We start from the raw sequence: 71,018 nt of genomic DNA, 5'->3' as shown, positions 1-71,018 counted from the left end.
GGCAGTGAAACTATTATTTTCTGTAACATTGTCATGGTGGGTACATCTCTGTTAAAATCCATAAAATGGACACCACAAAGAGTGAACCCTAATATAATTATGAACTTTAGATAAAAATAATTTATCAACATTTTCTCATCACCTGTAACAAATGTAAGATACTAATGTTAAAAATACCACAAGATGTTAAAAATCGGAGAAATGGGGGTGGAGTGAGAGAGTCTACAGACAGGCATTTTAACTTTCACTAATTTTTGCCTGTAAACATAAAATAGCTCAAAAAGTAATATCTATTAATTTATATATATATATAAATATATATGTGGTTACTACAATGTCTTATTGAGATTAATACACAGTGAGAGATTGTGTCTAAGAACTGACATGGTCTTTAATTTGAATAACAACATTGAAATACAATATAAGTGTATTTAACTATAAATTAAGAAAATAAATTTTTCATATATGAATTGTTTATAACACTTTATTGAAATAACACCCACATCAATCCTCATCAGTTCTGAGGCCCACATAATAATTAAAGGCCTCCAGCCAGTCCAATTTCATTCATTCCTAGAACTAGTGAGTTTCACTCTTGCAGGCCATGAGTAGCAGTTCTTCAACGGACAATGAGATCTCAAAAGAGAAAGGTGTGTTCTATTTCTTTGTGACTAGTGTCCTAAGTCATGGAGACAGAATCATGGGCTTGGAAGTAGCATCATCTTCCAGGTTGCTGTGTAACTCACATTCCCAAGGAACAGACTGTTGGCAAACCCTTTGGTCTCCATCCTTGGGATTTCTTCTTCTCCTCTACATTTTGTTTCTCTTTCTCATTTTTTCTAAATCATTTTTTCTTTTTCCAACCAATGATGTTTGTCCTTTTGTCCTAGGACTGGATCTCATTTATCTTTCTGGGAATAGCGCCATCTCTAAAGACTCCAGGTCAACCCACTTCATATTTAATCATTCCAGTCTAGATACTAAATATTGCAGCGTCAGTCAACATTCCCAGGGCCAGATCTTACCTCACACCTCAGGGTCATAACTCTCTTGACTACATTGGGTTTTGTCCTAATTTCCTCATTCTTGGCCGTGTGTATTTGTCCTATCCTGGGAACAAGGAGAGGCGTGAAGAGCTTTCTCTTGCATTTCAATATTAACCCTACTCCCGTATTCTTCCAAGAAAGCCAGGAAAAACAATGCCAAGGTTTTCCATTCAGTTTATATTTCATGTATAATTAACTTTTGTATTGAACATGAATAAACTGAAAATTTCTTGAAATAGAAACAATTTGATAGAATTTTGTGGGTACAGTGTATACAATCCATGTCCAATAAATTACTGATATCTAAACTTGTTATAGATTTTTTGTTCCATCATGTACTAATTCAGTAATTCGATTGGAATAAAACTAACATTTGTTTGTTAGTTATAATTCATTCTTGGTAAGCCTTTTTCTGTGTTTTGCTTATGCTTCCATTATCTTCTAGATGAGCACTTTTGTATATCTAATTTAGAAGCATTACATTAAGAACAGTAAGAGAGAATAATAAGCAAGTGTGAATATTTTTTCATAACCACTTATGAAGAAACAGAAGGACTCCTATTACATTCACTGTAACAAATTATAAAGTCATAAACACATACTCTTCAAAGTAGCAATAGGCAAATCAGGGAGAGAGAGAGAGGAGAGAGAGAGAGCAGAAAGTTGCTCCCAGAAGACAATGAATTTATTGCTACCACTGAAAAAGTTTTTGGAAGGGATGAAGCTTTTTGCTAACATATACAATAGCAACTGCAAAAGGAATAGGACCTGGAATCTTCAGCTGAATCAGTCTATTTATAATCTCATGTAAGACTGGTAGAGACAAAACATAGGTCATTGCTTTCTCATCATTCATTAATTCACTCACTCATTCAAAACACAAATAGATGCACGCTATGCTACACACTGGGGATACAAATGGTTACAACAATCCCTCAAGTTTCTCAAAGCCAGTGGGAGAAATAGGCATATAAACAACTAATATCATGCACTGTCATATTGGACACTTGAAGACTGCCTAATGGACTGTGGGACTACAATATAAGATACTGTCAGTTTGTCCTAAGAAGGTCACTCACGGGGAAGTGAAGACTGAATTGCATCACAAAGGAATAGTCAAATTTTCCAGGCCCACAGGGAAAATGCTATTCCAGATGGGAGGACCATTGTGAGCAAAGTTAAGGATCAAGGAAAAAATATAAGTTTGAAGAGATGAAAGTAGAGCCACGTTGTTCAGTACAAAGGGTGGAGAATTTGGTGAGAGAAATGAGAATCAGGAGGGAGAGTGGACAGGGTCAGATCACAAATGGTCATGGTCAACCTAAAACTAAGAGGCTGAGAATTTATCAGGAGACAAGTAGGTGTCAAAGATGTTATAAGGTGCAACATGATGAGGTTTGCATTTCAGAACCGCAGCGCTGATAGTGGTGCAGAGGCTGGATTACAAGCGGGAATGGAGGAGCTGGAGGCCGGGGTAGGAGAGAAAGGAGTATGAGGAGTGGTGGGGGGAGTGGGGTGGGGATGGATTTCCTAAAAAGATGATCAAGGAAGAGAGATTGGGTTGGGGCATTCAGAGGCAAAAACAGAAGGAAAAAGAAATCTAAAAGGAAGGAGAAGGGACAGGCCTGTGTACCAATTTGAATAATACTGCAATTGTTTATTGAGAGCTCATGATGTCCCAAACATGATATTTTAATCCTCACTACAATGAATTTTGGACTTTCTTAAAATTTTATCAATTGATATTCAGAGGAGTTAAATCGCTTACTGAAGGCCATGCCAATTTTAAGTTAAGGGATGAGGTTAAAACTAAATGCTACTAGATACAAGGCTGGTGTCCTCTCAACTATATTCTTTGGCCCTCTTAACTGGATCAGCAACAGGGGAGAAGGCAGAGACTAGAATAGCTCCTCACAGTTCTCTGGATCTGCTTGGATGCTGACCAGTTTGGAGGAAGAAGATGAATTAAATGGAGGTAGCTGAGGGATATCCAGGTGCAAAAGATAAATAAGCTGTTGGATACACCGGTCTGAAGAAGGTTCCTGGTGACACTGGTTGGTAGATAGACCGAGAGTTGAAATTCACCTGCAGTAATTGTTACTCTGTGTCTTCCTGTTGCATTTATGGGCCAGCTCAGTATATCTTTTCCTCTATCTTTTAAAGTTAGAATTTAAAATACCTACCTAATAATTACTTCCTGAAGAGTAAAAATCTTTTGTTATAGTTTTTCATTGGTCATGTTATTTATTAATGCTATCCTCAACAAATATGTATTCATTAACCATTGGGTACATTGTGCAAATTACACCGCACTATTTGATAGAAAGAATGAGGTCTCTTCTTGCTAAATAGCTCTAGTCATCTCCCTTTTATAGTTTCCTTTACTTTGTCTTAAAAGCAATTTATTTTTCTATTCATTATTCATCTTATTACATGTTCTTTTTGCTTCACTTTAATCCTTTTTTGCAGAAGAAAGATTATAAATAAAAATATCTGTATATAACTATAAAGCTTACACTCTCATAGCCGGCATAGAGTTTGTGCAAAAGCAAAAAGATGAAAACTTTAGCTCTTTTGTAGGTATGATTTTTGAGTTGTGATGGCAAGAAAATTAAGTGGGATTTTGATATAAGAGTAACAAAAAGGAGCCTGTAGGGAGAAAACAGATAATACATTGAGAATGAATAGAAATTATTTATCAGGCTGGCTCTGCCACAGCAATTCTTGTCCCTTCCCTAAAATTAATTATTTTCTGGTTTAACTGAGAAAATATGAGACAATCTCAAATTTCCTCAGAGCTAGAATATAATATTCCATTTTATTAGCCCTAGAACAACATGAACGGAAGCTTTAGTGGTAGCGTTATAGTCTATGCTGTGGTTTGTTAGCAGTGCATTATTACCTAAGAGATCGCTGCTTAGTTCAGCCAGTTAACTGGAGGTCACTAAAATGTTCTGCTCTTGAAAGAGAAAGAGGGGGAGAAAGGGCAGGGGTGGGTAGAGAGAGAGAGAGAGTGAGTGATCCTTCTTCACAGAGCAATTTGTGTAAATGCATGGTCCAGTGGCCCTGAGATCCATTAATTAAATTTCTAGACTTCATAGCATTCGCTGATGAATCATGATGAAAAAAGTTGGAAGGGAATAGGAAACACATACACTGCAGTATCTTGTTTCGCCAGAGTTGGGCCCTTGAGAATTAAGTGATACTTTGACATAATTCAGAATTAACAAAATCTGTCTGCTCTCTAAAAGTGTGTATTTTCATAATTTAAGTAAGTCATGCAAATTAGCTTAGATCAAAATGTGAGCTCCATTGTTGCCTGCAAGTCAGCATGATTTCATGATTGGTGATATAATAGTATCATCACCCCAGGGAAGGATATTTCTGTGAAATTAAGTGATATAGTTCTATCTGAGTAGGAATATTGTACCTGAAAAATCCTGCTAATAAATATAGGTCTCATTTTGATATTTTGGAATTTTATAGGGAATTAAATATAATAAAATCATGCATCCTACTGAGGTCAGACATCTGAGAAAAACAGGTCAGTCAAATCCTCATTCCTGTGAAATTTACCAAGGGGCTTTTAAAATGGCCAAACGTTAAAGTATCTAGCATGATGCTTGAAATATAATCTGTGGAAATACACTAAACTAAAATGACATTGTCCAGTCTCATGGCTTCAAATTCCAGCCCCATGCTAATGATCAAATTTTCTATGCATTCAAAGCTCCTGAACTGAGATTTAGATATGTAACATCTCTACTGGTTTCTTCACCTTACTGTTTCCCATACCAAACTTCTATTCTTTCTTTTCCTGATCCATTTCCCTCCACCTTTTCTATTATATTCAATGTAATTAAATAGGGATGTTTGGCTCCAGCTATGAAATTTGACTCACATCCCATGTCAAATTCATCACCAAATCCTGTCAACTCTACTTCAAAAATATTTTCAAAATATGACCACCTCTTACCAGTACCACTCTAGTTCAAATCATCCTGTCTCTTTCCTAGGTGATTGCAATAACATCTCACTACCTAGATCTACCCTTTGTCCTATAGTCAATTCTTATCTCAGCAGACAGCAGACTATTAAAGCTGTGAACCATATCAGCCTCCATTTCAAGTGCCTTCAGTGGCTTCCATTTCACCTCCAGTAAAATAGAAATCTCCACAATGACATCTAAGACTCTCCATGGTTGGTCCCCTTCTTGCCTTACAACTAAAAACTCTTCTACCATTACCACTGTATTTACTCTGCTGTAGCAGGGAGACCTGTTTGCTGTCCCTTAAACAAAGCAGATGTCTTTCTCCTCTGGTCTTTGCATTTGCTGGTCCTATTACTGGGAGTGTTCTTTTTCCCATCCTCTTGATGACTTCCCTCATCTCCTTCAAGTCCTTGATGGAATGTTCTTACACAGTGAGGATTTCCCTGGCAACCATATTTAAAACAGAATCTTCAGTCCCATGTCCAGCACTCTTTATGCACCTTTCCTGTTTTAGAATAGTTTGAGAAAATGAGTAAGTGTTTTGGGGACACAGCACTTACTATCATCTGACATAATTAGGCATAAAACTGTATTTCTTAATTATTTTCTTATGTATTTGTTTGCCTGCCATCATAACTAAGCATTTAGTAGAGACTGTCTATTTTATTCACAATGGTATTCCTAATTCCTTAAAAGTGTTTGGTATAAAACAAACATACATTGAGCATTTGTTGAATAAAAGAATTATATGTAAAATTATAATCAGACATTATTCCAGGGGAAAACTCTTAGTCTCTAAACAAATTTATTTGGATACCTGGTAAATTATACCATAACTAATTTAGGAAATAAATTTGCTCCTCTTATGTCAATTGAGGGAAGCTTTGGCAAGAGCATTCTGCTTCATCTCCAAGTCTTTTTCTTCAAAGCCTATTGTTATTTTTTTCAAATCTGACAACCCTATGAGACCTACCCAGCTGAAGATTAGCTGGGATGCCCAGTTCCTGTTCTCACTGTGGGGCACCAGATTTTCTGGGCAAGCAGAGTGAGTAGATAAAGCAATGGGATGGGGTGAGGTTACAGGCATCAGCCCATTCTAGGCTTTGCTCTTCAACACACACTGTCCTCCTGAGCCAGGACGCAGACCATGGCTACTTTTGCCCCTGCATGTCTGTTCTGATTTCTTTCTTTATATGGGATGTCTCACTATTCTCCTGCTTTTAATATGGAGTTGCAGTCTCTAAGCTAAAAGGCCAAGTACAGATTCACCTGCCAATGAAGCTCTTTAAATTCTCTCTTCTTTCTCAGGACTCATTGGCTGTAAGTCCATGGAACAAAAACAGAATTTGCTACTTTTCAGTGACATTGTTTTAGTTGAGTTGTGTTTAACCAACTTGTTGAATGAACTGACACTGTACATTCTCCCTGTAAAATAACAGTGTGTTTTCTATTATGCCTATGTAAGTCTGTTGCCTCAACTTGGCGTTATGTTAACTTACCTACCAGACAGTTTATTTAGGTTGTATTCAAGTTGGGCTTTTGTGACATAAATAAAATCAGTGATGTGATTATAATATAGTGGTACTATTTATGTAAAAATATTTGGGTCTTGAAAAGATTAGAAAAAGCTAAGTTGATTCATAGGAGGGCAAAGCAATGTAAAAATTTTAAGAAAAAATTATAAAATTAGAATAATCAGAATAGCAAAATTTTAACAAGCTAAAAGGTTTTTGCACCTCAATTACTTTTTTTTGTTCTACTTTAAACAGGTAAAAATTTAGAATTATGACTGACTTGTTATGATCATAATTTATACAAAGAAGACAATGTATAGAAACTCCAGTTAATAGAGTAATAATCAAAGGGTCCTGGACTTATATCAAAATATTGGCCAAATAATTTACATTTCTGGTTTTTTTTTTAACCCCATGAACCTCCTCCTTAACTCACTTTTTAGATTAACTATAAAAAAACTGGTCTCAATTATATTTGAATAGAAGGTTTCTACTCTATTGTTCTCTAACTTGACCATGTTCGGTACCCTTAATTAAAATATATAATTCTTTAGTAAATAGTTTTCATAGATGTTTTCTTTCTAACTGGTTATATGAAAGCTACCCAATAATGGGCAGGTTGAATAGTCGTGGGGTAGGCTCAGTGTTGGTCTGTGGAATGTTACTGTAGGTCTCCACAAACCTAAGACACAGAAACACACCTTTAGAATTATCTACTTCACAGTAGAACTGTGACAGAGCCTGAGGCTTGCCTGACTCCATACTTCTTGGTGTTATTCACAACACCACAGCCTAATTTTGCTTATTTCTTTATTTGAAGAAATCTTGAAAAAGAATTGCGTTCTTTGATTTTTCTACTTAATTAAAAATTTCATCGGAATCGGCAATATCTTTCTGTGATGGCAATTGTATCTCCTAAAAAATCACAGTGGAGATATATTTGGAATAAATATATCCAAATATTGAAGTAGTACATTCTCAAATATCTGAGTAGTATATTCCATAAATTATGTCTGCAGGCTTAGAAATAACCTTCATATAATATTAATAAAAATCAAACTAGCTATTCAAAATATACTCATGGCATTGGACATTTGGAGGTAATTTTCACCAACCATCAATGTCTGTATTCATATATTTATGTGATGGTATTGTTATTTCTGTAGTCTTGGTCAACAAAATTTACTCATGTTTGATATAATTTCCACATACTCATAGCATGACTTTGGAAGTAATGCAGTGCTTGAAATTTAAGGAAAAAAATATCTGGTTAGGATTCCAAAATGTAAATCATTGAATAAAACAGTGCCATTTACTTTAAGATGAGGACAGTATTTTGATGGGAGGACATAGGTGATTTTGTGAACAACAAAATAATCTTGAAGCCACATACATATGGTAAATATTCACACTTAGGACTATGTGGGAATGGCAGCAGTCATTTCCAATAAATAACGTGTGAAAATCAATAGGACAGTTCCAAAAACACCTCCTGCTTTTTCATGGCATAAAGCCAAAGCTCTGCTATATGAATATTACATATGTTTTTGACAAAACATCTAGTCTTGCACCAGACACAATATTCTAGTTTCCTGAAGAGGAAACTTTATTAAAGCATGTGCTAAGTAAACTATAAGATTCATATTAGAAACTTCAGTCCTATAGCTGTTTCTATTTATTTGGGGTTGGAAAAAAAATGGCATTATTGTACATGTACTTGCTTTATAGTTAAAAAAAAATGGAGGGGGGCAAAATAAATCACACTCTCAAAGCATCAAGGAAATTTATAGTGGAATTATGAATCATATCATTGTGGGGTCATTTTCCTTTGTATCATGATATCATATGAGACCAATGTCAAATGGAATAGGTAAAAAATGGACAAAAAGTTTTTTTTGGGGGGGGAAGGCTGCAGACTGAGTTATTTTATTTCACTATTTCCAGTTTGAAGCTACTATCATGGGCGTTTAGAGTTATACAAATAACACTTACAAAAAATAAAAGACCAAGACACCCAGAGTGAGATGCATGTCGGGGACGAGGGAGGCTGGCAGCAGGGGGGCCCCGGCGGCTCACCCCAGGGCTCCCCAAGGGGGTGATGCCTGGCTTCATCCACCCAGGAGGCCCAGGGAGCACCAATCACAGTGGGGGCTCTGGCCTAGGCGTCCTGCAGCCCAGGCCCAGGGCTGGGGCTGGACGGGAAGGACGGAAAGAGAGGGCTGAGATGCACCCGCTGGGGAGGGTGCTGAGACGCCCCACCCAGATCACTCACTACTACAGCCAGGCTTGCCTGGGACGCCTCCAGCAACAATATTTCATCTAAAAAAATACTGATTTGGTCATTTTCCGTTTCCAGTCACGCTAGGGTGAAAGGAAAGAGACAGGAGGAAGACGGCCCCCACACCCCTACCCCCCGCCACCACCACCCTGGCAGAACATGCAGCGGGCAGACCCTGTGGCTGTCACGCCCTGCCGCTCCACGGAAGGGAGCCAGGCTGAGCCTCTGCCACGTGAGAGAGGGGCTGTTTCCAGCCACCACCCAAAAAAACCCGAGGGTCAGTCCTAGTCCACCCGACGGCTTCCCTTCCCAAGCAGGGGTTTCCGGACAGTGCACCAGGGAGGGCCACTGACAGGCTTGGGACACGTGCCCAGCTCCTGGGGGGCTGGGAGGAGGTGGCCAGGAGGGGCAAGAGATTCCAGTTACACTACACGCCCAGGGCTCCCAGCCCCCAACCGTCCCTTAGCCGCTTCCAGAGAAGTAAGGCTCAGAGCCGTCTGAGGTCAGAAGAAAGAGGTGCCAGACTCGCCCCATGGCAGACAAGAGGGCAGGGGCATCTGAAATCACTCCCAGGGCCAGGCCGCAGCCGCTGACCCGAGGGGAGTAGGGAACCCGGGCGGAGGGGAGAGTGGGGAGTCCATAGGGGCGACAGGCGGGGGCACCGTTTTCTCTGGGGTTTCCAGTTTGAAAGGCAAGGGGCTTGCCTCCCGCCCCGGGGAGCCCACCTGGAGGAGAAGGGGTTAGCAGGGAGGGTTGGAAGGAGCCGCCACGTGGGCAGGGGCGGGGAAGTGCGGGGCGGGCGGGCCCTAGTACTGCCAGAGCGAGGTGCGGTCCACGGTCTCCGCGGAGGCCTTCAGGACCCCTGCGTGGTCGCCCTTCAGGTAGCGCCCGCCCACCTTGACGGCCACCTTGTTGTCGCAGAACTCGAAGAAGAAGTCCACAGGAGGGTCGCCGCTGCTGGTGACCGCGGAGTCACTGCCCACCGTCCAGTATTTGCCTGTGGAGTCTTTGATGTTGTAGGCGCCATCGTTGAACTCCAGCTGGAAGGCGTCATAGCTGGAGCGGTTGGCGTCCAGGGTGCCCCTGACCTTGCGGCAGCCGATGAAGCCGTGCTCCCCGCGGAACACGATGATGGGGCGGTTGATGAGCTTCATGAAGAAGAGCTCTGAGTCCCCTGCTGTCTCCACCGAGGCGGCCAGCTGCCCATTCTTCTTAGATGTCACAAACTTGCCATTGGACGCCCTCAGTGTGATGCGCCCGTCACGCCGCTCAATGTCGAAGTAGCAGCTGGCATTCTGGGTGGAGGCGGTGGACTGCACGCCCCCAGTGGCCGTCAGCGTCCAGTACTTGCCCGTGTGGGTACGGAAGGCACACTTTTTGGTGTCGCGGTCGATCTCCAGCTGGAAGGTCTCCAGGTCGGTCTCCTCGTCCTGATTGGCAGACAGGTCCCTACCCTGGCGCGTGGACACATTCCTCTCGTTGGCCGCCTGCAGCACGACCTGGGCGCAGCTCTGCTCCAGGGCAAAGAGCTCGTCCTTGCCCACCTTGGTGGCCTTGCCGGCCTTGAGCGTGTTGCTGGGCCCCGACGGCGCCAGGTAAGGACCCTCGCAGCCGCGGAAGGCCACCTTGCCGAAGTGGAACTCCAGCGTGTAGCCAGTGGCCGGCTCGGGGCTCGCCACCAGGCGCCCGTCATGGCGCAGGAAGCGGTGGTCGGCGGTCTGCACTCTGTAGCGCTGGTCCTGGAAGGCGAGGATGATGAGCGAGTCGATGCCCCAGGGCACGTCGCGGTCCACGGCGATCTCGTCGGCCGGCCGCGCGCTCAGGTGCGCCTAGCGCCTACGGGTGACGCTGTAGGTGTTGACCTGAGGGTGCATGGCGATGTGCACGCTCCGCTTCTCGGCGGGGGACACCGTCTGCGCGAAGCACGACAGGCGGTCCTCGGTGCCTCCGAAGTAGCGCCGGTGCTCCTCGGACTGCAGCGACCAGCGGCCGTCCTCGTGCGCCACGATGAGGAAGCGGCAGTCGGGACCGGGCACCTTGCGCTCGCAGGTCACGTTGCCGTCCTTGTCCGCCGCCAGGTAGCGGCCCAGGTGGCTGCGCAGGCACACGGCCGCGCTGCCCGCCTCGTCAGGGGGCTGCTCCGGCGTCCAGATCTGCTTCTTCTTCAGGCTGCTGGCCGACGCGTTAACCTTGAACCCGAATGCCTCGGCCGTCAGGTACTTGTTGCCGCAGTTGATGAGGCCGAACTGAATCTGCACTGCCTCGGCTGTGCCGTTGGCAGTCATGGTGGCGGTGGACGGGAGGCCGCGGTGCGGCCAGGGAGGTGGGTGACGGGTCCCGGCCGCGGCGCCCCTGCTCCTTTGTTCGGCAGGGGCGGCCCGCAGGCGCCCTCCGCAGCGCTCCACCAAAAGGTTTTTAAAATCATTTCAGTTAACAGATTTAAACAGAGTTTAGCTATGAAGCAATGAGTAATGCAATACAAGCTAGTGAAAAAGATGAACAACTAGGGATTAAATGTTGAGGAAAATTGTTTTCTAATGAATTAATTTTGAATTGATAAGAGACAAAGAATAGGGACTTTTAAATATACAACTTTGGTGACAAAGTATTTGTCTACACAAGTTTCTTATGTCTAGTGCCTTCCTTACCTCCCAAATATTATTTTATAACTCTGATAATTTCTAAAAGATACATATGAGATATTCATATCTAAAAAAGTCACCAATATTTTGAACTAGTATCAAAAATAAAGAAGTATTTGACATAGGTTTATATACTGGGTTTATACATAAATAAAATACAAATACAAATCACAACAGCAAAGATAATAATTAAAAACTGCGTACTCACCTTAGGGTTTTTAAATAAGCTAATTGTTTTTCTTCTACACAAATAGCTAAAAATGTACAGTGAATGCAAATGTACTCAATTTCTCTTTCTTTTTCTATATTTGGATTGGTTAGTGAAGTGTCACAAAAGTGATGATGCTGAATTTTTGCTATTTTCTCTCTAAAGTGATGTTCTGAAAGAAATATATATATAATTTGCGGTTGTGAAGAAGCCCTTTTTTTAGTGCTAATTGATTTCCTTTGTGTACTTTGCAGTAGACATACATGTTAAAAATTCAACAGAAAGAAGAGGATAAAATAATCATGACATTAAGCCCCTTTAGAAATTAGCAATGTTCTCTATTAATAATGGCGTGATGATATGCCACTCCATGAGCTCTTGAACCAAGTTATTCATTATTTCTCTGCCACATGGAAGCAGGATATTTGGTCTTTGTCCTATCTCAATGCAGTGCCTATGGTTTTGTTACAGAAACCTTAATTTTGCCTGCTTTTAAGTAAAGCAGGTTTTATGCAAACTTCTCAGAGGGCAGCCAGATAACTTTCAAGCACATTTGAAACACCAGAGGTGACTCTGCCAAGTGCCTCAGAGAAAAATACAAACTATGACAAAGACACTTCTTCAACCCATCTTTCTAAAGTTGCTGACTCTACAGGTTTATTATAAGCATTAGACGAAACCAGCGAGAGGCATGTGTCAAAGCTTGAATGTGCAGCTCCAGGTTAGAATGTCAGCTTTTCCTTTGGGTTACTGAAGAAGGAGAAAAGCCATTATCCATGCATGAAACAAAAAGGTATATGGCCAATCAAATGGAAGGCATACTTTTGGTAATCCAATCCCAATATATGCTATTTGCTTTAGTGGGGCTTAAGTAGGTCACTTAAGTGGTTTAGTGGGGCTTAAATAGGTCACCTTCTAGAAGTGAGCAGAAAAATATTTTAAATTAATTGTTATTTTGCTATCAACATTTTTTTTTAAATTGAAAATGGAACACCGGTTTTATAAGCAGTTTCTTCATTTTATTATTTAATGAGGTGGCTAGCCTTGATTTGAAAGGTTTTTTTTAACATGACTAGCTTTCTGACACTCTAATGCCCATTTTCTAAGACTTCTGTACTGTAAGCTATTTTAACAAAGGGTAAGTGGTATGTCTTTAAATTCTGATTTTAGAGGAATTCCTAAATTCTCATTACTTTCACATATTATTTTATCTACTGTGAAATGATAACTTTGTTAACATGAAGCCTTTGAAGCTGTCACTGTATTGCATCGGGTATTTCTGTTGGTTCATCAAAGTGAAATGAAATGAAAATGCAGGAAAAACAAATGAATAGAACACAAGAGTAATTCATTTTGGCTGGGTACGGTGGCTCATGCATGTACTACCAGCAGTTTGGAAGCTCAGGAGTTAGAGACCAGCCTGGCCAACCTGGTGAAACCCTGTCTCTACTAAAAATACAAAATGTAGCTAGGCGTCATGGTGCATGCCTTCTGGTACTGGAAGGCTGAGGCAGGAGAATCACTTGAACCTGGGAGGTGGAGGTTGCAGTGAGCCGAGATCATGCCACTGCACTCCAGCCTGGGCAACAGAGCGAGATCCCCTCTCAGAAAAAAAAAAGAGTAATTCATTGAAACACCAGTTTGTAAAACATCAGGATGCTTTTCTCTTGTTAACTATAACATTGTTGTTGAAAACTCTGCTAAAATTTCGCATTCTTTTTTTAAAAAAGGTAAATGAATTTTCATAACGTATTGTGCATAAAAATTATTTAAAGTTGACATTAATATAAAACTTATTGAGCTACTTTAAAGTTTTTTTTTTTTGCTTCCTTTTTGAATTTTTATTTTAGGTTCAGGGGTACAAGTGCAGGTTTGTTACATAGGTAAACTTTTGTCATGGGGGTTTGTGGTACAGATTCTTTCATCATCCAGGTATTAAGCCTAGCACCCACTAGTTATTTTCCCTGATGATCTCCCATCTCTCTGCCTCCTCTCTCTGAAAGTCCCCAGTGTGTGTTGTTCCCCTCTGTGTGTCCATGTGAGTTCTCATCATTTAGCTCCCACTTACAAGTGAGAACATGCGGTGCTTTTCTGTTCCTATGTTAGTTTGCTAAGGATAATAGCCTCCAGCTCCATCCATTTCCCTGCAAAAGACATGATCTCTGTTCTTTTTTATGGCTGCGTAGTATTCCATGGTGTATATGTACCACATTTTCTTGATCCAGTGTGTCACTGATTGCCATTTTGGTTGATTCCATGTCTTTGCTATTGTGAACAGTGCTGCAGTGTACATATGCATGCATGTGTCTTTATAATAGAATGATTTATATTCCTTTAAGTATATACCCAGTAATGGGATTGCAGGGTCAAATGCTATTTCTGTCTTTAGGCTTTTGAGGAATTGCCACACTGTTTTCCACAATGGATGAACTAATTTACACTCCCACCAACAGTGTATAAGCATCCCTTTCTCTTCACCACTTCACCAGCATCTGTTATTTTTTGACTTTGTAGTAATAGCCATTCTGGTTGGTGTAAGATGGTATCTCATTGTGGTCTTGATTTGTATTTCTCTAATTATCATGAACAGACAGTTTTGAAATTTTTACAATCTTATGAAGACAAACGAATACAGAATTTTCTGAGCTGGGGCTTTTCTGGGGCAAGATTATAGAGATTAACAAAATGAGATTGGGAGAAATTGAGCTACATTATTGTCAAATTTAGCTTGCTGGGAGTAAAAAACAAAAAACCAACAAAACTGAAGTCTTGCACTTAATAATAACTATTTCTGGCTTCCTTCCCTCTGCTAAACATGGATTGTCAGATTTCTCTCTGTGAGTTGTCGTCATCCACCACTAGAGTCAGTCAATGGCCCTACATTGTATTCCCTGGCAATGATTTTGCAATGAGTTTCGTTCAGGTTCTTAACACTTTAAGATAATGTCAACATTCCTCCTTAACTTCTCTCTGCTTCCAATGTCTTCCATTTCTAATCCTCCCTGCACACAGAACAGTTTATTTATCCTTCTTAAATACAGAAAACTACTCTCAATTGTCTACAGGATAAAGTACAACCCTTTTAAACTTTACCAAACTAACTTAGAAAAATAATTTCCCGGGAGAAGCGGCGTCGGCGGCTGGAGCAGAGGCAGCAACCGGAGGAGCAGCAGAGGCGGTCCGGAGCGACGGTGAAGATGGCGGCGGCGGGCGGCGGCGGGCGGCGGAGGCGGCAGTGGCCGCTACCAGGGCGGCGGCAGTGAGGGCGGCCGGACCACTAAGCGGCTCAAGACTGGCAACGCCGGCGACCAGCACGGAGGCGGTGGCGGTGGCGGTGGCGGAGGCGGTGGCGGTGGCGGTGGCGGTGGAGGAGGCGGGGTGGCGGGAGGCAGCGGGAAGAACTACGATGACCCGCACAAAACCCCTGCCTCCCCAGTTTTCCACATCAGGGGCCTGATTGAGGGTGTGGTGGAAGCTGACCTTGTGGAGGCCTTGCAGGAGTTTGGACCCATCAGCTCTGTGGTGGTAATGCCTAAAAAGAGACAAGCACTGGTGGAGTTTGAAGATGTGTTGGGGGCTTGCAACGCAGTGAGCTACGCAGCCGACAACCAAATATGCATTGCCGATCACCCAGCTTTTGTCAACTACTCTACCATCCAGAAGATCTCCCGCCCCGGGGACTCGGATGACTCCCGGAGTGTGAACAGTGTGCTTCTCTTTACCATCCTGAACCCCATTTATTCGATCACCACGGATGTTCTTTACACTATCTGTAATCCTTGTGGCCCTGTCCAGAGAATTGTCATTTTCAGGAAGAATGGAGTTCAGGCGATGGTGGAATTCGACTCTGTTCAAAGTGCCCAGTGGGCCAAGGCCTCTCTCAATGGGGCTGATATCTATTCTGGCTGTTGTGCTCTGAAGATGGAATACGCAAAGCCTACACGCTTGAATGTGTTCAAGAGTGATCAGGATACTTGGGACTACACAAATCCCAATCTCAGTGGACAAGGTGACCCTGGCAGCAACCCCAAGAAACGCCAGAGGCAGCCCCCTCTCCTGGGAGATCACCCAGCAGAATATGGAGGGCCCCACGGTGGATACCACAGCCATTACCATGATGAGGGCTACGGCCCCCCACCCCTCACTACGAAGGGAGAAGGATGGGTCCACCAGTGGGGGGTCACCGTCGGGGCCCAAGTCGCTACGGCCCCCAGTATGGGCACCCCCCACCCCCTCCCCCACCACCCGAGGATGGCCCTCACGCCCACAGCCCTGTGCTTGTGGTCTATGGCTTGGATCAATCTAAGATGAACTGTAACCGAGTCTTCAATGTCTTCTGCTTGTATGGCAATGTGGAGAAGGTGAAATTCATGAAAAGCAAGCCGGGGGCCGCCGTGATGGAGATGGCTGATGGCTACGCTGTGGACCGGGCCATTACCCACCTCAACAACAACTTCATGTTTGGGCAGAAGCTGAATGTCCGTGTCTCCAAGCAGCCAGCCATCATGCCCGGTCAGTCATACGGGTTGGAAGACGGGTCTTGCAGTTACAAAGACTTCAGTGAATCCCAGAACAATCGGTTCTCCACCCCAGAGCAGGCAGCCAAGAACCGCATCCAGCACCCCAGCAACGTGCTGCATTTCTTCAACACCCCGCTGGAGGTGACTGAGGAGAACTTCTTTGAGATCTGCGATGAGCTTGGAGTGAAACGGCCACCTTCTGTGAAAGTATTCTCAGCAAAAGTGAGCGCAGCTCCTCTGGACTGCTGGAGTGGGAATCCAAGAGCGATGCCCCGGAGACTCTGGGCTTCCTGAACCATTACCAGATGAAAAACCCAATGGTCCATACCCCTACACTCTGAAGTTGTGTTTCTCCACCGCTCAGAACGCCTCCTAATTAGGTGCCTAGGAAGAGTGCCATCTAAGCAGGAAGACATTTCTCTGTCCTTTATGCCATTTTTTGTTTTTTGTTTTTGTTATTTGCAAAAGATCTTGTATTCCCTTTTTTTTTTTTTTTTTTTTTGGTAATGCTAGGTTCGTAGAGGCTTAACTTTAATGGAAACGCTGGAAGTCTGCAGGGGGAGGGAGAGGGGAACTGATATCTCCCAAAATTAACCTTCACTTTTAAAAAATTGTTGTACATGTGATTTTTTTTTCCTGTTCATACATTTGTGCTGCCCATGTACTCTTCGCACATTTCAATAAAATTGTTTGGAAAATAAACACAGCGCTTGCTGGGGAAAAAAAAGAAAAGAAAAATAATTTCCCATATTTGTTGTCTCAAAGATACTAGAATATAGTGATTTATAGCTACTTATTTTTCCCAAACAAATTAGCCCACTATGAATAACCTCCACAGTCTCCTTTTGTTGTTGTTGTTATCCATCTGAATTCTGCCCATTTAAGGTAAACTGATGTCTATAATTACTCCTGCTCAAGAACTTCTGGAGCCTTCTAACATCTGGTAACCAATTCCATCTTTAAAGTACTTACTACCATGATTTCAGTTTTCTTGACGTATCCTAACAGAAAAAATAGTACAAAGGGGTCACAAATGCAGAGTAAAAGCTAGAAGGATAGAATGATTAATATTCACAAATTTTACAGTAATAGATGGTTTTATTGTAATTGGAAGTGCGGAGGATTTCTGTGAATTAGTATACTTTTTTTATATACTTTAAGTTCTAGGGTACATGTGCACAACGTGCAGGTTTGTTACATATGTATACATGTGCCATGTGCTGTGCTGCACCCATTAACTCGTCATTTACATTAGGTATATCTCCTAATGCTACCCCTCCCCCCTCCCCTCACCCCACAACAGGCCCCGGTGTTTGATGTTCCCCTTCCTGTGTCCAAGTGTCCTCATTGTTCAATTCCCACCTAAGAGTGAGAACATGCAGTGTTTGGTTTTTTATCCTTGCAATAGTTTGCTGAGAATGATGGTTTCCAGCTTCATCCATGTCCCTACAAAGGACATGAACTCATCATTTTTTATGGCTGCATAGTATTCCATGGTGTATATGTGCCACATTTTCTTAATCCAGTCTATCATTGATGGACATTTGGGTTGGTTCCAAGTCTTTGCTATTGTGAATAGTGCTGCAATAAACATATGTGTGCATGTGTCTTTATAGCAGCAGGATTTATAATCCTTTGGGTATATACCCAGTAATGGGATGGCTGGGTCAAATGGTATTTCTAGTTCTAGATCCTTGAGGAATAGCCACGCTGTCTTCCACAAGGGTTGAACTAGTTTACAGTCCCACCAACAGTGTAAAAGTGTTCCTATTTCTCCACATCCTCTCTAGCACCTGTTGTTTCCTGATTTTTTAATGATCGCCATTCTAACAGGTGTGAGATGGTGTCTCATTTGTGGTTCTGATTTGCATTTCTCTGATGGCGAGTGATGATGAGCATTTTTTCATGCATCTGTTGACTGCATAAATGTCTTCTTTTGAGAAGTGTCTGTTCATATCCTCCATCCACTTTTTGATGGGGTTGTTTGTTTTTTTCTTCTAAGTTTGTTTGAGTTCTTTGTAAATTCTGGATATTAGCCCTTTGTCAGATGAGCAGATTGCAAAAATTTCCTTCCATTCTGTAGGTTGCCTGTTCACTCTGTACGTTGCCTGTTTACTCTGATGGTAGTTTCTTTTGCTGTGCAAAAGCTCTTTAGTTTAATTAGATCCCATTTGTCAATTTTGGCTTGTGTTGCAATTGCTTTTGGTGTTTTAGACATGAAGTCCTTGCCCATGCCTATGTCCTGAATGGTATTGCCTAGGTTTTCTTCTAGGGTTTTTATGGTTTTAGGTCTAACATTTAAGTCTTTAATCCATCTTGAATTAATTTTTGTATAAGGTCCAAGGAAGGGATCCAGTTTCAGCTTTCTCCATATGGCTAGCCAGTTTTCCCAGCATCATTTATTAAATAGGGAATCCTTTCCCCATTGCTTGTTTTTGTCAGGCTTGTCAAAGATCACATGGTTGTAGATGTGTGGTATTATTTCTGAGGGCTCTGTTCTGTTCCATTGGTCTATATCTCTGTTTTGGTACCAGTACCATGCTGTTTTGGTTACTGTAGCCTTGTAGTATAGTTTGAAGTCAGGTACCATGATGCCTCCAGCTTTGTTCTTTTTGCTTAGGATTGTCTTGGCAATGCGGGCTCTTTTTTGGTTCCATATGAACTTTAAAGTAGTTTTTTCCAATTCTGTGAAGGAAGTCTTAGGTAGCTTGATGGTGATGGCACTGGATCTATAAATTATCTTGGACAGTATGGCCATTTTCACGATATTGATTCTTCCTATCCATGAGCATGGAATGTCCTTCCATTTGTTTGTATCCTCTTTTATTTCATTGAGCAGTGGTTTGTAGTTCTCCTTGAAGAGGTCCTTCACATCCCTTGTAAGTTCTATTCCTAGGTATTTTATTCTCTTTGAAGCAATTGTGAATGGGAGTCCACTCATGATTTGGCCCTCTGTTTGTCTGTTATTGGTGTATAAGAATGTTTGTGATTTCTACACATTGATTTTGTATCCTGAGACTTTGCTGAAGTTGCTTATCAGCTTAAGGAGATTTCGGACTGAGACGATGGGGTTTTCTAAATATGCAATCATGTCATCTGCAAACAGGGAAAATTTGACTTTCTCTTTTCCTAATTGAATACCTTTTATTTCTTTCTCCTGCCTGATTGCCCTGGCCAGAACTTCCAACACTATGTTGAATAGGAGTGGTGAGAGAGGGCATCCCTGTCTTGTGCCAGTTTTCAAAGGGAATGCTTCCAGTTTTTGCTCATTCAGTGTAATATTGGCTGTGGGTTTGTCATAAATAGCTCTTATTATTTAAAGATACATCCCATCAATACCTAATTTATAGAGAGTTTTTAGCATGAAGGGCTGTTGAATTTTGTCAAAGGCCTTTTCTGCATCTATTGAAATAATCATGTGGTTTTTGTCTTTGGTTCTGTTTATATGTTGGATTACGTTTATTGATTTGCATATGTTGAACCAGCCTTGCATCCCAGGGATGAAGCCCACTTGATCATGGTGGATAAGCTTTTTGATATGCTGCTGGATTTGGTTTGCCAGTATTTTACTGAGGATTTTTGCATCAATGTTCATCAAGGATATTGGTCTAAAATTCTCTTTTTTTGTTGTGTCTCTGCCAGGCTTTGGTGTCAGGATGATGCTGGCCTCATAAAATGAGTTAGGGAGGATTCCCTCTTTTTCTATTGACTGGAAGAGTTTCAGAAGGAATAGTACCAGCTCCTCCTTGTACCTCTGGTAGAATTTGGCTGTGAATCTGTCTGTTCCTGGACTTTTTTTGGTTGGTAAGCTATTAACTATTGCCTCAATTTCAGAGCCTGTTATTGGTCTATTCAGGGATTCAACTTCTTCTTGGTTTAGTCTTGGGAGGGTGTATGTGTCCAGGAATTTATCCATTTCTACTAGATTTTCTAGTTTATTTGCATAGAGGTGTTTATAGTACTCTCTGACGGTAGTTTGTATTTCTGTGGGATTGGTGGTGATATCCCCTTTATCATTTTTTATTGCATCTATTTGATTCTTCTCTCTTTTCTTCTTTATTAGTATATTTTTAAAGCATTATTTCAGTGAATCCACAGCTGAGCACCTACTGTAATCTAGGTGCTGCCATCGGCCATAACAAGAAAAGGAGAATAAACCATGGATTACAAGGCCTTCCCTTCAAGGCTGGTGTTGTTTCTTTCTGAATGTCTTTACAGAGAACTCAGTTCTGATTTTGCAGAGTTTTATGTTACATACATAGGACAGAAAATAGGGACTAGGGAAGCTCTGAGATTTCTAGCATGTCTGTTGAATAAATTATACTATTCTTTCAACTTTCTTACTGCTTTCATCTTAGGATCTACAGCACTCTGAAATACTAGTCAAACCTCAGAATACCCCTGTACTATGCTTATGGGTGATCTTTTTTTGAGATTTACTAAGGGGAAAATTTGATGGATCATAGACCGCCAAGCAAGTTCTCTGGAAGATGCAGATCAGACCAAGGAGGAGCCTTTTTACCACAACAGGTAGTCATGTTACTGCTTCAGGACTGCAAGATGTAATACATGAAAATGTGTTCATGTATGTGGCCTTAAAAATGTCGCACAGAATTTGAAAAGTGAAAGCTTATCCTTAGAAAAAGAAAAAGGCTAAAAGCTGGTAGACATGAGATAGGACTGGACACAGAGAACAGGCTGATATATTCTTAAATGCTGGGCAGACTTTAAAAAAATTCTATGGTCTGTTTTTGCTAACTAGACCCTATATAGTCTTCTTAGTAACATCCCCACATAGAAATAACCATCAGTCTCAGATGGAAAGAATGAGAAATCATCTAAATAGAGATGCAGAAAAGATTTAGCAGGACGAAAAGAACTGAACAGCACAGAGAGATGGGTGATACATAGTTCTGGAATTACACATTCAAACATAAGCTAGTGAGACATTTAGAGAAAGCACTTTTGCACGCATTTGTCTTCAGCCCTCTGCCAAGAAAGTCCTCTAGCCCATGAAGAAAAGCAATGTTTCAGGACAACCAAGGGTTCTTTGAATCATCTCCTGTGTTCCTGTGGGACTTCCCTAGCCTTTGGATCCCTCACATTGCTCACTGCTCTGTGTCTCAAGCCTCATCTCCTCGACATCCATATGGATTAGCTTTCTGGCTCCCAATTTAGCTCCATTTCCTTGATTCTGACAACTTTACACATAGGTGTGCTGCCGTTTACATTCCACATGGCTCCTCACACATGTGTACAACATCCATTTAATTCATTTCTTTATAATGCTGAAATTCGGTGAGTTCCAACCATATGCTAAGGGCTATGCTGGGTGCTGGAAATCAGTAGTGAGCAACACACTGATTTTTAGAAGTGTATATGTTGAGGAGAGGGACTAAAATATTAAAAATTATTTAAACAAAAATTATTGCTATAAATGTCATGTAGAAAAACATAGAATATGTGATGGCAAATAACAAAGCTCCTTGTCTAGGGCTTCAGGTACATTGTCCCAGAGGTGTCACCTCTAGACTAAAGCCTATGGCTATTGAATATGAGGAGACATGGGGTGGAATAGAGTGGCGAGGGCTCCTTGGTATGTGCCTTGTGTGAAATTCCGAGTTAGGAAGCATCTGTTCTCTTTGAGGAGTGAGTGTAGGCTAATGCCACTGGAGCAGATTAAGCATGAGGTAGGAAGACTTCATCTTGCTTTCCAAGAGGACAAATGCCTGGATAGCAGAAAGGAAAATGAAGGAAAGGAAATGGATTCAACTGCTGGTTAGGACCTGGGGACAATTAGGTTGAGGGTGTGAGGAAAGTGAGGTGGCCATCATGACTCCATGTTTCTAGATGAAGAAAGGCCATCTGGGCAGCATCTGCCTGATGTTGGCCAAGCCTATGATATACAGCAAACAGGTGACCAGTTTCATTTGTCAAGAATAATATAAATGTAGCAACACTGTTCCCCTTATCACATATTTGTGAAAGTAAGAGTGTGTGTGTGTGTGTGTGTGTGTGTGTGTAAGGCGTGAAAGTCAAGAAAAGGCCGCTATCATGCTCTCTGGGTAGTTTTTGAGAGGGGAGGAAAGACCCAGGAAATAAAATGTAAATGAGATGCATAATCATGGTGAAATTTAAAAACGGAGTAGGAAGTAACCATGAATTAGATCCTTAAGGCAGAATGTTCTGGAAGAACATGGAGAGGATAAACAGCTTAGCTGAGTTCTTGATTGCATACAGAAGTGAAACCCTTGCATATATACAAAATTATATTAGTATAAGAAGCCTTTGGTATGATTAAAGTCAAGACATTAAACTTCCTGAGCATATATGGAGTCATTATTTGAAATTTTTGTATATTCAGATTATAGTTTTATTATTTTTCTGGATACAGTTTTATTAAAATGAAGACAAACTTAAAATGTGGGAATACTGCCTGGAAAGTAGAATCAAATATGTGATAAATTTCTAGAAATTAACAAATGTTTTCATTTACACTATAAGCAATTATTGATCTATAACCATGAATCTTTTCATTTGTTTTCTGATCTGATAAACACTTCAAATAATATTTATTTTAAAACTTTTTAATTGATTCAAAATTAATCTGAATAATTATAACAATTTTTGGGTAAAGTTTATGTAATCATTATTATTATCCAAAATGTAAAAAATCCAACTACATAAGGTTAAACCTTTACAGAACACCACAAACTTATTCAAGCATATTTTTGCTTTGTCAAAAATATTTATCCCTTAATGTCAAACAAAAGATTACAGAGCTAAGTAGTACTTTTCTATGAAAAGAAAAATAACAATGACAACAATGAAAATAAAAATCAGGACTTAAGCTAAGAAAGAATGGAAAACCTTAAGGAATATAATAGTGACAGGCAATTTTAGCACTAATTATGTAATCTCTTATTTAAAGTTAAACATAGCTATGAAAAACCTGAAACATTTTCTTGCTGAATGTGATCTGCCAGCTGACTAGTGAGAAGGTTTGGCTTCTAAATAGCTTAAACTTCGTCTGGAAATGCAGATTGTCGGTATTTTCTCTGCCCTCCAAAATTGTGATAATGAAATCTTTTAGTCTTCCCATTTCTGTTATACATAAATATGATAAAACAAGAACATGAAAATATGTTTGCATTGCTTTAGGATGATGCATTTGAACTCAGAGTCTTCATATAATCATCATATTGTCAGAACTTCTACAATGACAGTAGTCAATGCTGAGAGCAAAAGGAATCCCAAAATTCTTCCATAACGAACTGTATTATTAGCAAAGATTTATCTAACAATTTCAAAGTATTTTATAGTCTAAAAATCACATACATTCACACATATGTATTATTTGAAGAAATGCCTAAGAAAATGAAACCAAAGTTTAAAGAAAACACATTTTTAAATTTTAAAGCAAAGATCATTTATAACTCTAACTAAAATGTTAAATGCCTCTTAAGTGTGTCTACGATTCATAGGCAGAGGAGACATTATTCCTGATGGCTTTTATTTCTTGACAATTTTTGCTCACTTGAAATCCCTAGAAAATATGCCCACCAGGTTAACAACAATTTTAGAATAACTTATGAATTGGCTTTTAGGTAAAGTTTCTGAACATTCGTTGTTGAGCTACATCCTGCTCCACACATAAATTATGATATGAATTGTTCTACATGTAATAGATATTATTGTTACATGTGATCAAGTGTCACACATGTCCCCAAATACCTGTTCACCTCCTCCGCGTGGCTGAATGGCAGAAGTTTTAGAGCAAATATCCCAAAGCAGCAATGTCAGCCATCTTCTCCAATCTTCCCTATACTTCTTGCAGCTCTCTCATAGATGACAATATGCCCTTCACCAAGATCCATCCTTTCTTAATTATATGGAAAACCTCAATTTCATAACCCATGAACAGAAAGGGGAAAAACCTCTCATTCTTTTACTCTCTGCAGTGCCAAATACACTGTTAGGTTTTTCACCTTCTGCCTCTCTGACCCTGTTTTCCTGTGTCTTTTTCTTTCTCTTCTCTCTTTTTTAGTGATCAGGTGAATTACCCCTGGTCCATACTGTGGCCTCTTTTCCATAGTTTTATTTTCCAAGTGCTCTCTGCACTATCAATTCCTCTCCCCTCTAGATTACACCAATTCTCTGTTTTTTAGTAGCTTCACTTTGGAAACACCAACACTGGTGTTTTTATGAACAGAGTACATTTCCATACACCCACAGACACACACATACACACACACACACACACACACACACACCTCTGTTAAAGACCTTGAAACCCAGAAAGTTCTAAAAAAGTAGATCAGAGATGTACTTTCTTTCAACAAATTCAAATTTTGGCCAAAAATATCTTTTTGTGAATACTTTGTAAATGTATATCCTCATCTATTGAAAATTATGCATAATATTTCCAATTGTGTTGAAATGCTTCAGTATAGGGTAGCATTTTTTCCTATTTTCAGTTAAGAACTGAATAGAACTCACTGCCAAGAAGGAGTGACAAGTGAGATCCCTTCCTGAAGCAACTATGAGGGGAATATAAGGTCCACAGTGTAGCTCCTTTTTGAAATATGATTAACCATTGAATTACACTAATCTCTTTGTAAAACCCTGCGTTATGGTAGCGTGTGTAATACTGGAAATTTAAGAAATATATGTAATTCTTCTATACACTTAGAGTTTTTGTCCAAATGTCAAATGATAAATTATAAATGCTGAACACTGATGTTCTCCCTCCAAATTGCACTAAAAGTGCTCTGCAGCATAGGAAATGGAAATTTTAATTCATTAGTCCACTTATAACTTCAAGTTAATCTTCTTATAAAATTGTCTGTCTTGGATGGGGAATATCACACACCAGGGCCTGTCGTGGGTTTGGGGGAGGGGAAAGGGATAGCATTAGGAGATATACCTAATGTAAATGACGAGTTGATGAGTGCAGCACACCAACATGGCATGTGTATACATATGCAACAAACCTGCACGTTGTGCACATGTACCCTAAAACTTAAAGTATAATAAAAGTAAAAAATATATACATATTATTTACAATATCATAAAAATAAAATACCTATAAATAGAAAAAAAATTGTCTGTCTTACAAAGTATATTTACACATCAATTTACTAAAGTGAAATTTGAACATTTGTAAGAATTGCTATATGTATACAAATATTGATTATGTATAATTAGCATTTTTATTATTGATAGCATTTTATTAATTAGAAGAAAAAACAAGGTTTATTATATGATGAAAAGCCAGCAGAAACATGCAATTGCGAGATTACATCCTTAAATATTCACAGATGTCTTGTTTCCATTTTATTTACCCCAGTTTCTTAACTTAGTAATCTTGAATTCAGCAGATGTTTATATATGGTGGCTATGTATCATTTACAATACATAGTAAAAATCACTGATAACTTGAATGAAGCATTACAGGAAGTATCCTAAACAACACTAGGAAAAAATATATATTGTTAATATATTGAAAATTACAAAAGAAAATCCATCCCTGTTATGCTAAAATAATGAAATTTATTCTTTGTAATTTCCTAGAAGTAGATGAATAAGGTAATTTACAAGTTTTTGGTTAGTATATTGTTTAACTTATTTTTTATTTTTTATTTATCTTATTTTTTTAAGTTTTTTGAGATGGAGGCTCTCTCTGTCACCAGGCTGGAGTGCAGCCTATTTATGATCTCAGCTCACTGCAACCTCTGCCTCCCAGGTTCAAGCGATTCTCCTGCCTCAGCCTCCCGAGTAGCTAGGACTACAGGCGTACATCACCACGCCCAGCTAATTTGTGTATTTTTAGTAGAGACAGGGTTTCACCATCTTGGCCAGGATGGTCTTGATCTCTTGATGTTGTGATCTGCCCACCTCGGCCTCCCAGAGTGAACTTATTTTTGCAATGGGAAGCAATCTAACATATAGAAAAGGGAAGCACATAATATTCTTTTCACTCACATTCTAGTGATGCCTTCTCATTTTCAGCAGAGCAATGCTTGGAATTTTATATGATTGGGCATTTGCACTTTATAGCAACAAACTGATCAGTTGGTGGGGTGCCCAGATAATATGTGCTAATATTTCATTTATACTGTACTTAGCAGGAAAATTATTGGAGACATGTCAGCTTATGTGTGAAATACATTCAAGGTCAGAATACAAAAATCACAAGTACACACAAGGCATTTAGCATAAGATTCCTGACCTGGCTTTGAAGTGTTACAACAGAGATTATTTGCCTCCAATTCAAAATGTCTCTTCCCTTAAATTAGGGACATAAGTGGGACCATATTTTTCAGTGCTTGAGAAAGCATCCTTTTAGAGCAATGGTACTGAATTAAGAAATTCTGGTTCAGAATACAGTGGAATTTAGTGTCCCATGGACAACCCTTCAACATTTCTTATCTATTTATGAACTCAAAATCAATCCTGTATATTCAGAGCAGACACAAATAATGGCTGAGATCTTTTACAGCTCAGTTGGCTTGATTTTTCTAGGCATAGATATACTATTGCTTAGGATCATAGAAAGAGCACTGGGGCAAGGGTCTGGAGAGCTGAATCCTAGTCCTTGTTTGACTCTTACAGGATGTGGGAATAGCTTCTATTTTCCTATCTGTAAGTACTTTTCCTTTCTTAGAGTTGTGACTCTAAGGATTTTATTTTTATTTTATTTCAACAGAATTATATAAAGTTTTAATTTCTCATCTCCTCCTTCCACAAACATGTAAAAACTAAACACTGTCCCTCAAATATCTTGTTAATGCCTCTTTCTTTTCATTAATTTTATGGCCAAATTACTGTTGTTCTTGGGGAAAAAAGTAAATGACAAGAGCAAATCTCCATCATTTTCAAGCCCCAGTGGTAAATAATGTTAGCAGTTTTGGATGGATTCTTTCAGAAATTTTCAGTATATATATATTCACATTATGTGGTGATGAAATTATTCTCTACAAACTCAATTTCTACTCTTCTTTTTGTAATGCAATATTTATTGACCACATTTATATTAACATATTCTTTATAACATCTGCATAATATTCCATGGAATGGTCATTTTATGGTGTAGCTAATGAGTTTATATTAGTGGACTTTTTTGCTGTTAGAAATAATACTGTAATAAGCATCTTCATATATATTCATCTATATTGATTCTTAGTGTAAATTATTAGTGGTGCCATGGCTGGATGAAAGGAAGTGAGTGTTTTAATTTGCCACATATTTGCAATGGCTTTTCAAAAATTTGGACCTATTATACTCTCACAGGTAGTGCATTAGCATATTTCTTTCCTTTATCTTTGCTAAAATTGAATGTTTTACAACTAAGATTTTTGTTAATCTGATATTCTTACTGTTTCAATTGACATTTTTTAAACAGTTATGATTGAGCTTGGAGTTTTTTTCACATGTATTTTAATTATCAACATACTTTTTCTGATTAACTCAATAATTTTTAGTAAGTTGTCTATATGCTATGATTTCATTTTTACCACCTACTCCACTTTGCAAATAAAAGAATAATGTATTGTCAATATGGATAATTTGGAAAATGTACAAAAGTTAGCAAAACAATCAAACAGGAAGCTGAAGAAAGAAGAAAAATGCTGCTATCTTGATAAAGTAAGTCAAAAGAAAATTCTCTCAGATTTGGTGACTGGCAGGGTGATCTAAAGCCTAGAATCTTACCACAGACCCAATCAATCACCAACTACCGCCAATTTCTTCCTCTAATATATCACATTCTCTCTCTTCTCAGTCCTTTGTGCTCACCATGGTATTTGATTTCTGATTATTCTTTCTCCAAACTAGCCCTAACTTGCAACTTCCACATGCAGTCCTCCACAATACTGCCAGAGCAACAGCTACAACTGTATAATTGAAGGCATTGCCCTTCTGGGTTCTCTATATTGTTTGCCATCTTTGACAGATAAACTAGATGAGCTCTTTTTACAACACTCAGAGAATGTTTTGAATCCACATTTCTAACATCTTACTCACCTATTTGAATCAGTTCCCTCCCCCTCCCTTGTATCACATATTGTCTCTGATAAGAATAAGTTGAGTTATTTGTAGTTCCTGAAGAATTTCATGTTCTTATAACATTAAATTTTTCCCACACTATTTGTTATAACCAGTTTACCTATTATTTCTGCCAAAAAAAACTTATCTGAATTTCAGATCAGATATTACTTTAGGTGAAGACTTGCAGTCCGACTTCCCTTACCTGAGATAGGTATTTATTGTTTCCTCATCTCACAGGACTTTGCAAATCTCACTATTATGGTAGATAGCATATTAAAATTTAAATTGCTGGCTTGCATGTCTATTTTTCTACTCAGCATGAATTCATTCGCAGTAGTGATCATGTCTTTGGTTCTTAACAAAAGTGGTTTTCTTTGGATTTTCCAGAAGCAGAACCTAAGAGAAGAATTCACGTAAAAATAATTTATTAAGGAAGGGCTCCAGGGTAGATAAATAAGGCAACTAGTGAAGTAGGGCAAGGAAGACAAGGAAGTCAGGCAAGAGTGTGATCACCATGCAAAGCCCAAGAAGAGCCTTGAGACTGATTCCGCAGGGAAACTGGAGTGTAAACTAAGCTTCAGAGCTATTATAATCCAGACTATGGATTTGAGGCTTTAGTCAGTATCTTTCAGTCACTGGTTAGTGGAAATCTCAAGGGGATATAAACTCCCAGACACTTCACACCCTTTTTAAGCAAGGGCCAGTAGCTCCAGTAGCTGAATGGCAGTTCTCCAAAGGAAAAAAAAATCATGTAGGCACTCAATAAATTTTGAATGGCTGGCTGGCAGGACAAATGGATAAATGACAAATTACACAACTTGGGGTTGCTTAAAAGACAACAGGGGGACATTGAAGACTTTTGATGAAGACAGTGGTACCCTCAAAATGATAAATTGAGTAGATTAGTTTAGAAGCATTGAGTAGAATACATTAATGGAAGGAAAGTCAAAATGCAGGAACAGTATTTAAAAGAAAATTGCCATGGTGATAAAGGCCAGTTCTAGCATGGAAGCAGCAGTATGCAAGGTAGGACATGCCTTGGATTCATACTGCAAATGAAAATTTCATCATTCTTGATGACTGTCCACATTTGTGAGATAAAAGAAAAGAGCAAAGAGTGGGGGTTTTGTGCTCAAGTGACAATAGGATTGCTTACAGAAAAGGAAAGCCTGAACACATGGGGAGTTGAGATATTAGGATAGGGTGGGGGCAGAGATAATGTTAAAAATTGAGCTCTAGATGTGATGAGAGTCAGTAGGGATGAGCACACATATACAAAGCAGACATATTGGAAAAGTGTTACTTGATCTTGGAAGACATGATGGATTGGAAATATGGATGTGAGATTTAACAGTTAAGACAGCAGAGCTGGGAGGTCGAGGTGGGCAGATCATGAGTTCAGGAGATTGAGACCATCCTGGCTAACATGGTGAAACCCTGTCTCTACTAAAAATACAAAAAAATTAGTCGAGCGTGGTGGCGGGCACCTGTAGTCCCAGCTACTCGGAAGGATGAGGCAGGAGAATGGTGTGAACCCGGGAGGTGGAACTTGCAGTGAGCCAAGATCGGGCCACTGCACTCCAGCCTGGGTGACAGAGCGAGACCCTGTCTCAAAAAAAAAACAAAACAAACAAACAAGCAAAAAAAACAGAGCTGAACATGGAATGGGGAGAGGGAAACTTTAAAACAGAGGTTATGGAACAAAGATATTGAAGAAGAACAGGACTATGACAAATGTCATATGGTGATACAGAAAAAGAGGAGATAGGAAAAGGTAGAGGAGAAACAGGACTTAAATTCACACTGCATTCTTATCTTACTCTAATGGCAATTTAAGCTGGTATAACTTTTCTGAAAATCAATTTGATAATAAATACCAAAAATGTTTTAATATTTGGATATTTTATTCCAGCAATCTTACTTTCATCTCAATAATCCTAAGAAATCAACTAGAAATAATCATGTTAGCAACAGTGTCAAAATCGTAGTCTAAATGTCGAGTAATATGAGAATATTATTATAGAACCAAAGGGTAAAATCTCACATAATCATTACAGTCTATGATTTTAGACACTATTTAATGCCATAAAATTATTTTATAAATATTGTTTGAAAAAATAGGCTATAAAATATATAAACCAACATTACAAAATTTATTTTGTTTATATTATGTGCATATGTGTAGATATGGATGGTATGTATGCAATCTCATTTAGTGTGTATAATTTATACACAAAATATGAATGTTGACTATTGAGTCTTAATTGATTATGATTGTCTATTTTTTCAAATTTTTCCGATTGAGCATAGTAGTTTTTATGTTTTTTGTGTTTTTTGAGAGAGGGTCTTGTTCTGTTGCTGGGAGCATAGGTGCACGCCAATACCCCCCGCTAATGATTTGTTATTATTACTACAGATGTGGTTTTACTTTGTTGCCCAGGCTGGTCTCAAACTCCTGAGTCAAGCAACCTTCCTGCCTTGGCCTCCCAAAGTGCTGTGACTGCAGGCATGAGCCACCCTGCCTGCCCTGAGTGAGTTACATTTTTTTTTTCTTTTAAGTGTAAGTGGATGGTGAAAATAGAATCATAGAAGACCTTCTATCTAATATAGAGGTTGCTACCGATGTTAACTTTGAAATAATTATAAATAAATAAAAATAAAAATTCAATTCTTTAGTCAAGAGCTGAATAGCTATGTGTGGTTGGTTAATACTGTGTTGTGCAATACTGATTTATAGAATATTTCCATCATAATAGAAAATTGTGTTAGATTGTGTAGACTAAGAGATCTGTCAGGCAGATTTTTCAGAAAAGAAAGTAATAGAAATTCTAGAACTAAAAGTAATACGTGAAATAGCCTAAATTAAGAATTCAATGGATAAGATGCAGAGAGATCATTAAATGCAAGAAAGGGAAGAAGAAAACATCAATAATGAAAAGACAGACAAAAACAGAAAATATGTGAAAGGAGATAGAATAGTACATAATTTTCTATTAGTATTATGCATGAACTTGTGTTTGCATATGTTCATGTTCTTATATATATATATACTTCTTGCTGTTTATTCTAGAGAAATGACGTGCATATGTGTGCCTAGATGTTTCATCATATATGATTTCTGATCACTAGAAACACAGAAACATCAAAACTGTTCATCGTCAAAGCATTAGGTTCATGAATTATTGTTTATTCAAACAAAGAATCCTGTCGAGCATCCAAAATGAATGAAATATGTGACTCAAGAACATAAACAAATTGGAAAACAAAATGTACTGTAGGTAAAATCATACACGAAGACTATATGCTTTATGGTTCCATTTATATAAACTTAAAAGGAAATTCTTAAGAGTGGTAACTAAATATAATAAGTAATTATTGCCATAAATATTTGAACAGTGTAGTTACTATTCCTTCAGTGGAAGAAAGGGGGCTGTGACTGGAAGAGCAGACAGAAGGCTTCTAGAGGGCTAACAGTGATGGTTTCATATACAAGCAGTGGTTCCTTGGCTTTCTTTCCACACGGGTTTCTTTCACTTTCTCTGATTCCTTCCACTCTGCCTTACCACAGGGGTTTTGCACGTGCTTGTTCCCATTCTGGTAGCCTTCCTTCCTTTCCTTTTCACTCTCATATCCCAGATCAGCTTTCACTTCCTCAGAGAACATCAGCCCTACCAGATGTGGAAAAGCTACCTTCGTATATACTCTCTGAGGAGGACATTCATTCCTTCCATCAGAGTATGCTTCAGTTTGTAATTTTGTAATGTCTGACATTATTGAAGAAATTGCACCAAAAATGCAATTGGTATGACTTTCACCATTGAACCTCCAATGTCTTATACATTGGCTAATAATGGCTTCTTAAATTAATGGATGAATATGGTTAGACAAATTGAATTTAAAGAGTCTGTATAACATGCACCTCTAGTAAGCGGGAGGATATAGGGACCAGTTGTTCCTCGCAGTTTTCTGTCTAGAGATAGGGAGTCATGAATAAATAAGGGCTGGCATAGCTAATAGTGTATTTAACTGCTCTGGAAGAGGCAAAAAAAAAAAAAAAAAAAAAGTCAACCAAATGAAAAGGCAACCCAGGGAGTGAAAGAAAATATTTGCAAACCAGATGTCTGTTAAGGGGTTAATATCCAAATTATATATGAAACTACAACTCAATAGCAAAAGAAAAACCTGGTTAAAAATGGGCAAAGGACTGGAATGACATTTTTCTTTTTTTATTTTATTTATTTATTTTTATTATTATACTTTAAGTTCTAGGGTACATGTGCACAAGAATGACATTTTTCTAAAGAAAACATAAAAAATGGCCAATAGGTACGTGAAAAAATGGTTAACATCACAAACCATCATGGAAATTCGAATCAAAATCATAATGAGATGTCATTTCACACATGTTAGGATGCTTCAAGTTCCGGGATACAGGTGCAGAACGTGCACGTTTGTTACCCAGGTATGTAGCTCAGTGCGCGTGCGCCGGGTAGCGGTGCCCTGCGGGCTTTCCGTACTCCACTCGCGGTAGGTCCCCGCCGCTATTCAGTTGTCGGGCTAAATAGCCGACCGGGTGTGCGGCTAGTCGCGGGCTCTCCAGGAGCTCAGCCTACCGGACGAAGCCGGCGGCGGCGGGGCGGGGACGGCGGGACGGCGAGGACGGCGGCGCACCGGGGCAGCCCCGCGCCCTGGCCAGGTAAGCTGGAGAACCTTGGCTGCCTGACTCGCTGGCGGCGGCAGCCTGGGGCCGCCCGCGGCGCCGCGGGGACCCGGACGCGTGGGGGACGTCGCGGAAGCTGCAGACCGAGAGCCCCCGAGCGCTGCCCTGCGGACTCGGCGGGGCTGCGGGGAGGCCGCCGCTGGGATCTAGGGGTGCAGCCCGGCGGCCCTACGCCTCTTCGACCGGCCCATCCTCCTCCCACGACGGGCGGGCGGGTGCGGCGGGGACCAGGCGATGGCTTTCGCATCCCGGGAGGGGCTCACCGCGGCGAGGGGCCACCCGGCGCGGGCAAGTGGCGCTGGCTGGCGGGGCCGCCCGCTCGGGTCTCGCCAGGCTGGCCCGGCCGCTGGTGCGTTCCGCTGCCCCGCTTGGCGCCGGCTTCAAGTCCTGGTGCAGGGTGGCGACTGCTGAGTTTGGGGTCGCTTCTGGGTTCGCTGCCCCGGGAGAACCCGAGCCCGGATCTTCGCCCCTTCCCTTTCCCTGTATAATAAGGCCCAGAGGGAAAAACTTCTCAATTAAAAACCCCACAGCTTGTTGCCCTGGGCTGCAGGCGCCGGGTTGGGGGCACGGCGCGGACCTGCCCCTCGGCAGGGCCCCTTCTCCACGCCAGGCACTGCCTGGCAAGGCTGCTGGAGGGAGATCTGGCCGCAGATGGTGAAGGAGAACATCGAGGCCCCCGGTCCCCAAGCAGGGCTCCATGAACCGGGCGGCGGGCCTTGGTAAGCCCAGGCGAGGGGCGAACTTCCTTTTCTCGGGGCCGACGCGGAGGGAGGGTGCGGGGAACGCCTGCTGAGGGGCCTGTCCCGCCATACCCCAGTGGAGAGCAGAGCCTTAGAGGGGCCTGCTAGTCTTAGTATTTACTGGCAGAAGGAAGGCTTATTTCTTCAAATCTCTTCAGATACGACCTGGCGGGCAGCAGACGTAAATCTGTGGTTGAGTGCAGTCAGCTCCTAAACAGGCATGCGGTGGATGAAGCGCCCCAAACTTGGCATCTTGCGTCTGGCACTTTGTTTTTGGGCTAAACTGCTTCTGGCGTCTTCAACCTCCTGTGCCTCTTTCTGTTTTTGTTTTTTTGGTTTTTTTTGTTTTTTCTATTTTCTTCCTCTTTGAGAAAGGACAGTGGTTTTAGAAATAATGACCTGAGAGCTTTGCAGGTTGAAGTGGGACAAGTTTCCCTAAGGTGCAGGTTGGCAGGTGCCAGGAGCTTGCAGGTGGCTTTTTCTCAGGCCTCTGGGTCAGGGTCCCTCAGGTGAGGTGAGGCAGGGGTTTCTCCCCTCTCAGAGGTGTGGCCACTACGCAGGGGGACAGGAACTGGGTTTCCCAGTCCGGGGAGTCCAGGATGCCCTGCCCTCTGAGCTGATTCCTGGGTTACCGTGGGGGCTGCCTTCCCCCAAAGGCTGGGCTGGAGAGGGTCTCCTGAGCTTAGGATCTGTGGGGCAGGAGGGCTGGGGTGACAAGGACACGTGGAACTTGCTGGGGCTCCGGGCATTGTCCAGGGCGTGAGTAGATAAAGCTGGAGCTTGTAGCTGTGTGCCGGCAGCCCTCGGTGGGCTCTAGCAGTACTGGCAGTGGGGCCCTTGGGCTCCCTGGCTGGGCTGGGACTGGGTGATGGCACTAGCAGTGGGGCACCAAGTCTTCCTGTGTTGAATAGGAGTGGTGAGAGAGGGCATGCCTGTCTTGTGCCAGTTTTCAAAGGGAATGCTTCCAGTTTTTGCTCATTCAGTATAATATTGGCTGTGGGTTTGTCATAAATAGCTCTTATTATTTTGAGATACGTCCCATCAATACCTAATTTATGGAGAGTTTTTAGCATGAAGGGCTGTTGAATTTTGTCAAAGGCCTTTTCTGCATCTGTTGAGATAATCATGTGGTTTTTGTCTTTGGTTCTGTTTATATGTTGGATTACATTTATTGATTTGCATATGTTGAACCAGCCTTGCATCCCAGGGATGAAGCCCACTTGATCATGCTGGATAAGCTTTTTGATGTGCTGCTGGATTTGGTTTGCCAGTATTTTATTGAGGATTTTTGCATCAATGTTCATCAAGGGTATTGGTCTAAAATTCTCTTTTTTTGTTGTGTCTCTGCCAGGCTTTGGTATCAGGATGATGCTGGCCTCATAAAATGATTTAGGGAGGATACCTTCTTTTTCTATTGATTGGAATAGTTCCAGAAGGAATAGTACCAGCTCCTCCTTGTACCTCTGGTAGAATTTGGCTGTGAATCCTTCTGGTCCTGGACTTTTTTTGGTTGGTAGGCTGTTAACTATAGCCTCAATTTCAGAACCTATTTTTGGTCTATTCAGGGATTCAACTTCTTCTTGGTTTAGTCTTGGGAGGGTGTATGTGTCCAGGAATTTATCCATTTCTTCTAGATTTTCTAGTTTATTTGCGTAGAGGTGTTTATAATATTCTCTGATGGTAGTTTGTATTCCTGTGGGATTGGTGGTGATATCCCCTTTATCATTTTTTATTGCATCTATTTGATTCTTCTCTCTTTTCTTCTTTATTAGTATACTTTTAAAGCATTATTTCAGTGAATCCATAGCTGAGCACCTACTCTAATCTAGGTGCTGCCATCGGCCATAACAAGAAAAGGAGAATAAACCATGGATGACAAGGCCTTCCCTTCGAGGCTGGTCTTGTTTCTTTCTGAATGTCTTTACAGAGAACTCAGTTCTGATTTTGCAGAGTTTTATGTTACATGCATAGGACAGAAAATAGGGACTAGGGAAGCTCTGAGATTTCTAGCATGTCTGTTGAATAAATAATACTATTTTTTCAACTTTCTTACTGCTTTTATCTTAGGATCTACAGCACTCTGAAATACTAGTCAAACCTCAGAATACCCCTGTAGTATGCTTATGGGTGATCTTTTTCTGAGATTTACTAAGGGGAAAATTTGATGCATTGTAGACCGCCAAGCAGGTTTCCTGGAAGATGCAGATCAGACCAAGGAGCAGCCTTTTTGCCGCAACAGGTAGTCATGTTACTGCTTCAGGACTGCAGTATGGAATACATGAAAATGTGTTCATGTATGTGGCCTTAAAAATGTCACACAGAATTTGAAAAGTGAGAGCTTATACTTAGAAAAAGAAAAAGGCTAAAAGCTGGTAGACACGAGATAGGACTGGACACTTGGAGAACAGGTTGATATCTTCTTAAATGCTGGGCAGACTTTAAAAAAAATTCTATGGTCTGTTTTTGCTAACTAGACCCTATATAGTCTTCTTAGTAACATCCCCACATGGAAATAACCATCAGTCTCAGATGGAAAGAATGAGAAATCATCTAAATAGAGATGCAGAAAAGATTTAGCAGGATGAAAAGAACTGAACAGCACAGAGAGATGGGTGATACATAGTTCTGGAATTATACATTCAAAACATAAGCTGGTGAGACATTTAGAGAAAGCACTTTTGCACGCATTTGTCTTCAGCCCTCTGCCAAGAAAGTCCTCTAGCCCATGAAGAAAAGCAATGTTTCAGGACAACCAAGGGTTCTTTGAATCATCTCCTGTGTTCCTGTGGGACTTCCCTAGCCTTTGGATCCCTCACATTGCTCACTGCTCTGTGTCTCAAGCCTCATCTCCTCGACATCCATATGGATTAGCTTTCTGGCTCCCAATTTAGCTCCATTTCCTTGATTCTGACAACTTTACACATAGGTGTGCTGCCGTTTACATTCCACATGGCTCCTCACACATGTGTACAACATCCATTTAATTCATTTCTTTATAATGCTGAAATTCGGTGAGTTCCAACCATATGCTAAGGGCTGTGCTGGGTGCTGGAAATCAGTAGTGAGCAACACACTGATTTTTAGAAGTGTATATGTTGAGGAGAGGGACTAAAATATTAAAAATTATTTAAACAAAAATTATTGCTATAAATGTCATGTAGAAAAACATAGAATATGTGATGGCAAATAACAAAGCTCCTTGTCTAGGGCTTCAGGTACATTGTCCCAGAGGTGTCACCTCTAGACTAAAGCCTATGGCTATTGAATATGAGGAGACATGGGATGGAATAGAGTGGCGAGGACTCCTGGGTACGTGCCTTGTGTGAAATTCCGAGTTAGGAAGGATCTGTTCTCTTTGAGGAGTGAGTGTAGGCTAATGCCACTGGAGCAGATTAAGCATGAGGTAGGAAGGCCTCATCTTGCTTTCCAAGAGGACAAATGCCTGGATAGCAGAAAGGAAAATGAAGGAAAGGAAATGGATTCAACTGCTGGTTAGGACCTGGGGACAATTAGGTTGAGGGTGTGAGGAAAGTGAGGTGGCCACCATGGCTCCATGTTTCTAGATGAAGAAAGGCCATCTGGGCAGCATCTGCCTGATGTTGGCCAAGCCTATGATATACAGCAAACAGGTGACCAGTTTCATTTGTCAAGAATAATATAAATGTAGCAACACTGTCCCCCTTATCACATATTTGTGAAATTAAGAGAGTGTTTGTGTGTGTGTGTGTGTGTGTGTAAGGCGTGGAAGTCAAGAAAAGGCCACTATCATGCTCTCTGGGTAGTTTTTGAGAGGGGAGGAAAGACCCAGGAAATAAAATGTAAATGAGATGCATAATCATGGTGAAATTTAAAAACGGAGTAGGAAGTAACCATGAATTAGATCCTTAAGGCAGAATGTTCTGGAAGAACATGGAGAGGATAAACAGCTTAGCTGAGTTCTTGATTGCATACAGAAGTGAAACCCTTGCATATATACAAAATTATATTAGTATAAGAAGTCTTTGGTATGATTAAAGTCAAGACATTAAACTTCCTGAGCATATATGGAGTCATTATTTGAAATTTTTGTGTATTCAGATTATAGTTTTATTATTTTTCTGGATACAGTTTTATTAAAATGAAGACAAACTTAAAATGTGGGAATACTGCCTGGAAAGTAGAATCAAATATGTGATAAATTTCTAGAAATTAACAAGTGTTTTCATTTACAGTATAAGCAATTATTGATGTATAACTATGAATTTTTTCACTTGTTTTCTGATCTGATAAACACTTCAAATAATATTTATTTTAAAACTTTTTAATTGATTCAAAATTAATCTGAATAGTTATAACAATTTTTGGATAAAGTTTATGTAATCATTATTATTATCCAAAATGTAAAAAATCCAACTACATAAGGTTAAACCTTTACAGAAGACCACAAACTTATTCAAGCATATTTTTGCTTTGTCAGAAATATTTATCCCTTAATGTCAAACAAAAGATTATAGAGCTAAGTAGTACTTTTCTATGAAAAGAAAAATAACAATGACAACAATGAAAATAAAAATCAGGACTTAAGCTAAGAAAGAATGGAAAACCTTAAGGAATATAATAGTGACAGGCAATTTTAGCATTAATTATGTAATCTCTTATTTAAAGTTAAACATAGCTATGAAAAACCTGAAACATTTTCTTGCTGAATGTGATCTGCCAGCTGACTAGTGAGAAGGTTTGGCTTCTAAATAGCTTAAACTTCGCCTGGAAATGCAGATTGTCGGTATTTTCTCTGCCCTCCAAAATTGTGATAATGAAATCTTTTAGTCTTCCCATTTCTGTTATACATAAATATGATAAAACAAGAACATGAAAATATGTTTGCATTGCCTTAGGATGATGCATTTGAACTCAGAGTCTTCATATAATCATCATATTGTCAGAACTTCTACAATGACAGTAGTCAATGCTGAGAGCAAAAGGAATCCCAAAATTCTTCCATAACGAACTGTATTATTAGCAAAGATTTATCTAACAATTTCAAAGTATTTTATAGTCTAAAAATCACATACATTCACACATATGTATTATTTGAAGAAATGCCTAAGAAAATGAAACCAAAGTTTAAAGAAAACACATTTTTAAATTTTAAAGCAAAGATCATTTATAGCTCTAACTAAAATGTTAAATGCCTCTTAAGTGTGTCTACGATTCATAGGCCAAGCAGACATTATTCCTGATGGCTTTTATTTCTTGACAATTTTTGCTCACTTGAAATCCCTAGAAAATATGCCCACCAGGTTAACAACAATTTTAGAATAACTTATGAATTGGCTTTTAGGTAAAGTTTCTGAACATTCGTTGTTGAGCTACATCCTGCTCCACACATAAATTATGATATGAATTGTTCTACATGTAATAGATATTATTGTTACATGTGATCAAGTGTCACACATGTCCCCAAATACCTGTTCACCTCCTCCGCGTGGCTGAATGGCAGAAGTTTTAGAGCAACTACCCCAAAGCAGCAATGTCAGCCGTCTTCTCCAATCTTCCCTATACTTCTTGCAGCTCTCTCATAGATGACAATATGCCCTTCACCAAGATCCATCCTTTCTTAATTATATGGAAAACCTCAATTTCATAACCCATGAACAGAAAGGGGAAAAACCTCTCATTCTTTTACTCTCTGCAGTGCCAAATACAGTGTTAGATTTTTCACTTTCTGCCTCTCTGACCCTGTTTTCCTGTGTCTTTTTCTTTCTCTTCTCTCTTTTTTAGTGATCAGGTAATTACCTCTGGTCCATACTGTGGCCTCTTTTCCATAGTTTTATTTTCCAAGTGCTCTCTGCACTATCAATTCCTCTCCCCTCTAGATTACACCAATTCTCTGTTTTTTAGTAGCTTCACTTTGGAAACACCAACACTGGCGTTTTTATGAACAGAGTACATTTCCATACACCCACAGACACACACATGCACACACACACACACACACACATACACACCTCTGTTAAAGACGTTGAAACCCAGAAAGTTCTAGAAAAGTAGATCAGAGATGTACTTTCTTTCAACAAATTCAAATTTTGGCCAAAAATATCTTTTTGTGAATACTTTGTAAATGTATATCCTCATCTATTGAAAATTATGCATAATGTTTCCAATTGTGTTGAAATGCTTCAGTATAGGGTAGCATTTTTTCCTATTTTCAGTTAAGAGCTGAATAGAACTCAATGCCAAGAAGGAGTGACAAGTGAGATCCCTTCCTGAAGCAACTATGAGGGGAATATAAGGTCCACAATGTAGCTCCTTTTTGAAATATGATTAACCATTGAATTACACTAATCTCTTTGTAAAACCCTGCGTTATGGTAGCGTGTGTAGTACTGGAAATTTAAGAAATATATGTAATTCTTCTATACACTTAAAGTTTTTGTCCAAATGTCAAATGATAAATTATATATGCTGAACACTGATGTTCTCCCTCCAAATTGCACTAAAAGTGCTCTGCAGCATAGGAAATGGAAATTTTAATTCATTAGTCCACTTATAACTTCAAGTTAATCTTCTTATAAAATTGTCTGTCTTGGATGGGGAATATCACACACCAGGGCCTGTCGTGGGTTTGGGGGAGGGGAAAGGGATAGCAGTAGGAGATATACCTAATGTAAATGACGAGTTGATGAGTGCAGCACACCAACATGGCATGTGTATACATATGCAACAAACCTGCATGTTGTGCACATGTACCCTAAAACTTAAAGTATAATAAAAGTAAAAAGTATATACATATTATTTACAATATCATAAAAATAAAATACCTATAAATAGAAAAAAAATTGTCTGTCTTACAAAGTATATTTACACATCAATTTACTAAAGTGAAATTTGAACATTTGTAAGAATTGCTATATGTATACAAATATTGATTATGTATAATTAGCATTTTTATTATTGATAGCATTTTTTTAATTAGAAGAAAAAACAAGGTTTATTATATGATGAAAAGCCAGCAGAAACATGCAATTGCGAGATTACATCTTTAAATATTCACGGATGTCTTGTTTCCATTTTATTTACCCCAGTTTCTTAACTTACTAATCTTGAATTCAGCAAATGTTTATATATGGTGGCTATGTATCATTTACAATACATAGTAAAATTCACCGATAACTTGAATGAAGCATTACAGGAAGTATCCTAAACAACACTAGGAAAAAAATATATTGTTAATATATTGAAAATTACAAAAGAAAATCCATCCCTGTTATGCTAAAATAATGAAATTTATTCTTTGTAATTTCCTAGAAGTAGATGGATAAAGAAATTTACAAGTTTTTGGTTAGTATATTGTTTAACTTATTTTTTATTTTTTATTTATCTTATTTTTTTAAGTTTTTTGAGATGGAGGCTCTCTCTGTCGCCAGGCTGGAGTGCAGCCTATTTTATGATCTCAGCTCACTGCAACCTCTGCCTCCCGGGTTCAAGCGATTCTCCTGCCTCAGCCTCCGGAGTAGCTAGGACTACAGGCGTACGTCACCACGCCCAGCTAATTTTTGTATTTTTAGTAGAGATGGGGTTTCACCATGTTGGCCAGGATGGTCTTGATCTCTTGACGTTGTGATCCGCCCGCCTCGGCCTCCCAGAGTGAACTTATTTTTGCAATGTGAAGCAATCTAACATATAGAAAAGGGAAGCACATAATATTCTTTTCACTCACATTCTAGTGATGCCTTCTCATTTTCAGCAGAGCAATGCTTGGAATTTTATATGATTGGGCATTTGCACTTTATAGCAACAAACTGATCAGTTGGTGGGGTGCCCAGATAATATGTGCTAATATTTCATTTATACTGTACTTAGCAGGAAAATTATTGGAGACATGTCAGCTTATGTGTGAAATACATTCAAGGTCAGAATACAAAAATCACAAGTACACACAAGGCATTTAGCATAAGCTTCCTGACCTGGCTTTGAAGTGTTACAACAGAGATTATTTGCCTCCAATTCAAAATGTCTCTTCCCTTAAATTAGGGACATAAATGGGACCATATTTTTCAGTGCTTGAGAAAGCATCCTTTTAGAGCAATGGTACTGAATTAAGAAATTCTGGTTCAGAATACAGTGGAATTTAGTGTCCCATGGACAACCCTTCAACATTTCTTATTTATTTATGAACTCAAAATCAATCCTGTATATTCAGAGCAGACACAAATAATGGCTGAGATCTTTTACAGCTCAGTTGGCTTGATTTTTCTAGGCATAGATATACTATTGCTTAGGATCATAGAAAGAGCACTGGGGCAAGGGTCTGGAGAGCTGAATCCTAGTCCTTGGTTTGACTCTTACAGGATGTGGGATTAGCCTCTATTTTCCTATCTGTAAGTACTTTTCCTTTCTTAGAGTTGTGACTCTAAGGATTTTATTTTTATTTTATTTCAACAGAATTATATAAAGTTTTAATTTCTCATCTCCTCCTTCCACAAACATGTAAAAACTAAACACTGTCCCTCAAATATCTTGTTAATGCCTCTTTCTTTTCATTAATTTTATGGCCAAATTACTGTTGTTCTTGGGGAAAAAAGTAAATGACAAGAGCAAATCTCCATCATTTTCAAGCCCCAGTGGTAAATAATGTTAGCAGTTTTGGATGGATCCTTTCAGAAATTTTCAGTATATATATATTCACATTATGTGGTGATGAAATTATTCTCTACAAACTCAATTTCTACTCTTCTTTTTGTAATGCAATATTTATTGACCACATTTATATTAACATATTCTTTATAACGTCTGCATAATATTCCATGGAATGGTCATTTTATACTGTAGCTAATGAGTTTATATTAGTGGATTTTTTGCTGTTAGAAATAATACTGTAATAAGCATCTTCATATATATTCATCTATATTGATTCTTAGTGTAAATTATTAGTGGTGCCATTGTTGGATGAAAGGAAGTGAGTGTTTTAATTTGCCACATATTTGCAATGGCTCTTCAAAAATTTGGACCTATTATACTCTCACAGGTAGTGCATTAGCATGTTTCTTTCCTTTATCTTTGCTAAAATTGAATGTTTTACAACTAAAATTTTTGTTAATCTGATATTCGTACTGTTTCAATTGACATTTTTTAAACAGTTATGATTGAGCTTGGACTTTTTTTCACATGTATTTTAATTATCAACATACTTTTTCTGATTAACTCAATAATTTTTAGTAAGTTGTCTATATGCTATGATTTCATTTTTACCACCTACTCCACTTTGCAAATAAAAGAATAATGTATTGTCAATATGGATAATTTGGAAAAGGTACAAAAGTTAGCAAAACAATCAAACAGGAAGCTGAAGAAGGAAGGAAAATACTGCTATCTTGATAAAGTAAGTCAAAAGAAAATTCTCTCAGATTTGGTGACTGGCAGGGTGATCCAAAGCCTAGAATCTTACCACAGACCCAATCAATCACCAACTACCACCAATTTCTTCCTCTAATATATCACATTCTCTCTCTTCTCAGTCCTTTGTGCTCACCATGGTATTTGATTTCTGATTATTTTTTCTCCAAACTAGCCCTAACTTGCAACTTCCACATGCAGTCCTCCACAATACTGCCAGAGCAACAGCTACAACTGTATAATTGAAGGCATTGCCCTTCTGGGTTCTCTATATTGTTTGCCATCTTTGACAGATAAACTAGATGAGCTCTTTTTACAACACTCAGAGAATGTTTTGAATTCACATTTCTACCATCTTACTCACCTATTCGAATCAGTTCCCTCCTCCTCTCTTGTATCACATATTGTCTCTGATAAGAATAAGTTGAGTTATTTGTAGTTCCTGAAGAATTTCATGTTCTTATAACATTAAATTTTTCCCACACTATTTGTTATAACCAGTTTACCTATTATTTCTGCCAAAAAAAAAACTTATCTGAATTTCAGATCAGATATTACTTTAGGTGAAGACTTGCAGTCCGACTTCCCTTACCTGAGATAGGTATTTATTGTTTCTTCATCTCACAGGACTTTGCAAATCCCACTATTATGGTAGATAGCATATTAAAATTTAAATTGCTGGCTTGCATGTCTATTTTTCTACTCAGCGTGAGTTCATTTGCAGTAGTGATCATGTCTTTGGTTCTTAACAAAAGTGGTTTTCTTTGGATTTTCCAGAAGCAGGACCTAAGAGAAGAATTCACGTAAAAATAATTTATTAAGGAAGGGCTCCAGGGTAGATAAATAAGGCAACTAGTGAAGTAGGGCAAGGAAGACAAGGAAGTCAGGCAAGAGTGTGATCACCATGCAAAGCCCAAGAACAGCCTTGAGCCTGATTCCGCAGGGAAACTGGAGTGTAAACTAAGCTTCAGAGCTATTATAATCCAGACTATGGATTTGAGGCTTTATTCAGCATCTTTCAGTCACTGTTTAGTGAAAATCTCAAGGGGATATAAACTCCCAGGCACTTCACACCCTTTTTAAGCAAGGGCCAGTAGCTCCAGTAGCTGAATGGCAGTTCTCCAAAGGAAAAAAAATCATGTAGGCACTCAATAAATTTTGAATGGCTGGCTGGCAGGACAAATGGATAAATGACAAATTACACAACTTGGGGTTGCTTAAAAGACAACAGGGGGACATTGAAGACTTTTGATGAAGACAGTGGTACCCTCAAAATGATAAATTGAGTAGATTAGTTTAGAAGCATTGAGTAGAATACATTAATGGAAGGAAAGTCAAAATGCAGGAACAGTATTTAAAAGAAAATTGCCATGGTGATAAAGGCCAGTTCTAGCATGGAAGCAGCAGTATGCAAGGTAGGACATGCCTTGGATTCATACTGCAAATGAAAATTTCATCATTCTTGATGACTGTCGGCATTTGTGAGATAAAGGAAAAGAGCAAAGAGTGGGGGTTTTGTGCTTAAGTGACAGTAGGATTGCTTACAGAAAAGAAAAATCTGAACACATGGGGATCTGACTTATTAGGATAGGCTGGGGGAAGAGATAATGTTAAAAATTGAGGTCTAGAGGTGATGAGAGTCAGTAAGGATGAGCACACATTTATAAAGCAGACATATTGGAAAAGTGTTACTTGATCTTGGAAGACCTGACGAATTGGAAATATGGATGTGAGATTTAGCATTGAAGACAGGAGAGCTGGGAGGCCGAGGTGGGCGGATCACGAGGTCAGGAGATTGAGACCATCCTGGCTAACACGGTGAAACCCCGTCTCTACTAAAAATACAAAAAAATTAGCCGAGCATGGTGGCGGGTGCCTGTAGTCCCAGCTACTCAGGAGGCTGAGGCAGGAGAATGGCGTGAACCCAGGAGGCGGAACTTGCAGTGAGCCAAGATCGGGCCACTGCACTCCAGCCTGGGTGACAGAGCGAGACCCTGTCTCAAAAAAAAAAAAAAAAAAAAACAGAGCTGAACATGGAATGGGGAGAGGGAACCTTTAAAACAGAGGTTATGGAACAAAGATATTGAAGAAGAACAGGACTATGACAAATGTCATATGGTGATACAGAAAAAGAGGAGATAGGAAAAGGTAGAGGAGAAACAGGACTTAAATTCACACTGCATTCTTATCTTACTCTGATGGCAATTTAAGCTGGTATAACTTTTCTGAAAATCAATTTGATAATAAATACCAAAAATGTTTTAATATTTGGATATTTTATTCCAGCAATCTTACTTTCATCTCAATAATCCTAAGAAATCAACTAGAAATAATCATGTTAGCAGCAGTGTCAAAATCGTAGGCTAAATGTCGAGTAATACAAGAATATTATTATAGAACCAAAGGGTAAAATCTCACATAATCATTACAGTCTATGATTTTAGACACTATTTAATGCCATAAAATTATTTTATAAATATTGTTTGAAAAAATAGGCTATAAAATATATACACCAACATTACAAAATTTATTTTGTTTATATTATATGCATATGTGTAGATATGGATGGTATGTATGCGATCTCATTTAGTGTATATAATTTATACACTAAATATGAATGTTGACCATTGAGTCTTAACTGATTATGATTGTCTATTTTTTCAAATTTTTCCGATTGAGCATAGTAGTTTTTATGTTTTTTGTGTTTTTTGAGAGAGGGTCTTGTTCTGTTGCCCAGGTCAGAGTGCGGTGGCATGATGTGTCTCACTGCATGCAGCCTTCACGTCTCGGGCTCAAGTGATCCTCCCATCTCAGCCTCCCTAATAGCTGGGAGCATAGGTGCACGCCAATACTCCCCGCTAATGATTTGTTATTATTACTACAGATGTGGTTTTACTTTGTTGCCCCGGCTTGTCTCAAACTCCTGAGTCAAGCAACCTTCCTGCCTTGGCCTCCCAAAGTGCTGTGACTGCAGGCATGAGCCACCCTGCCTGCCCTGAGTGAGTTACGTTTTTTTTTCTTTTAAGTGTAAGTGGATGGTGAAAATAGAATCATAGAAGACCTTCTATCTAATATAGAAGTTGCTACCGATGTTAACTTTGAAATAATTATAAATAAATAAAAATAAAAATTCAATTCTTTAGTCAAGAGCTGAATAGCTATGTGTGGTTGGTTAATACTGTGTTGTGCAATACTGATTTATAGAATATTTCCATCATAATAGAAAATTGTGTTAGATTGTGTAGACTAAGAGATCTGTCAGGCAGATTTTTCAGAAAAGAAAGTAATAGAAATTCTAGAACTAAATGTAATACGTGAAATAGCCTAAATTAAGAATTCAATGGATAAGATGCAGAGAGATCATTAAATGCAAGAAAGGGAAGAAGAAAGCATCAATAATGAAAAGAGAGACAAAAACAGAAAATGTGTGAAAGGAGATAGAATAGTACATAATTTTCTATTAGTATTATGCATGAACTTGTGTTTGCATATGTTCATGTTCTTATATATATATACATGTATATACTTCTTGCTGTTTATTCTAGAGAAATGACGTGCATATATGTGCCTAGATGTTTCATCATATATGATTTCTGATCACTAGAAACACAGAAACATCAAAACTGTTCATCGTCAAAGCATTAGGTTCATGAATTATTGTATATTCAAACAAAGAATCCTGTCGAGCATCCAAAATGAATGAAATATGTGACTCAAGAACATAAACAAATTGGAAAACAAACTGTACTGTAGGTAAAATCATACACGAAGACTATATGCTTTATGGTTCCATTTATATAAACTTAAAAGGAAATTCTTAAGAGTGGTAACTAAATATAATAAGGAATTATTGCCATAAATATTTGAACAGTGTAGTTACTATTCCTTCAGTGGAAGAAAGGGGGCTGTGACTGGAAGAGTAGACAGAAGGCTTCTAGAGGGCTAACAGTGATGGTTTCATATACAAGCAGTGGTTCCTTGGCTTTCTTTCCACACGGGTTTCTTTCACTTTCTCTGATTCCTTCCACTCTGCCTTACCACAGGGGTTTTGCACATGCTTGTTCCCATTCTGGTAGCCTTCCTTCCTTTCCTTTTCACTCTCATATCCCAGATCAGCTTTCACTTCCTCAGAGAACATCAGCCCTACCAGATGTGGAAAAGCTACCTTCGTATATACTCTCTGAGGAGGACATTCATTCCTTCCATCAGAGTATGCTTCAGTTTGTAATTTTGTAATGTCTGACATTATTGAAGAAATTGCACCAAAAATGCAATTGGTATGACTTTCACCATTGAACCTCCAATGTCTTATACATTGGCTAATAATGGCTTATTAAATTAATGGATGAATATGGTTAGACAAATTGAATTTGAAGTGTCTGTACAATATGCACATCTAGTAAGCGGGAGGATATAGGGACCAGTTGTTCCTCAGAGTTTTCTGTCTAGAGATAGGGAGTCATGAATAAATAAGGGCTAGCATAGCTAATAGTGTATTTAATTGCTCTGGAAGAGGCAAAAAAAAAAAAAGTCAACCAAATGAAAAGGCAACCCAGGGAGTGAAAGAAAATATTTGCAAACCAGATGTCTGTTAAGGGGTTAATATCCAAATTATATATGAAACTACAACTCAATAGCAAAAGAAAAACCTGGTTAAAAATGGGCAAAGGACTGGAATTACATTTTTCTCTATTTTATTTTATTTTTTTATTATTACACTTTAAGTTCTAGGGCACATGTGCACAAGACTGATATTCTTCTAAAGAAAACATAAAAATGGCCAATAGGTATGTGAAAAAATGCTTAACATCACAAACCATCATGGAAATTCAAATCAAAATCATAAGGATTTGTCATTTCACACGTCAGGATGCCTATTATTTAAAAAGAGACAAGAAATAACAAGCATTGGCAAGGGTGTGGAGACAGAGGAATCTTTGTACGCTACTGATGAGAATTTAATTGAGTATGGTCATTATGGAAAACCATTGGAGGTTCCTTAAAAATAAATAAGTAAATAAAAAGTGAACTACCTTATGATCCAGCAATCTCACTTGTTGGTATATATGCAAAGGAAAATATATCAGTATCTTGAAGAGATATCTTCCCTCCCATGTTCACTGCAGTATTATTCATAATAGCCAAGATATGGAAACAGACTAAAGTATCTGCCAACAGATGAATGGATGAAGAAAATGTGGTATATACACAGTACAATATTAGCTATGAAACGGAGGAAATCTTGCCACTTGTGACAACATGGATGAACCTGGAGAATATTATGCTAGGTGAAATAAAGTAGACACAGAAAGACAAATCCTGTATGGTCTCACTTATATGTGGAATCTAAAGAAGTCGAATTCACAGAGACAGAGAGTAGAATGATGTTTGCCAGGGGCTAGGAAGTTGGGAAAATGAGGAGAAATTGACCAAAGGATATAAACTTCCAGTTATAAGATTAATAGGTTCGAGTGATGTAATGTACGCATGGTGACTATAGTTAATGACACTGTGTTGTATAATTGAAATTTGCCGAGAGTAGATCTCAAGTGTTCTCCCCACACACAGAAAACCAGTAACTGTGAGGTGATGGGCATTTTAATTAGCTTGATTGTGGTAATCACTTCACAACACATAAACATATTAACTCATTATGTTGTATACCTTAAACATATACAACTTTTATTTGTCAGTTATATCTCAATAAAGCAGGGAAGAAAACAGGAGCAAAACATACATCTCCTATAATTCAACCTTGATGCCTTGCTCCAGCTGTAATGCACTTGACCGCTTCCCAAGATCTCCACTCCCAGCTCTCTGGGTTACAGGTCTTTTCTAAAGTATCTCTTTTTTTTCCTCTCATCTCTGTTTTCTTACGCTTTATGTCATTTTCCTGTAATGCCTATCTCTTCCTTCTTCAGATCACTGTTTGTCTGACAATGTGTTCCACAGTTTAAAATCCTGAAACAACAGCAACAACAACAGTAAAACCAAAATACCAGCTCTTAAAACTAGAAGATTTTTAAATATTGTATTACACAACAAAACTTGACATGACTTGAACTCATTTGGTGGCAAAACCTGATCTGGAAACATGGGAGGCAAAACGTGGTACCGCCCAGTGCTGGAACCAGTGTGACTTTAAAACGGCATGCATGTCACATTATCATTCTCAAATCCAAATAAATAGAACTCTAAATTTTGCAACAACATAGATGTCCCCAAATGCTCTCTATAAGATTGAATACACACTTTGTATTGTGTCTTGCTCTTCATAGTCATTGTTAAATATTGCCATGTAGAGTGCCAAGCCAATGAGTGATTTTATGGTTTTATAAGGCTGTCAATTTCAAACAATAGATAAAATACCTATGTCATGTATGATGCTGGAAGCTAGCCAATATAATTACGAATATTGGGATATTTTTACCCCAATAAGTTTCCAGTCTCGTGACTAATACCCACACAGATGATAAGAAAGACAGTGACAATCTGATGAGGATTGTATGTAGAATAAAAATGATAGAATGGAGGTAAATGTATAATAAACACAGAGTAAAGTTCTGTGATATTATAAATTAAAGTAGGTAGTTTTAGAGTTTTCAAAGTAAGAAAAGTAATACATTAAGGAACATATTTGCTTAGAGAAGTATGATTCATACCAGTGTGCAGAAAAATAGAAAAGCAATTCAGATGATCTCAACTTTATGAGTTTTCTAGGAAACACTCAGTATGTGATATAGACTGTAGTAGCAGTCTGAAAAGTTAAAAGAATGTAACCTTAGAAATAAAAAATTGCAGAGTGAAGAATCCATTTCCTGTTTTCTGCACACTCATCTTGGAAAATTTGAAGTATTCATTGTGCAGAGCATGTGGTTACATGTAGGTTACCAATGTTGATGCTACTGAAAGGATGGCCTTTAAAATTGCCCCACAGCTTCGCAGGACACAGAATACACCTGTCCATACTTCAATTTTTGAATTTAAGGAAAAAAAAGCCTTCTAGAAAACTAGTAGTTCTGACTCACGCTCTTGCATGTCAGTTGTTTCTCTAATTTAGTCATAGTTACTGGTTTTTCCCTTTTGATTATATGTGATTTGTCTTATCCTTGCACCCTGGGATCTGGATTTGGAGTGAAACACACAGGGATCCAGTGTTAGAGCAAACACTTAGAATGAAAAGACTTTAGAACTGAGAGCCAGGTTGAGGCCTCAGGTCAGATCATGAAAGGGTTGCAGTTTTATTTCTGGAATAATGTTTGTACTTTTTATTTGTTTAGTATTTCCAAGAAATTAAATATGACTTTTTCTTTTAGTTTAAATAAATTTATCATACTTAATATACCTTAAAATAATAAATTGAGTTACTACTTCAAGTCATCATGTTTATTATTAGCCTGTCTTTGCCATCACCTACAAAGTTCAGTTAAAGATTCACCATCTAATGAGAGCAAGGAATATTCATGTAGATTTTTAAATTTTACTTAAAATTATGTCTTTTACAATTACCTCAAATTATTTCATTTATTTTTTAATTATGTTTTGAAAATATCTAGCTGTGTAATAGCAAAAACTTTTTTTTTTTTTGAGACAGGGTCTCTGTCACCCAGGATGCATTGCAGTGGTGACAGCATAGCTCACTGCAGCCTTGAACACTTGAGCTCGAGCCATCATCTGTCCTCAGCCTTTGTAATTTGGGATTACAAATGCATGCCACCAGGCATGGATACTTTTTGTTGTTGTTGTTGTTTTGTTTTTGTAGAAACAGGGGGTCTCACTATATTGCCTAGGCTGGTCTCAAACTCCTGGCCTCAAGTGATCCTCCCACTTTGGACTGTTTTTGCTATTTTTGAAAGTTGACTGAACTTAGTTTAGTTAAATAGTGAGCCAAATCCATCAAATGTGTTCATAAATAGAAAGAAGTAGGCTAAAATTCATTTGATAGAATAAAAAAGTGTTTGTGAGTGGGTGCGTATAAAAATAACTTGAATGTAAATAACAGAAAATCTGTTTCCTTGAATGTCACCCATTGTACCTGCCTCTCCATTGTGTATCTGGACTCTGCCCTTCATCTTGGGCCTCCTGCCTGGAGAAAACTGCACCATGATGCCACTAGCTTCCACTAACTGGAATCTGCCTTTCCCTTCCCACTCTCTTTCCTTCCCATCTCTACCCCAATTAAATCCCTAAACTTTGCTGATTAACCATTTAAACATCCTTTTATTCTGTCCATTTTTTCACTTTCATTTTTTCATTGCTAACTCTCTATGTGAAGCCACCTCAACTTTTTCTCAAAATGTCAGCTATAATGGCCTAGCTCATCTCCCAGTCATTCCAGGCTTGCATCTGCCCAAACTGCCCTCCACTCTACCCTGTGCTGTTTTCTAAACAACAAATTTTATCCTGTTGCTTCCCAACTTCAAACTCCTCAATGACTTGTAAATGCCTTCAGCATATAGCTGAACATGATATGCCTCATTTTATTTCTGTAGCCTCCTGTTTCCCTTTTCATTGTACATTTCATTGTATATTACAGTCATACTTCAAATTCCTTGAAGTCAGGGAAATTGTCTTATTCAGTGTTGTATTCCCAGAACCTAACACAGTGTTTGCTATGTAGCAGATTTTCAAGATAATTTTTATTTTAAATTTCAGTTTGATGAGTTTAAATCAGATAAGTATATGACTTTTTGGCATCCTGAGTCTACTTCTATTCTTTCATTTTAGAGTTTAAGTAAGCTTAGGCTACTATGAGAGTTACTTGAAAACTGTTATCCAGATCCTCTGGAGGTTGAAATACTGGTAATAGAAGCATCTGGTCCGTTGTCAGTTCTAATTTTGCTCAACCCAAACTGGCAGATAGAAATACTTGCTAATAAAGGCCAACTCTTGATACTCCAAAAGTGGCAATTGGCTGGGTACGGTGGCTCACACCTGTAATCCTAGCACTTTAGGAGGCCGAAGCGGGGTGGATCGCCGGAGGTCAGGAGTTCAAGACCAGCCTGGCCAACATGGTGAAACCCCATCTCTACTAAAAATACAAAAATTAGCCAGGCATGGTGGAGCATGCATGTAATCCCAGCTACTTGGCAGGCTGAGGCAGGAGAATCACTTGAACCCAGGAGGCAGAGGTTGCGGTGAGCCAAGATTGTGCCATTGCACTCCAGCCTAGGCGACAAGAGCGAGACTCCATCTCAAAAAAAAAAAAAAAAAAAAAAAAAGTGGCAATCAACTCTTCATTTCCAGAATTAATATTCCAAAAAATGTTTGTCAGTGGATGAGAACAGATCTGGTACTCTATTTTATTCTGTATATATTTCTTTGGACTGCTGTAACAAATCACCACAAACTTGGTGACTTCAAACAACAGATATATTCATTCTCTTGTGGTTCTGGAGTCTGAACATTTGAAATGAAGGTGTGAAGAGGATTGGCTTCTTCTGAGGGCTCTGAAGGAAAATCGAGCTCATGCTTCTTCCCTAGTTTTTGGTGGTTGCCATCAATCTTTGGTACTCTTGCCAGTGGCAACCTAACTCCAACCTCTGTCTGCATCTATACACGCATCTCTTCTATGTGCCTGTGTCCGTCTCTAAATTTCCCTCTTCGTATAAGAACATCAGTCATACTGGATTTCAGATCTTTAGCAATCCAGTGTAAATTCATCTTAACTTTATTATATTTGAAAATATCTTATTTTCAAATAAAGTCACATTCACAGAGCCCAGGTAGAAATCAATTTTGGGGGGCTACATTTACTTCTACTTTTCTTTGATGAATATAAGGTAAAAAGAGTTGAGTAGAAAAAATAAAAGTAGAAAACTATCTTTAATATGGGATGAGAATATTATTTTCAATGAATCATGTTTGTTAAAACTATTATAATAAAAAATGACAAAATCAAAAATTGTAATAAATGTTTAACAGCTAATTAAATACAGGATCCTGAATCACTGACTGACAGAAATATTCTCTCAAGTTAGAAATATATAAATGATCAAGTGTAATTTAATATATATTTTTCTGATATATGGTCATCCAATATCAGCACTAGGCAATCTCCTACATATGTCTTTCCTTAAAAGTGATGGTAAATACTAATAAAATATACTTTATCAAATGGAATTATTTTGGGTTCATGGAAGTCAAACAGTTTTTGAATAAAGACTTTATCTGGCAACTCAGGAAAACCATTTTTATTGCTTCATTGAGAAGAGGAAATGAAAATATTGAGTTACAAGAGAAGATGACTTTTTTAAAAAAACAGTCTTTACATCATGATTATTAGAAGCTGTGACACTCCCCTATGATGACGCACTTAAACATTTTAAGGGTATTCATTCACAATATTGAGATATCAATTCATACTTTTCTGAAGGCAAAAGTTAAATGAAGTGCAATCGTGGAATAATTTACAATGAATAGCAAAAGTATTGTGAATGGACTGAAACATTCAACAAATACCTATTTAGTACTGACTATGTATGAGGCACTGTTCTATTTGTAGGGGATAGTGCAGGAAACAGAGGGACAAAAATCAGGCTCTCTTGCAACTTACACTGCCCTAGTCATGCTGAATATTCTCCACCTGCTCCTCTGGTTCCACTTCTCATACTTCAGTGAGGTTTGAGCTCTGGCCACTGACTCCTAAGTACTGCTTCACTTTCTATACTCTGGCTTGGTATTGCTTTGACCAACAAAAGACAGAGCAGATCAGAGGTTGGAGGAGAGATCAATCTGATTGTGATTTCTCAGGATCCTTCCCTGCTGAGGCATAGCTTGGCAGTGCCTGATTTCTGTTACTTAAGGCCACATCTAATAGGTTCAATTGTCTGTTCCTTACCCTTGCTCCTTTAGACAATGGAAATAGCTTTAGTCCATCTAGCTTCTTCTAACTTGTGAAATTCTTGAAAACTGCTTACATATTTATAAATAGCCATTTTGTTAAATTCTCTTTAATTATCCCCTTTGACTATGCCTTCTGTTTCCTAAAGAACCTTACATGATGCATAGGGTTAGAAAGGAAATACAAATACATTAGATATTTGAAAACAAAGACATTTTAGTAGATGCTGTCAGCAACCCATCCATATCTCCTTGGCTTTTACCATTCTTGGGTATGCTCCCTATTGACAACTCTTCAACTGAGCACTCTCTTTGGCTGCTGCAGTTTGCCAGGCTTAAAGATAAAGTAGATTGGGCATGTTAGAAACTAATGCATTCTTTCCACATCCTTCCCCAAGGCAGCCATCAACCAATAACTGCCAGATAATGTGGACCAAATTCTCAGCTTCTTGGAACCTTGGTTGGAACTCCTCTGGGTCATATTCACCCTATCCTTCTGAGTTTCCTACTGAGCCTAGGCACCTGGTGCCCACAGCAGTACGCTGCTTGATAACAAAACTTTATTGGCTTCGTTTCTTCCATGCCATACTTTTCCACTCCAGTGTTGTTGATTCCTAGGATTACCTCCACAAATACACATTCTCTCTCACACACACATATACACATGCCATACAAACACTACACAAACACATTCTTTTGCAATAGTAAGCTCTGGAAGGTTCTGAGGAGAGGAGACATGCACAATTTTAGGCTTCAGTGGGCCCACTCTGGATATTGTGTTGACAGAGATTTGAAGGGTTGTGAGGGCAGACACACTGAGACTCTTTAGGGAGGTTAGTTCATCTATAACACTAGTAGACCACCGCAAGAATCTAGAGGAAAGATGATGAGGGATTACATCTTTGCCATGATGCTATGATGAGATTGCTTTTTAGATCATCTGATCAATATTTTTAAAAATATGTTATGTATCAGTTTCTATACTAGAAGTTAGCAAGAAGGATACTGTCCTCATTTTAGACATAAGGAAATTGAGATTAGGAAAGTAAAATAAAATATGCAAATTCTCAGACACAGAGCCCAAATCTGCCCAGAGCTTTACCCTCTCCACCACACTGTCAGGAAGGTTGCCATACACTGGACTGAGTAGAGAGGTAAAGGCAGAAGACAGCCTGTGGTGAACTGACAGAGAAAACTACATAGGGAACTAGAAATAATGACCATAGACAACACCTTCAGGAAATTTGGCAGAAAAAAAATACAGGGTAACTGAAAGGCATAAGGTAGCTTTTTGCTTTATTTTGTTTTGTTATTTTCCTCTTTAACCTGGGAGAAACTTATTCTTGTTTACGTGCCTAGCAAAAAGAAGCATTGGAGAAGACACTTGATGTTACATTAATGAAAGGGAATAATGGATTAAGGCAGGCTTGGTAGCAAAAAGAAGTTAAAATATATCTAAGAAAAGCGTTTTAAATCATAAATAACTTACACGTATCTACAAATACATGTTTGTTATAAAATATTCAAATAAGAGAAATGTATAGAAAAAAAGGCCTATGCCCACATTCACCCCATTTTCTACCACCACGTCAATGTTACTGCTCTTTAAAGTAACCATATTATAGTGTGTACTCTTCAACTATTTGGGTATACACGTATGTGTTCACATTTTTGCATAAAGTGGGTCACAGCAATCGATGTTTTTGCAATTTGCTTTTTTTAGCATAATGTATCTTTGGCTTTCTTCCATATCAGTACACATGAATCTAATTATATTCTTACTAGTTTAATTATAACATCAGCTGCATAATTATACTACTTTAATTATCAATCACATTTTAAATTTATTTTTAATAAGCTTCCAATTTTAAAATAGTTTTAGATTTACCAAAAAATTACTAAGATAGTACAGAGACTTCTATACAGCCCACATCAAATTTCTCCTATTATTAACATTTCTCATTAATATGGTACATTTTTTACAATTAATGAATCAATATTGATATATTATTAACTAAAGCCCACACTTTATTCAGATTTCCTTAGTTTTTCTCTAGTATCCTCTTTCTGTTCCAGGATCCCAACCACAATAATATATTCCATTTGTTTGTCATGTCTCTATAGGCTCCTCTTGGCTGTGACAGTTTTGCCAGTCTTCATGTTATTGATGACTGTGATAGTTCTGAGAAGTCCTTGTTAGGTATTTTGTAGAATGACCCTCAACTGGGATTTGATTGATGTTTCTCTCATGATTAGACTGACGTCATGTGTTCTGGAGAAGACCACAGTGGAGAAGTGCCATTTCATCACACCATTTCAATGACATATTATCAACAAGGCATATCGCTGTTGATTTTCACTTTGATTACTTGGCTGGGGTAGTGTTTGTCAAATTTCTCCACTGCAAAGTTACTCGATTTTTTTTTTTTTTTTTCAGTTTTCATGTGGTGTATTCATCAGGGTTCTCTTAGAGGGACACAACTAATAGGATAGCTATACATATATATAAAGGGGAGTTTATTAAGTATTAGCTTACGTGACCACAAGGTCCCTCAACAGGCTGTCTGCAAGCTGAGGAGCAAGGAGAGCCAGTCTGAGTCCCCAACCTGAAGAACTTGGAGTCCAGTGTTCGAGGCCAGGAAGCATCCAGCCCGGGAGAAAGATGTAGGCTGGGATGCTAGGCCCATCTCTCCTTTCATGTTTCCCTGCCTGCTTTATATTCGCTGGCAGTTGATTAGACTGTGCCCACCAGATTAAGGGCGGGTCCGCCTTCCCCGGCCCACTGACTCAAATGCTGATCTCCTTTGGTAACACCCCACAGACACACATAGAAATCAACACCCTGCATCCTTCAATTCAATCAAGTTGACACTCAATATTAACTCTCACATATGGCAGTCTTTGGAAAGAGGTCCTTATGCACAGCCCACAAGGAGTTATGCCCTATCTCACTGAGGGCAGAGTATCCACATAAGCTATTTGGACTTCTTCTGACCAGAATATTTATCCATTTTTCCCGTTTATTTATTTACACATCATTTATTGTTTGTATGAATTCATAGTTATTTATACTTTGAGTTATAATCCAATACTACTGTATTTTTTTCTGTTGCTCAAATTTGCTATAGCTTTTGTTGAGAACTCCTTCAGTTGGTTTCTTTGTCCCTGACATATCCTCATCACTGAGCATTTTGGGGTATTTTTGTTTGTTTTGTTTTGTTTTGCTTTGCTTTGCTTTAGCACTTCCTTACTTCAGCACTCCCATCCTCCCCACCCTCGGAGAGCTTGTAATGTAGTTAGATCCTTTTGTCACATTCTGCATTCTATCCAGGGATGCCCTTGACCTCTAAATAATTTTTATTTTATTTTATTTGTGTGTGTGTGTATGTGTGTGATGGAGTTTTGCTCTTTTTGCCCAGGCTGGAGTGCAATGGCGTGATCTCGGCTCACTGCAACCTCCACTTCCCAGGTTCAAGCGATTCTTCTGCCTCAGCCTCCAGAGTAGCTGGGATTACAGGCACACGCCACCACGCCCAGCTAATTTTTGGTATCTTTAGTAGAGATGGGGTTTCACCATGTTGGCCAGGCTGGTCTCGAACTCCTGACCTCGTGATCCAAACGACTTGGCCTCTCAAAGTGCTGGGATTACAGGCATGAGCACCCGGCCCAACCTGGTTTATTTCACTTAACAATATGTACTTTAATGCTTAGCCATGTGCTTACATGGTTTGATAGCTCCTTACTTTTTATTGTTGAATAATATTCCATTGCATCAAAGTATAATAGTGTGTTTATTTGCCTAATTAAGAACATTTTGGTTGATTCCAAATTTGGCTATTATGAATATAGCCACTATAAACATTTACCTGCAGGTTTTTGTGTGGTCATGTGTTTAAAAAACATTCAGTAAATACCCAGAAGCATGACTGCTGGGTCAAATGATAATACTATGTTTACCTTTGTTAGAAACTGCCACGCTGTGTTTTCCAAAGTGACTGTATCATTTTACATTACTATCAGCAAGGAATGAGATTTCCTGTTGTTCCATATCATCAGCAATTGGTATTTTCGGTTTTTTGGATATTAGCCATTCTGATAAGTGCATATCTGGTTGTTGTTTTAATTTGCAATTCCTTAATGACAGATTATTAGAGTGTATTTTCATGTGCTTATTTGTTATCTGTATATCATCCTGGGTAAGATGTCTGTTCAGATCTTTTGCCCATTTTTAAATTAGGATGTTTGTTATTTTAGTGTTGACTTTTAAGAAGTGTTTGTATATGCTGAATACCAGTTCTTTATCAGATTTTTGCTATGCAAACATTTTTTCCCAGTTTGTGGCTTGTGTTTCCATTTTCTTAACTTGTCTTTCGCAGAACAGGCACTTTCAGTTTGAATAAAGTCCAACATCAAACTTTTCTTCCACAAATTGTGCTTTTGGTATTCAAGCTAAAAGCATAACCAAACCCATGTTCATGTGGATTTTTCTCATGGATTTTATTCTAGAATTTTTATAGCTTTATATTGTACAGTTAGATCTGTGATCTGTTCTGAGTTGTTATTGCAACATGTATAAGGTTTGCTGCTAGGTTCTTTTTTTTCCTACAGATGTGTATCTGCTTCAGCATCATTTGTTGAAAATATAATTCTTTCTCCATTGAGTTGTCTTTTCACCTTTTTCAAAGATAGCTGACTATATTTGTGTGTGCTCCTTCTAGACTGTCTCTTCTCTTCCACTGATCTGTGTATTTCATTTTAACCAATACCATGCTGTCTTGATTATGGTAGCTTTATACTAAATACTAAAACCAGGTAGCATGAGTCTTCAAAATTTGTTTCTCTTCAGTATTGTCTTGCCTACTTTAGGTCTTTTTCTTTTCAACATAGACTTTAGAATCAATTTGCTAAGAGCTATTAAATACAATTTTTTTATTGCTTTTATTTTGAATCCATATATTTAGTTGACATCAAACAATATTGAGTCTTCCAGTCCATGAATATGGAATATTTCTCCATTTATTTAGATCTTCTTTTAGTCTTTTATCATGTTTTGTAGATTTCTACATATAGACTCTCTATATATTTATACATAAGTAATTCATTTTTTGGTGCTAATGAGAAAGTTTTTTGGTGCTATTGTGATTGCATCATTCTTTTTTAAAATTCTGAAATGTTTGTTTATGGAATATAGGAAAGAAATTTATTTTATATATTAACTTTGTATCCTATTGACCTTATTGATCTTCGTGGTATTTTTATTTTTTAACATTTCTTTGGAATTTTCTCCATGGCAAGCCATGTCATCTACAAAGGAAGACATTTTATTTCATTCCTTTGCAATCTATAAACATTTTCCTTCTTTTTCACATAGTACATCAGCTATTTCTTCCAATAAATTGTGGGATAGGAGTTATAAGAGAGGGCATCCTAGACTTGCTTCTAAACCTAGCAAAAACACTTCCAGTTCCACACCATTAAGTATAATGCAGGATTTTTTGTAGATGTTTACCAAATCAGTTACTTTTTAAGATGATAGAACGCCTAAGAAGCTATGAATTCAGATGATGGATATTGTTTGTAGATATTAATTCCAGTTAATTATTCTGAAATCATTCCTGTTATCCATTACCTCAATTTAGAAGTTATGGTTTTAGTAAAAATAGACCTTGATTTACTTATATGTGGAAATATTAGCAAAAACAAACAAAACAACCAGGGAACTGGAGGTTGAAAAAAATAAAAGTAAAACTGGCAACAAACTAGTGGTATCAACTTTGAAAAACAAGCATCAGGAAAAGTGAAGGAGGCTGAGATGAGATAACCCTTAGGTAGTTGATGAATGTTGATGGGAAGAGATTGGAATTACTCTAATTGGCTATAACCACAGTTGAGCTAGAGGGAGTCAATATCAGTAAATCATAAAATTAGAAATGGTCTAAGTATCGAAAGAAATATTACATGCATACAAAAATATCTCTAAACATATATATTACTCTCAGTAAAGCAACATATCAACAAAACAATCAGGGAAGTAATCTGGAAAAGTTTCTGGAAATTAAAGGAAGGTAAATAAAAATTCACTGAAAGACAGTTCTCAAGAGAAGATATTTACACAGCCAACAAACACATGAAAAAAAGCTCAACATCACTGATCATTAGAGAAATGCAAATCAAAACCACAGTGAGACACTATCTCACACCAGTCAGAGTTGCAATTATTAAAAAGTCAAGAAACAATAGATGCTGGCAAGGTTGTGGAGAAATAGGAATACTTTTACACTGTTGGTGGGGAATATAAATCAGTTCAACCATTGTGGAAGACAGTATGGCAATTCCTCAAGGATCTAGGAACCAGAAATACCATTTGACCCAGCAATCCCATTACTGGGTATATACCCAAATGAATATAAGTCATTCTGCTGTAAAGACACATGCACATGTATGTTTATTGCAGTACTATTTACAATAGCAAAGTCATGGAACCAACAACCCAAATGTCCATCAATGATAGACCGGATAAAGAAAATGTGGTACATATACACCATGGAATACTATGAAGCCATAAAAAGGAATGAGATCATGTCCTTTGCAGGGACATGGATGAAGCTGGAAGCCATCATTCTCAGCAAACTAACACAGAAACAGAAAACCAGACACTGCATGTTCTCACTCATAAGTGGGAGTTGAACAATAAGAACACATGGACACAGGGAGGGGAACAACACACATCAGGGCAAGGGGAGGAAACTTAGGGGATGGGTTAATAGATGCAGCACACCACCATGGTACACGTATACTTATGTAACAAACCTCCACGTTCTGCACATGTATCCCAGAACATAAAGTACAATTTTAAAAAAACTTAGAAAACCCTAAAAGAAAAATGTCACTGTACATCACCAATTATTATTCATACAAGAGGTATGCTGTCTTTTTTTAAGTCTATTAATGGGCAAAATCTCCTTAGAGACTTTCATAAATGTATGCAAATTTTAATTTATCAGGTTTATTTTTCCCAGAAGGTCTTAAACTATTCAAGCATAAGCTCTACTATTATGTGGTTTTTCAAGAATATCTGGCCTATATGTGCACTGTATTTCCAGCATAGACCCTAATACTGATGTATAATTGATGCTTTAGTACTAGTATTCATAACACAATTATTAAAATATTAAATTTGAACTAAAATTGGTAACATGTCTAAAACATTTGGAAGCATGTTTTTATTAAGTGAGATTTTCATTTGCAGGCCATTTGCTCTGAAAATCTCTGGAAACAGAGACATTTCTGAGGGCAGAATCCTATAATGGATAAAGGGAATTTCCTGATATAATTATATTTATAAGACATCAAATGGAAAATGAGTCCTTTTGCTGTTTCATTTGTTATCCTGAAAGCCTACGGCATTGACTTCAAAATGCTATAGGCTTTGAAAAATTCCAAACCCTAAATGATCAGCATTGCTACCTGACATAATAATCAATAATGACACTGAAGAATTAGATATATTGTATACTCAGTGAAAAATGAAAAATAACAGACATAAGTAAAGTCAATGATACTATGCTACATTGAAAGTAAGATCTTACAGGTGAACTTATGACGAGAAACAGCAACAAAAAACCCTCAAATCGACATTGCATTTTTATACTTAAAGCTATGCATGTTTTCCTAAATACGACTAATCCATCAACTGTGAATATTTTTGAGGCATAAAATGAGTACAATGGACATGCCTTGCCTAGCATTTTTAAATTATTCAAAGTATTACCAATAATTAAAGACAATAATCATAAAGTCATAGTTTCAAAGTTTAAGGAAATTAGGTTTTAAAAGTAATAAACTATTTACTGATAGGGAGAATAATGAATTCAATTATTTCTCTCTCACTTTACTGACAAGGAGAGAGACATCAATGAAGCCAACTTTGTTTTACAAAATTATAGGCAGGTGGTTGCTTGGCCAGGAGGATAATGTAAATTTCTTGATTCTTATCAAGGATTGTTTACTTTGTTCTCTGCTACAAAGTTTATTTCAAAGACATTTTGGTATCCTTTGTAATTCTACTTGGAACTGAGTCCATTTAGCAGAAAAGTGAATTATACTTATCAAGGCTTTAAAATAAACAGTGAGTGTCTTACCACTGGCAGTTTAGACAGTATGATTTGAAACTCAATGCCAATTTTAAAACACAATTTAATGGACAATCAAAAATTACCAAGGACTTCAGTGGAGATATACAAATAGAGTTGTGTGTGAAATAAACATAAGGCAATGTGAATAACAAAAGCATCACTTACCATGATGGACAGATTTATTATTGGCAAGAATCAAATTATTGAAGAGAACTTATACGGGAAACCTATAGCCATCTGAATTTCCTATAAAACTCCACAGCAACCAAACAAAAACTGTTGGAAGCAATTAAGTTGAACTTGGATTAAATTTTTACATGTATCCTAATGTCAGCAACAAGATTTTGGAATTAAATGTTTGTGGTTTTCAGTGTTCTTATTAATTTAGAAATATTCCATTGTCCGCTTTGGATTAGTGAGGAAATAGAGTTGCATTTTCTGGATATTGTTGTAATATATCAACAACATTCAGCAAAAGCTCCAGCTTTAAAGACCACTATTACACACGAAGGCAGAAGGAAGCCTGTTGCATACTGAATGTGCTAGCTGGTGATTATACACACTTAAATCCTCTTGACTGATGAATAACCACCCTCTCCATGAGAAGGCACTCCTACCGGAAGCTGGCATGTAACAGTGTTAGAGGAAAGTTACACCTAATGAGCCATTCAGAGCCACTCACTCAGTTAACTCTGATGTCAAAAAAATGACATGCCCCAGTTTGATCCTCCCTTCATCCAACAAAACTTAGTACTAAATAGCATGATTTTAACAGGGATTAATGTTTTAATCTATATAGAGAATAATTAGCAAAACAACAACTTGAGTTTTGTTCTGTTAAGTATATTAAAGACCGAATGTAGCTTTCTTAATGTCGGAAATAAATCTGGAAACAACAAATCTAGACATCCACTTAGTTTGTAACTTAGGTAAAATGAGTTTAATTTGAAATTAAATAGTTGAACAAATCAAAATAGGGCAAAAACATTGAAATAACTGTAATTAATTTGGAAATATTTGATAGCAGAGGGGAATGGTGGTTACTCAGATTTGCACTAAGAGGAGGCTTTACTTTGGTGGATAAAATAGCATAAAATATGTCTAATATTGAATATCAGCAATTAAATTTCATATATTTTTATGAAATGATTAGTATGGTGCTATCAATATAAACTGAAGTATGTATCTTAAAATAACCCCAGAAGAATAGATACATTGCAACGACTGAACATGGTGTTATTTGACAAAACAAATAATGTATAGAAGTTGGCTTATTTCATTTGTAGCAACTCAGCATAATTCTATCTAGTAAGAGGTGTATAGAGGATAAATAAATGCAGAAACATTACACAGCAAAGTAATTTCCAAGAACAAAGCCAGTTTTTATATTATTATTGAAAATAATAATGAAGTGAAGATATATATATATAAAATCATATATGTATATGTTTTAGATTATTAGTGATTATTTAGAAAAGGTCTCACAAACATTTTAGGATAGAAAAGCACTGTATATCCTAAGAGAGGCTATCATGTTATACTCAGTCAACATGTACTCTAATAAGATGAACACATTTGGCTGCAGTACCATGGAAATAAGAATAATAATCTCCCCTTGGAACAAGACATGGTTTTTCATGTTTTCCTTTCATCATATCAGAGTCTGAAAAATGCTTGGACCCCTAACAGACACATTCCATAAATATCTGTTGAATGAATGAAAAAAATATATACTCTGTCATATATTCTACTTAAATTTCAATACAGTAAGAAGAGTTTAGGAGAGTTAGCTTCCATTATTCTCAACTAAAGATATCATGTGGCCTGTATGGCAGAAATGTCTCTTCAGAACCTTTAGCCTTTGATTCTATAATGAACTCAAAAACAACTTTGATGTTAATGTCTGAAATCAGGAACTCTATTATTATCATTGTATTTCAGATTAGAGTTCAAAATCTGCTTGAGGTTTGATTATCTGCTTGGTGTCCAGAATCAGAGCAGAACCAAGATTCCTTGTCATGTCTCCAACTGGAGAGGAGGAATTTTCTAGTCCCTGTCAACTGAGGGTGCTGCATTTATTCCTGGGCCTATGTAGGCAGCTTAGATTCAGCTTTTTGCTTGAAAGCACATACAGATCTTATTGCCCGGCCCTGCAACAGGAGCACTGCTGACATCCAAGCACCTGGAGGATCTCAATACATGCAGAAATGCACTTGATAAAATTCAACATTTGTTAGTTATAGTTATAAAGATCTTAGCAAATCAGAAAGATAAGGAACACTTTCAAGTTGACAAAACCTACAGTGAATATAATACTAAATTTTGAAAGACTGATGAGTACCCCCTAAGGTTGAGAACTAGGTAAGGATGTCTTTTCTCACCATTTCTATTCAACATTAGGCTGAGGTCTTAGTGAAAATAATAAGGGAAGAAAAAGAGATAGAGGCATGCAAACTGGGAAAAACAAAACTGTCTTTATTAACAGATGTTATAATTAGCTATTTAGAAAATCTCAAAAAGGCTACAAAAATGCTAAACTGATTTAAACGTGAAAGTTCTATGGTCAGAGAATGCCATGACAGCATATATATATAATATATGTTTATATTATATATATGTTTATATATGTATAATCACACCCTTGTAGATGAGCTAAAAATAACTGAAAATTGAAATTAAAAAACATAATACCATTTGCAATATATCAAAAACATGAAATTATTCAGAATAGATCTAGTAAAATATAAGCAAGGTTTGTGTGCTGGAAATTAAAGATCGTTGATAAAAAATCAACATAAAAATAAAGCAATGGAGAGATACACTATGTTTATGGAATAAAAGACTGAATAGTATTTAAATCTCAATTCTACCCAAAATTAATTTATAAATTCAATTCAGTCCCTATCAAAATCCCATCGGGTATTTTTGTTGAATTGACAAGCTGATTTGAAAACTTATATGAAAATGCAAACCTTGAGAATAACTAAAACAATATTTTAAAAGAACAAATGTGGAGGATTCATACGGTTTGACTTAAAGTCACACTATAAAGCTATAGTAAGATAAGGTTGCGTTGAGATAAAGTATAGAAATGTACAGAATAATTTGGAACAGAATATAGTGTCTAAACATGGATCTGCACATATATAGTCAACTAGTATTCTACAGTGATTGATTCTCAATGGTGAAAGAAGAGAGTTTTTTACAAATGATGCTTGATTAATTTGGTGATCATACGAAAAAAGATGAGTCTTGATCTTCACCTTTCTTGTTATAAGAAATATTAAGTTGAAATAGATCAGAGACCTGAATGTAACATGTAAAACTCTAGAACTTTTAGAAGAAAATATTTGAGAAAATCTTTATGAACATGGTTAGGAAAAGATTTCTTAGATAAGGCAAGAAAATGGGATAAATAATAAAAATTAAAAATAGAAAAATTGGACTTTATAAAAATTAAGAACTCCTGCTGTTAAAAATCACCATTAAGAAAATTAAAAGATAATCCACAGAGTGGGAGAAAATATTTGCGAATCATATATCAGATAAGGAATTTGTATCCAGAATATACAAAGAATTCTTACAACTCAAGAAGCCAAACAATTTGGTTAAAAAAATTAGGTAAAATATTTGAAAAGACACTTCACCAAAAAACAATGATAGTGATGACAAACAAAAAGATGATCAACATTATTAATCATTAGGGGAATGCAAATTAAAATCTTAAGGAAATATCACTATTTATTGGAACATTTAAAATAAAAATAAAGATAAGATAACAAAACCATGTTCTGGTAAGGATGAACAACCCAACGCTCATATGTTTTTGATGAGAATGTAAATTACTATAGCCACTTTGGAAAGCAGATTAGCACTTTATGTTATAAATTCATACATGCACTTATTGTATGACTGAGGAATTCCATTTCCAGGTTTTTACCAAGGAAAATAAAAATGTAAGTCTATACAGTATCTGTACATGAATGTTTATAGCAATTTTCTATGGAACAACCCCAAACTGAAAACAACTGTAGTGTCCATTAATTGGTAAATAAATAAACTCATTGGGGCATATCCATGCAATGAAATACTATTTAACCAAAAAAAAAAAGTAATGAAGTACTAATACATATAAAGACAAGACTTACTTTAAAATGCATTATGCTAATAAAAATGTTAGATTTTTACTTACTTCTTCACGTATGATTTCCTTTATATGAAATTCTAGAAAACACAAAACTACAAGGACAAAAATTCATTTAAAGATTCCCAGTCAGGAGTTCAAAACCAGCCTGGCCAACATGGTGAAACCCTGTCCCTACTAAAAATACAAAAATTAGCCAGGCGTGGTGGTGGGCACCTGCAGTCCCAGCTACTTGGGAGGCTGAGGCAGGAGAATGGCTGGAACCTTGGAGGCGGAGGTTGCAGTGAGCTGAGATCGTGCCACTGCACTCCAGCCTGGGCACAGAAGCTGGGCGTGGTAGAAAGGAATTGACTATGTAGGGGCACCAGAGGAGTTTCTGGCTGGGATTGTTTTAAGGGTTGAATGTGGTAGGGCCTATGTAACTATGCTTTTATCAAAACTTGCTGAACTGTGCAAGTAGAATTAGTGAATGTCACCTTCTGAAATTCTGCAGTAAAGTTGAATAAAAGGAGACTTCCAAACCTATATTTTTGAGAGCCAATTTTGAGTCATAAGTCCAACAAAGTTTACCTTATATGGTTCTCACCTCTTTCCATTTTTTCACAATATCTATGGGTTGCCATCTCCATTCTTTTCTGTGAACTCCCAGCACTATGCACAAGTTTTATAATTCTCCACCATGTTAATTGTAACAGAAAGCATTTTGAATTAGCTCAGCTAACCATGTTCCAAAAACAGATGTTCTGTTTTATAGTGTACATGTATTAATGTATGTATTAATATGTTAAAATATTAATGTAACAATAATTATATTACTAATATATTAATTATATATATTAATTATATAAATATAAATATATTAATAATATATCAATTATATAAGTATTGGTATAAATATATTAATATATAAATATATTAATATGTTAATAAGATAACTATTAATATAAATATATTAATATTGTGTGCATATATATAAATTCTCATGATAAAATTTTGTGTAACATAAAAGGATAGGAAGAGGAAAATGAAGATCTGCTTTTTTTCCTTCCAATCAAATCCTTCAACTGGGGGCAATTGTTGTTAATACATAGTTTTCTGAACATTTGCATAAGTAGGGCAGTTGTATAGTAGGGCAACATATTTTTTTGTCACATGGCATTATGTGTAAGGGAACTTAACATGTCAGCTTATATAGATGGATTTCAATCTTATGATTGTGACATGTACAAAATAGAGCAAATATACTGTAATTTGTTTAGTCATTTCTCTATTGTTGAACACTTACTTAGTAGTTTTCCAATTTTGATAGTTTCCATTGCAGTGCCAAAATAGATCCTATTAGATGTTTATTTCTAAAGATAACAGCTAAAGTACAGGTATTATATTTGGGCTCACCTGCTATCTAAGTAAATAGCCTATTACGTGCTACATAGGTGCTGTACCTGTGTATGAATAAAAACACATCATAGAAATCAGCAAGGAAATCCTTTTTTCTTAAACACTGGATGAGATTGCTCCAAGCTTTCACTGAACACTTTCTTAAAAATCCTCCTCAGGATTTTTCCAAATTATCTGTAGGCTTATAATTTTGTGGTCATTCTCCTCCTACCCCCCCCCCCACTTCCTCTGATTTAACTTCGTTTCAAAATTATGCAACTGTTCTGTGTAGGGTTCTTTTTCTAATTATTTTGGCCTATCATGTAACAAACACAGCATTTTCCTTAGTGTTGATAAAATCAAAATTGTTACTCATGCTATGTGTGTTTTAACTGAACTTACTCAAGTTTTTGAGGGCCAGAAAAATGTATACAACTGACCACTGTAGCACTGCCAACACCTCAAGTTGTGTGTTAGCCATCCTCCTTAAAATCATAAAGTTCCTTGGCCTGGTCTGGATTCTAGCTTCAGTCTGCCGTCATCTGTTGCAGACTGCATTTCTACTTCTCTTTCTTATTTATTCTTCACCTCTTTTCTCCCTTTTCTGTTTCTTTTGTTTCAGGAACAGCAAAAATAACAAGAACATATTTCTCCCACTGCTCTACACAGAACATTTAAGCTTCACTCGGCTAAATTGTGTAACTACAAATTTAACCCAACGCACTTTACAAACTCAAGGGCTGGGCTAAAACACAAGTGAGTAGTAGCCCATATGTAGTGGCCTACAAATATTGACCATTTGTAATGGCCTCACACAATTTAGTTGAAAGGTTGAAAGAGATGGTGTCCTCTTCAATCTCTATCTGGTTGAGGGAGCAGGGAGCTCACAGTCTGATAATGTACAGACCTTTTGAGACACCAGTGGACTACCATGTAACAGAAGAAGAGTCGAGGGAACACTAAGCAGGGTAGGATTAATTCTGCTTTGAGGTAGTCCCAAAGATTGCCAAGAGGAGGCAATACCTAAAGATAAGTCACATGAGTCACAGGTGAGGATGGTTTTCTATGAAAGGTAGAAGCCCTGTAAATTTGAGAAGGAAAATATTCTGGGAGACATCTGCTACCCTGCTGATCAAGAGTCTACTCAGTAAAATTTCACTAGTTTTTTGACTTCAACAATAAATTATCAATCTAATGTAGGTGGGCTCTACCATTCACAGCAAGTGCACACTACTGTTCAGGTAGACCCAAAGCACAGGAAAAGCAGAAATAGTGCCATTGCCATTATATAACTACACTATATTACAAACCTCAGCTTACATTTTTGAAATATTTTTTTCTGTCAATACCAGCAGTGAAAATTAGACTATGTGCACAGGTTAAACATGCTTTGAAGAGCTACAAATCTGGTAACAGAAATAATAAAATGTTTCAGATCTGCAAATAATTTCAGTTGTCTATTTGATTGATCAGGAGTCATGGCACAGAAAGGAAAAAAAGGAAGTAAAATTAAGGAATATGTCCAGATGAAAGAGAAGTACCACGTGCCTACCACTCCCTTTCTGCCCAAAGTACCAACATCTCTTATTAAATAAACTGCATTTTACTCTATTTATAGAAAAGGATGCTCTGGAACTAGGAACTCCATTTCTATGATACCTGGGAACAGAATAAAAAACATAACTACAAAAACTGCAATATAAAAGCTACTGTAGAAAACAGAAAATATGAGTCAAAACATTTCAGCTGAAGAAATTCTTCCCCCCAAACCAACTAGGAAGAAAGATAAACTGCAATAAAACTCTCCAGACTGAATTAAATATCCTCAAATAAGCATCTGAAGATAATAAAATTCAAGAAATTTAACATTGAAGTAATATTTTCATCTAATCTATGTAGTCCGTATTCCACGTCTAGAATCACATACTGCATTTAGTTTTTATATCTCTTTCACCTTCTTTATTCTATCAGCATTTCTCTGCCTTTCTTTATCAAGGCATTGGGAGTTTTGAAAAATTCAGGCTAGTAATTTTACAGAATGTTTCTTCATTTGAGCTTGATTGATGTGTTCTCATGATTAGACTCGGTTATACAGCTGCAAATGGAATAATGCAGCAGTGATGTGGTGTCCTTCTTGGGGTACCATAGTCCCCAAATGCAAGACATCTACATGCCTCTTATTGGTGAGGTTACTTTGCAGCAAAAGGTCAAAGTGTCATTTGCATTCTTCACTGTTTAGTTAGTACTTTTCTCCTTGTAATGAATAGCAGTCTGAGGAGATACTTTGAGAACATGCAAGCAGCCTGCTTCTCATCCAGCTCTTCCCAAAGATAAGTATTCTCCTGATACTTCTTGCCTAAATTATTCTCTACCACCATAGTTGCAAATGGTATTCCCCGCCCCACCTCCCTCCACCCGGCCACTCCATGACTCTTCCTTTCACATGTATCAGCTGGCATACTAATTTAAAGAAATGTTCTCTTTTCTCTTCTGCCTATTTATCCATTTATGTATGCATGTATCTGTTTGTTTGCTTATTATAATAAACAAATACTTTCCTACTTTATTTAATCATCCTATTTTATGTAATTGTTACAATCCATTGCAATCCTCATTTATTTTGGTACTCAAATTGTCCCTGGATTTGGTCAGTGGGAATCCCTTGAAGCTATGGCCTATTTCTTTTTGACGTGTCCCTGTTGTTTTCCTGAGCACTCCCTTTCTTTCTGGCACAAAAAGGTGTTCCAGTTTCATCATGCACTTTCTTTGTCCCAGCCCTGGAACCAGACATTGCTCCAAGAGGCTCTTGTTCCTTTCAGTAGGGACAGGTATTAAAAACCATCTGGGCACAAAATTCGCTTATGGCTCTTAAGGTATTAGTGCTTCTTTTGTGGGTAGAATTAGGAGAAAAATAATACATATATATGTATGTATATATATATATACATGTAAGTATATATGTGTATTGTGCATACATATCTATCTGTCTCATACTGAGACTCTAGTCTGTTTGCTTAGCTACATTTGACTTAGGTGCCAGTTTCAGCCAGAATTAGGAGAGGGAAGACATGAGGGAGGAGGGAGAGTGAGAGAGAGAGAGAAAGAATTCCTCAGGATCAATTATAAAGTGATTTCTAGAAGCAGTGAGTAGGAGTGGTTGCATTTTACTTCTGGACTCTGAGCATTAACTTTTCCCATTCATGCCTATAAAGATGTTTTCTGTTCAAATGCCAACCTTCAACCAGGCTTCAATGTGGGGAGGGAAGAGTTTTCAATTCATCTGCACCTATTTGCTTTTCAATGTCTCCTGCATTTTACTGTATCCTAGAAAACCACTACCCAGGTACAGGTACCTGGTCTGTGCTCACTTCGCTTTAGAAATAAAAATTATAAGGTAGAACTGAAAAGATAGTGTTTGAATAAATGGTTTAATAATGCC

The 71,018-nt window shown here is 37.9% G+C and overlaps 1 protein-coding gene and 1 pseudogene across 1 annotated transcript; one reads left to right on the top strand and one right to left on the bottom strand.

Moving 5' to 3' along the window:
• Positions 1-8,461: 8,461 nt before the first annotated feature.
• Positions 8,462-11,129, bottom strand: LOC129050253 (fascin-like). Its single transcript, XM_054532048.2, is given in 1 exon segment — positions 8,462-11,129. A coding segment is annotated over 1 exon segment (1,479 nt). The 5' UTR covers positions 11,115-11,129; the 3' UTR covers positions 8,462-9,635.
• A 1,788-nt stretch (positions 11,130-12,917) lies between these two features.
• On the top strand, positions 12,918-16,707 carry LOC129050537 (heterogeneous nuclear ribonucleoprotein L-like; annotated as a pseudogene).
• The last annotated feature ends 54,311 nt before the right edge of the window (positions 16,708-71,018 follow it).

The sequence above is a fragment of the Pongo abelii genome, chromosome 16, assembly GCF_028885655.2.
Source record: "Pongo abelii isolate AG06213 chromosome 16, NHGRI_mPonAbe1-v2.0_pri, whole genome shotgun sequence".
Classification (NCBI taxonomy): Eukaryota; Metazoa; Chordata; class Mammalia; order Primates; family Hominidae; genus Pongo; species Pongo abelii.
The sequence above is the reverse complement of the archived record's forward strand: the minus strand, read 5'-3'. Positions and strand labels throughout refer to the sequence as shown.